The sequence below is a fragment of the Symphalangus syndactylus genome, chromosome 15, assembly GCF_028878055.3.
Source record: "Symphalangus syndactylus isolate Jambi chromosome 15, NHGRI_mSymSyn1-v2.1_pri, whole genome shotgun sequence".
Taxonomy (NCBI): Eukaryota; Metazoa; Chordata; class Mammalia; order Primates; family Hylobatidae; genus Symphalangus; species Symphalangus syndactylus.
The window spans coordinates 66,761,137-66,822,500 of NC_072437.2; the positions used below are offsets into that span (position 1 = coordinate 66,761,137).

Genomic DNA, 61,364 nt, shown 5'->3' on the forward strand with positions numbered 1-61,364 from the left:
GGAAAACTATATAGGAAAGAAACTTGGATCACATATATATTCATATAAGGAAGCGCTCAAAACAACAAATCACATTGATGAATGTATATCAAAGGGACACAGAACACATTCATCCTGGGCGAAATTGTAAAGTGAAAGAAAGAGAGTCAGTAAAAACTAAGGACATCTGAGTACATTATGGACTTTAGTTAGTAATGATGTTTACATGTTGGTTCACTAATCATGGCAAATGTACAACAATAATGTGAGATGATAATACAAGAGCAGTGTGTGGGCTTTTATGGAAACTCTCTACATTATCTTCATAACCTTTCTGTAAATCAGAAACTGTTCTAAAATGGAAAGTTTATTAAAAATAAAGTTAATATGGACTTGTAACACATAGATACATTTTCAATGGGATTACACATGTACACGTATGTGTTAATTTTTGCATGTCACATTCATCCAGCACTTTGTAAATATACCATGTAAGCCATTTTATGCAAATTTTCTTTTATTTTATGAACATTTTTATTTAATATTTCTAATTTAATGTATACCTTTTCAAAATAATTCAGTTTATTGATTTGTTTTATTTTTGACTTGTTTTTTAAGGTATTTTGGAAACAATACACTGAAGATACTGTGCACCTGAGATTCTCCAAGTAATTGGAATTCAACACTAAAAATGCCTATAACTGTAACTAAACCATGCCACTATAGAAGAGATCATGTAACTTATGAAGAGAAAAGATTCAAATAGTGGGAACCAAAGGAAAAAGTAAAAGATAGATTTTAAAATAAAATCCCTGTATTTGATTTTTAATTATTATATTCTATTCGGTACTTTGGCATACTTTTTTAAAAAATGCAATGTATATTATGTTTTTGAATTTATTTGAATTTGGTAAAATACTTGACATTACTTTTGGTTTTCAGACACTCAATAATATGCAGCCAATAAAGAAAACCTCTTTCTCATGATTCTAATTTTCATGAGATAAATTGTTTCTTACACAGTTCCTGTATCATGCCTTACCTGTTTCTCCTTCCCACAAAAGTGGAGTAATTTGCCTGGTTGGAGAGAAAAGAAATTTTTATGTATCTTAATTTAGGTATAATTAATGCTCAAAAGTCCTAAGCCTAGAAAATTTGATCAATTTTTCCTTCTTATTTTCCTGGAAAAGTACAAGGTAGCATCTCAGTTCATTTTGAGTTCTCTGCAGATGCAGACATTGGCTTAAGTGAGCAGTGGGCGGGGAAGGAGGAAAAGGAGTTTGCAGACACATTGGCCCCTTCATTGAGTTACAATTTCCAACTCATCCTTTATCAGTAACAAAGGCAATATGTTTTCTCCTCTTTATTTTAATCTCTTGTATTATTGTCTAGTAAGTTCAGAATTTGGTAGGAAAATTGAGTTTAAGTGTCTTCAAACTAGAATCAAAGCAACCATTCTAAATTTTGTAATACCTCGGCAAACTCTGGGTAACCCTGCTTTACCTCAGTACTCATGTGGAACAATGCAATGTGAACAAGTAGGCTGGTAAATGTAGCCTAAAATAATATTCTTCTCTAGAAACAAACAAACCAAAAATGTTGCCTTCGTAAAGTGTGTGAAAACATGTCTGTGGTAGAATGATTCAAGATTGGCCTGGCACCTCTTGTTGCAAGAAATTAAACATGCTATTTAAAATGTCTAGATTAGCATCTTAAAAGGAGAAAATAATTACCGGCTTAATTGTGATGAAAAATAAAGTGATTATAATTTGTTGAAACAAATGGAGTAAATGAAAGGAATTATGCATATTGCATTGACAATAAAAAAGGAAAGGTAACAAAATGAATGCCATAGCACAGTTGTAAAGCACACATGATTTTCCAAGACAGTCCACCTGTAACACTATATATTGCTCAGCCCAAATTCTGAGTCCTATGTTAATTTAATTATAAACCACATGTCGGGTTTTTTGTTATATGTCAAATATTTGGAAAGGCATATGTAGAATGTTAAATGGTTGAAAATATTCAGAAGAAAAATATTTGTCTCAGAAAAGGGAAGAGGAAATCCATCCATGTTTTGTTATTGGAATAGAATGTTGGAAGTCATTGAGTTTAGAAGAACAAACCTCTGGTTTGCAAAGAAGTGGAAAATATAAGGATGAGAAAATTCAAGAATTATGTAGTATGAGGTAAACCAACAATGAAGTAAGAGCTTATCCAAACAGAGTCTAGGTCTCAATAGTGGCTGAAACAGCACCTGTCCATTCCCTGCTGCCCCATCAGTAAACCCTACTTTATGGTAATAGCATTATAATAAGAAAACCCATATGCAAATAAAAAATTTCATTAATTTCAGGGCTTTAATTCCTTGTTTGGATAGCTCCACATTCAGGGAGGATTTTGGAAGGAAATTGAGAAGGGTTTGTGATAGGAAAAGCAAATAATGCCTTGAGGAAAATAAACTGAATTTTTATATAAAGGAATTTAACATCATCCTATACACTATAAAAAATTGTGGTATCCTGTATACACAGGGACTGCAGTCAGAGTCAGTGCAAGTATAAATCCTGTAATTTCATGTCCATATTATAATCACTTGTCATTTTGTAATTCATCATTTCCTGAAGGCATCTTTGGGTTTTGGAAAAGGTAGACATTCATGCCAAGAGCACATACTATTTTGAACTGTTAATCTCCATATATCAAATCCCAATTATTATGGCATAAATTCTTTGAGTGCAGCACCAAATTTTGTACAACTATTCATAATGTTGCATGAGGATACACACATAGTAAATGTATAATACTAATTTCTGAAGGATAAATAAATATAATTTCTGAAACTTAAATTATACATGCAGAAAACAGAACTTGCTAATAACTCAAGAAACATGAATGCACACATTATTGCATTTTATAATCAGAATAACTCTTTAAAATGATGAAATACATTGTGAATCCAATATACATATATTTTCTTCCAATTTAGCATATTAATTTAAGCATATAGCTTGTTAATAAAATATTCAAACCAGTTAAAACATCAGTTTTAACATTTTTTTCCCAAAACATGATATACATATAAATTTAGAGTAAAAGGGGAAAAAAAGGCAATTGACAGAGGCAAGAAATGATTGGCTTTCTTCACTAAATGTCTGAGTAGGCAGAGAAAATCATGAAATGCCTGGATAGGTGATGATATCTAAAATGATGTGTCCGAGTCTTAAAGCAAGTGATAAATGAATATACAACTCATATTTTTTATAAATACATACAATAAAAGTGTTTCGTCTTAATGTATTTTACTGTAGCTATCATTTATTATTTCTCTTTCTTTCATATCGTTAAGTTTTGCTCTATATATTAAATCCTAACCCTTGCAGTGCCTTAGAGAGATCTCATAGATGGATACGAAATTGCTAACAATGCAAGCTAACATATACAGGAAATAACAGAGATAGGCCATGACCATGACTGTCATAGCATATGTCGCCCAGGGCTTTATCCTGCCACCTCAAGAACTTTCTGCTAATAGGAGCAGAGCTGTCAGGCAGGGCCATGGTATTCGTCTTCTCATTTTACTTTAATGGGGCTGTCCCATGACTTCAGCCCTACAAAAGGTATCTCATTGCTGCCTCTGCTTTGTTTATGAGATCAGCAGGAGTTAGGGAAAATGTTTCAGCTGGGAATTTAGCCTCTCAAATATTCTGAGATAGAGAAAAGAATTAAGGTCTTAGATTATAGCAATACTTCACAATAACTTTACCTCTTCTTGTAAATGCATAGACTAAATAAACAAAGGGAAACTTCCCCTGCCCCATTATACAGGTTTATAATGTGTGGGACTATCACATGACTGAAGTTGAGTATCAGCCCATTTGAGTATTAATGATTACTAGTACTCATGCTGACCAGAATCAAGAATATTAAGTTGATCATGATAATGCTTCTTTCACTCACTATTGGTTACTTACTTACCTGTCTGTTAGGAACAGTCTTTAGACATGCTAATTATTTTCATACTGCGTGTTAGTTCAATAGCAAATGAAATCTTTTAAACAGATCTTATCCTGATTTTATAGATGGAGATTAAAGGTTAAGTTAGTAAACCATGTGTTAGCAACCCTAGATGAAATATAAGAATGAAGATTGACTTATTGACCAATGTCTCCCAGGAGAGTCATGTTATTATGCCTCATTTCAGTAATTTTCAGGGAAATAAATTCAAAGTCTTTGGGTAAGGAAAACGTAACACAGGTACTATCTTCAACTACTGGTGTTAACGTTTCTTCATAGTCAACCAATTTTTTAAAAGTTTCTTGCTTTCTCTTTGCTTAGCTCAAATTAAAATATCTTGATAATGGTTATACTATTTTCACTATATATTATAGTTCTGTATGGCTTCATTTTATTTGTGTGGTTATCATTGACATAATTATTCTCAAGTTTTCTACCTTTAAAAATACATTTGTTTATTTCAATGTCAATTGCAAAACAAATGAAAAAGAAGAAAAGGCAATTATGCAATAAAGGACAATTTTTACTCTTTTCTAATGACAAAGTATTCCTAGGAAAGTGTTAGCTTTATTCTAAATAAATACAAGTGTTTATTTAGGCCCATGTGTGGCTAATACATTATGTAGATATTTAAAAAATTGTTAAAATCTCTTTTCCTTCTTGACCTTCAACTCCTCTTTTCTCAGCTACAGTTTACTATTTCTTATTCTTCTTAAGGTTCTATCTGATATAGATTTTCATTATCAGTTCCACCTATTAGTTTACAAAGAGTCCACTTTTTTAATGTAGATAAGATAATGATATAAAAAGAATAATATGCTTATCTTTAAGGCACAAACACCAGAGTGCCGAACAAGGTCATGTTCTGAAGGCTAAAATTTGAGAGATATAATGCAAGAATTTACAACCAAGAATTGATGCTGTGGCTCAGATCTGTTTACCTAATCAGTTTCCCTTAGAGCCTGTGTGAATGCACCATGTGATAGAAGAATTCCTATAGGGAAAGGAGGAGGATGCTAGAGGGCAGTATAGTGCCCTAAAAATAGGAAGTTAAGAATAACAAGAAATCCAAATAAGGAAACCATGACATGAGAAATGATAGAATCTGAAGACAAGCTTCACATACTTCAAAACTGGTTCTGGATGAAGTCCAATTTGTGTGTTTCGGCAGGCAATGTAAGTGCTTTTTTTTTTTTTTTTCCTGATGTATATTCTTAGACATAAACGTGATGAAACAAAAATGCGAGGGAGCAAACGCCTCTAGAGACTTTCTTTTGAAATAATGACCTCCTTGCCTCTTCTCATTAATTTTAAACAATCACCACAAAGAAGAAAAGGCTTCATTTATCTGTAGTCTAGTGGCTGGTAACTGGCATTTCTCTCTAGTTTCATTAATATTAAGCCTTCTCATGAACAGAAAAATGGCCTGTGCTTGACTCTCATAGATAGTCTTCAAATTTATTGATTTACTTCAATAACACTCAATTACCAGAAGATGTTCTGTCAAAACCCTCACCCCACAAATATGTACATTTTCACCTAGCAGACTCCATGTAGTAGGTATTAAAAATATTTGCTGAAATAAATAATACATTAGATTTAATAGAATATGATAAATGGGGTGCAAAAGAATATTGGGTCATATAGTTTCTTTTGAGAAAAGTAGCAATATTTATATAAGAAATGAAGATATCATTTACTTGACCCAGAAATTCTATTACTGGATATTTGTTCTCCAATATATGTGTGCAAAGACAAATGTAGTAGGATGTACAATAGAATTGCTTGTACTACCATAAGACTAACCACAACTTAAATGCCCTTCAATAAAAGACAGATTAGAAACTGTCTATAGCCACAGATCGAAACCATATAATCATTTAAAAGAAATATATTTGTGTTAGAGATGAAATGTGTGTGTGAGCAATGTGCATACATAATGTACATAATATACATCATGTCTCTATACGTATATAGTATTATATAGCATATATACGTATTTATCATATATATGACATACACATACAAATATAGAAAACACCTCCAAGGTGTATAAATTTTAAAATACAAGGTACACAGAAGTATTATATACTATACATAAATGTCAATACTATAAACAATTCAAATATCTATCAACCAAGAGAATGAGTAAATTGTTGTTTTTATAATAGAATACCATACAGTAAAGAAAATAAACAAGCTATAGCTACACATGATATATTTGAATCTGAAATACATAATGTTTCACCAGAAAAGGTTAGACACTAAAGAATACTTTTAATAAAATTCAAAAACAGGAAAAGCTAAATTATAGGATTTAGTTATCATCTATAAGTGGTAAGTCAGAAAATCAAGAAGTGAATGCAATGAAATCTAGCTTTTTTTGTTTCCAGTATAGAGAAGAAGTTTCCCATTTTATTTGCAAGAGTATGTGTATGTGAGGGTGTGTTGGAAATATTCTATTTATTAAACTGGATGGTGATTGCATTGTGGTTCATGTAACAATAATTCATTATCCCTAAATTAATGTTTTATACACTTTTATGTGTGTTATATTTAATCATTAATAAAACATGAGTGTGGTGTGCAAGATGATATGCATGATGCATTATACCTCCATTTGTATTAAAAGGAGAGTGTAGTATGTTTAAAATGGTGCTTTTAAACACATTGACTATTTTTTGAAGGACAACCAATAAGTTGGAAAGAGTGGTTACACTGCGGGGAGAGACATAAATATGTAAGACAGCAATTGTGCCCTTCATATCATCAGGCAAAATACTAGCCTGGTGAGGGTTCCTATCCCTGCACCACACTTGAAGAACTACTTTTCAGTCATTTGGTAGAAGGGCTAAGCTTTTGAAAATGTATTTGTCTTCTTTTCTTAAATCAGCAAAATGTCAGATAAGTCTAGTTTTTTCAATTGTGTAAATTCCACAGTTTAGCTGATGCAAAAATATTTGAAGTCCACTCTATAGAAGTTTTCAATTAGCTACTTTGAAATATAACATTTGGTATAACTGTCACTACATAAACTTCTGTAATATCTTGCAGCACTGAAAGCAGCAAACTGACCTAAAAGCACAAAAAGATGAATTAATGAAACGAGTTGAATGAGCTACTATTTGTTCATTTTAAATTATAGCCAAGTTACATCTCTTACTGTATTTGGGGAAAATAATAGAAGAACAAAAAGCAAAATTAATTTTAAAAATAAAAACTGCTATTCTACTAAATGTACAGTTAGTTGTAAACTGGACAAATCTTTTTTTTTCTGTTACAGAATACGTTTATAAATGCAATGACAGTATTATAAATACATTTTGTTTGCATTGGAGAAGATGACCCAACTCTCTCTTACTTATCTGTAACTGCTGTATTGCCTCAGTATGAGGTGAGAGGTGACGCAGCTGACTATTCATCCCCGCTTTCAGACGTCAGGAAAATCTGCAGGTGTCTTCTGAAATCCAAAGTCTGTTCTAAACTTGTTTTAGAAAAGCGACACACAATAAGTAATGATGAATGAGTTTCTTCTTGTGGTCACGAACTTTTGTAGAAATACTCCATTAAGTTTAAATCTTTTGAAAATATTGTGCCTCAAAGAGGTGCCAGCAAAAAATGAAAGTGATTCTGTATATCTTAAGGTGATGGTTCGGCATTTCAGTATATAGTAAGAATTTGAAAACTTTCTTTAGCTGTGATCTCTATAGCTATATTGTCCCTGGAAATGCAATGTGATAATAGAGACTATGCTGTGATAATCTCACCAAAAATGCAATAGTGAAAATTGATGTGGTGATGTTTAGCTCTAAGTAGAAGAGGGCTACTCTGTTGCCACCAGTCTCATCAAAATATTTTAATTTGCAAGAGATGTTGGCAATTACATCTAGAGTGTTTTATCATCATCCACATTGCTGATTGAGATTCAGTGTGCATTTTAAACTATAAAAAATGAAGCATGGATGAAAATATGGCCCAGAAACCAGTCCAAAATTGGTACAAGTGGTCCAATTATTTTCATGGTCAAATATTTTATAAACCTTCAGTAGAACAATCAATGATTACTAAACCACTTTGAAATCTCACACCCTCAGTTGCTTGGTCATTTGGCTCTAGACTGTCCAGCTGTGGAGTTGGGGAGAATGAAGATGAGAATATTTGACTATGTGTCTGTTTCTTTTACCTTTTCCAATAATGAAGACAGTAGTCAGTCTTACTCTGCATACAAGAAAGATTGTCATTTGGTTGAATTTTCTTTGGAATCTGTAGATAAAGGTTAAGAATCTAGGAAAACTTGGATATAAATCCTAAAAGAGCCCCTTATACACTTTGTGGCCTTAGGCACTGTTTTAAACTCTCTGTGGCTCAGTGTCTTTATTTGTAAAATGGGAACGATCCACCTCATGTTTGATTTTAAATTAAAAGATCTTATCAATGTGATACAGCAGATAATGTTGATTTTTAAAATGTTGACCTGAAGGCAAAACATTTGTGAAAAGGTTGTGTAATAATGATTATGGTCAAATATTAAGAAACATTTTTCAGTAGCTTAGAACAATGGCAAGATACATGTTAGTTTTCATAAAGTCAGTATTCATTAGAAATCAAAATTTTTAATATAATATTAAACATAATGGATCTCATTTACAAAAGCAGCATTCCTAAAATCTACCATGGTGCAAACTAAATAGCAAATGTGCAATAGTCATATAGATAATACTGTAAATAAATCAATACACATAAAAGAAAATCTACATAAATGGAGTGCTGACAGATTTACGAATGGAAAGAGTCAACTTGTTAAACTGTCAGTTCATTTTCCCCAACAAATTTATAAATTTAAAATAACCTTCAAATCTTCTGACGTAACAACCTTATTCTAAAATTTCTAAACTTCAAATGCAATTTTACACAAGCAAGAATAGACAACAAAATATTGAAACGTGATTATAAAGAGAGGGCCACCCACAGCAGCTCATGTCTGTAATTCCAACATTTTGGGAGACCAAGGCAGGAGGATCACTTAAAGCTGGTAGTTTGAGACTAGCCTGCGTAACGCAAGAAGATCTCTTCTCTACTAAAGAAAAAATAGCCAGATGTGGTCACGTACACCTGTAGTCCCACCTACTTGAGAGGTTGAGGTGAGAGGATCCCTGGAATCCCGGAGGTCAAGGCTGCAGTCAGCTGTCATTATGACACTGCACTCCAGCCTAGGTGACAGAATCAGAACTAAATATATAAATAGATAGACAACAAATGAGAGATGATAGATAGATGATAGATAGATGATAGATAGATAGATAGATAGATAGATAGATAGATAGATAGACAGATGGATAGATAGATAGACAGATACATGGATAAATAAAACAAGAAGGGAGTCAGAAATTATAGTTTAGGAGTCAAACTTGACCATATATGAGCACCAGGGACTCATTTTCTAAATGTCTTTGAATGTGGGCTTCTTAATCTATAAAGTGATGACAACAGTGCTAGCCATAGAGGTAGTCCAGTTAATAAAATTGTTAAAACTTTGCACATAGAAGGGGCTGAACAACGCTTCTCTACTTTTACATCAATCAAACAATACAGTGTCCCAATGAACAACACTTTAACACTATAAATGAAGGCAATATGTAAGAAATTTAATCTTGAACTTGGAATATTTTTATTATTTCCATGAATACATTGGTAATATGTTTTTTCAAAATTCTAAGCGATTGTAACCTAAGGCAATACTGTGACCCAAAGTTTACATGTTTTATCATGCTCTACAGAAGGAAGATGTTTCTTGTGTCTGATCAATAACACAGAAGCAGCTGAAGAAACAATATGTGGATGCTTCAAAGACGAGTGAAAACATTTCTTCCAATACCCACCATCCTCAATTACAATTGATGATACTATTCTGGAGTGCTTTTGCACCTGTTGAAATGTTATGTTGAATAATAAATGATATTTGCTATGAAGACAAAAGGAAATTGTAAGTGATGTAGTAACCTTATTGCAAACCAGGAAGATAGTTGCTAAATTGTGAGAGAATTAAGTGGAAAGGCAATGTTTGCTCATTCAAACTTATTCCCATAAGCATTTACAAATATCTTATTTTCTTAAAAAGGTAAAACTATGACTGAAAGTTTAACACCTAATTTCTTATAAATTGCTATTACAAGGTCAGGCAAATTTTTCTTTGATTATAATACAGAAAATGTTGAAAAAAATTATTTTTGCCCTTCTGTGTTTTGCTTAATATTTCTCATCTAAAGTACTTCCTTATTTTCTTTCTTTTTAACTCATCTTTGCCAGGTTCTCCAAAAGGGGTGTGTCCTCCATTGACTATACCATGCTTGCATTTGAAAGCAAGTACACTCAACTCATCCTTGATATTTGGAGTTGTACTGACCAAACTAGTACCTACCATGTGCCAGCTTAAATTTTTCACTGTTGCTTCAGAAGCATTAATTGCCTCTTTTCATGTCAGACTCTGTGCATCATTCTACTAAACTTATTTTCTCAAATGAACAATACTCTCCCACCATTTAATATTTATTTACATGATTTCCTTCTGTCTGAAATGGTCTTTTCCTCCTATTGGTCTGGCTAACTACTATCCAATCTTTAGGTCTCATTTGAAAGGTTACATCTTCCAGAAGGTATTCCCTGACCTTTTACACTTCTTAGGTCTTTTGCACTATGTATACCCTAAGTTCTGTGTATTTCTCCTATTATAATACTAATCAAAACTGGTCATAAGTTGAATTTAATCATCTATCTTCCTGAGAAGGTCTGTGGGGGCAGAATCTGGATTGAGTATTCACTGCTGCAAGCCTACAAGGCAGCACTGTATCTGTCGAGGGATAAATGGTAATAAATACTTTCTGAAGTAGTAAATTGACTTTTAAGATCCTTGAGAGCAAAGGCTGTTGATTCTACTTCCTCCATATGCTCCATACAGCATTCCATGAGAGTCCAAAGTCTATTAGAAGTCCTCAATACTTATCGAGTACATTCCAAGGATCCTAGAGTTAGGAGATGTTTTATAAACAGTCTAATATAAAATCTTCAACTTATACTACTCCAGAAGCAAAGGATCAAAGGCCGCAAACCTGGTTGATTTAATGGAGCACACTGAAACCCAGGTTTTCCAACATCTGGAAAAGGATTTCTCCATGACACTATGCTGCCATATGGGTGGATTCAGTTTCAGAGTTAAATTAGATTATTTATCCACCAAAACGCTACCACGGCTATTACAAACAAATGTCATCTTACAAGTTCTTCCCTCAGCCATCAGAAATAATGATCCCTATTGAATACCAAGTCATTGTAGAAGCTCTTGTAGAAGATTGTGAGATTTCAGAAGCTTGTGAAAATATTCTGTGTCCTGATGTCCTTGACATAAGTGAAAAAAACTTTCAAAAGTCTAATTTTTTTCCGTTTACTCCACATAAACACGTGTGCACACATGCACACACATACACATTTACAAACATCCTTCTACTGTTCAACCATGTCTCAGTTTAGAGAAAAACATTGCTGACAGTTAAATTTGGGCAACCATTCTAGTACATATAGTAATGGTCAATTTCCTGTAATCCTGTTATTCCCTAGGCTTTCAGTTAAATATTGTGGGCAGTGAATTCATCCTTCGAGAGAACTGAAGGAGCTATAAAGTACTTCATATAGTCATTTAGTAAAGTTATCCAAAAGAGTTAAAGTTTCCCTAAGTGACTTACATGCTGAATTGTTTAATTGGGTCCATTACATTAAAAAAAGGTATTTGTCATATAAAATTCTTTCTTCTGTAAGAATGAAACCACAGAACTTGATATTTTCTATGTTAATTAAATTTTGAATATTTTTCTTAATTTTTGTCAAATCACTGCACAATTTCACATATCCATTTGTTATTTCATGCCTGAGAAAAGATATGAGGTAAATGGTAAGGAGAAAACAAATCATTTGTTCTTTCTGTTGCTCTAAAAGTGCCTATATCTGCTAATTCATTGTTTTCATCTCAGAAATCACAACTGTAGTCATACTTAGAAGTAATAATCTTTCTGCTTTAAGATTAGCACAACAGGATACTGGGCAGAAATCTTATAAATTTTTGGTATAGCAGGTAAATATTAACATAAGATACATGCTAACTTCTAGCCTAGAGGGTGGTAGGTAGAAGTAGTCATAGACTTATGTTCATGGGTGAGGAAATAACTCATCTTTTAAGATATTGTTCTTGAGTTTGCAAAGTAAGATGACAAAATATAATTTTGTATAATTAATCATTTGTCAACAATTATTATTTAGACATTCTTAGGTCCTACAAGGCTAATGGGTTGTTGCTTTACTAGATAATTCATTGCAATTCAAATAGACATTGGTAAATATTTGAATTTGACATTTGATGCTGATTACATTTCAAATAGTATATCTAATGTAACATCCCTTCCTAATTGTGTGCTTGCATATCTGTGTGTTTGTGCATGTGTTAAAGAAATAATCAATCCTCTCTTTCCAAAACCCTAAACATCTCCATCATGACTGCATTAAACAAAAGGAAGAGAGATGAGACCTTAGGAGGAAAACAATGGCATTTTAAAAATAAATATGAAAAGTAGTTTTTACTCCTTTACTTTCACGGAATGAACTTGTGATATAAGGTATGTGTGATTAGAACAGTCAATATTGAATTTCAACTGTGCACTGCACTATGAATTTAATTTAAATTTTCCTATCCCTGTTTTTCCCTTCCCATCACCTCTGGGAAAAATTGAAGCACTTGACTGCTGCTGTGGCAAATTGGATCCTAATAAGTATGATGCTTTACTGCTTCTTGTTTTTGCTAAGATACAACTGCAATATTTCAGGAGAACTCACCTGGGCATTAATTCAACAAGAAATGTTGGTAGGCGCCTTCTATTTTCCACATTTTGATATCTCAGTGAATGACTTGCATATAAAGAGGCCCAGCAGCTGTTTTTTATCATTCACCAATGTGCTTGCATTTCAACCTCAGGTTCCTCTGACTCACCTCTGGGGGCTTAGAAATAATACTTCTCTCCATGCTTCAAATTATTTGAGATTATAATTTTTAAAAATCTGAATAATGTATCTGATAAATATGCTTAGATATGAAGGGGTTGATTTCAGAAAGTATTCTAAAACTGTCACCAACATCACAGGTCATGATAGGCCTTATTTAAAACTTGAATCATGTCTTGAGAAACCAACATCTATGATATAAACAACGAAAAGCAAAACACAATCAGTAAGTCTTTTTTAAGTTAAGATAAAATATTTCATGAAACAAAGCTTGTTAAATATTGTATAAATGGAAATTTGAAAGTGATATGAAATATGGTAAGTGCTAGTAAGAACAGGAACTTGTAGAACTTTCATGCAATGCTGCTAAGCGTGTAAATTCGTACAACTACTTTGAAAGAATTTGGTAGTGCCTGTTAAATCTGAATGTGTCCATGATTCTGCACAAATATACATACATTTTTAGCCCTAAAGACACATACAAGAATGTTCATAGCATCATAATTCATAATAGACAAACCAGAAAGTACTCAAATGTCCATCAATAATAGAATGGATAACAGAATAGACATAAGATGCAACATTTTTCAGCAATGAGAATGAACAAACAGATGCCATAAGAAATAATATTAATTTCTCTCAGAAACACAATTTTTAATGACAGGAACTGGGAAAAACAAATCTGTATTGTTCAATTTCATTATCACGAGTTAAAAAAGAGTAAAATCTAACATAAGGAATAGAAATCACATTAATGGTTACCTATGAGGAAGCTTCTGGAGCGTTGATTGTGTTCTGTTTCAGGATATGAATGGTAGTGACATCAAAGATTTCCCTATGTAAAACTTTCCTCAGCTGCCTTATTATTTGCCCACAATTTATATGTGTTTCAGATTTCAATTAAAAGTTACCTTAAAAGGGGCAATATGAAGCATAACAAAATATGAGACATCCTCGTGAAAAAACAGATCTTTCATTTCTACTTTCTTTGTTCTTCATAGTACTTCACATATATTTTTATTCCAGCCATAATATATTAATTATATTTTTATTTTACTATATTATAAAAATATTAAGTCACAAACTATGCATTACTATTCTTATATATCCAGGATCTAGTGAGGTGTCTATTACATGTTAGGTTGATTAATGATAACAATAAAAATTTTAAAAACTAACATTTGTTGAGTGCCTGTTATATGTCACTATTATTATAAATTATTTGTATATTAACTTATTTCAATTTTACAATTATCTGATTTAGTTAATATTAGTTCATATTTCATATAAGAAAACTCAAGCACTTGGTGGTGCAGTTATTTGCCCAAGGATGTATGTGAAGCAGTGGTAAAAAAAATAGGTCTGAAATTGAGACTACAGAGCTTAATTTCTTAACTACCATGCTACAAAGAGTAGGTTAAGCATGTAACAACACAGGATTGGCGAGCAGTAAGTTCTCAGTAACTGTGAGCTATGAATACACTATTCAGTTGATAAAGTAAGATAACATAGTGATTATTCTTCCTGTTGAAACTATAGAAGATGGAAATAGGCAGATACATTTATTCACACATGTCACTCTGCAATAGGCATTGAAGATACAATGGATTAAAATATCAGATGAAGTCCTAGCTCTCAGAAATTAAGCTTTACTAGAAAAGACAAAAATTAATGAAATCATCACATTTGTTATAAGTGCTGTTACGGAAATCTATTGAGTGCATAAACATACCTAATAGGGTGAAAGGCACACTAATAAAAGTAAAGGAAGCCAGTGTGACATAACTAGAGATGGCCAAGAGATGGCTGGTTTGAGAAAAAAGGGAGAGGAAGGCAGGGCCAGAGGATGCAGTTAAGTGGGTGAAAAACTTGAAGAAATGTGATCACAAAGAATTGGGGGATGACTGTGCGTATAAAGAATAACTTCATAAGATCACCTTGAGTAAACTATGTTCTATGCTTTTAAGAAAATATTAGCAAAGTTATTTTAATAAGAAAAGACTGTGATGAAATTAAGTGAAAAAGACAAAGTCACTAGAGTTAGACCTCTGATTCTGTAGGAGTCACTTCATCTTTTGAAGTTTCTCAAGTATCTTTGTTTTAATGAGTATAAATAGAGTTGAATAAACAATCTTGCAGTTTTCTCCATATACAAAGCAAATGATGATGCAGTCTGAGCATTACCTTATTCTATTGTGGTCTTTCAGCAAATCCTAGAAACACAAGTTTTAGGTGACTGTTATTTCCACTGCCCAAGTCAAAAGTCAATCGATGGTGGCTAAATACTGACAGAATTGGTGCTACTGGGATTTTGAAAGCATCTCTTCCCTTAAGCTGGATGGAAAAATGATGCTGCCTTTGTAAGATTTTGACATTCATCACTTTTTGTCATAGCTCTAAAATAAAATCCCTGGTGCCTGAGAACCTGACACATCCGCATCCAATCATGGTTGCAGTACACATCAACCACCTTAGTGAATCCAGGGTGACATTGTGTGGCTGAATATCACTGTCCTGAAATAGTGAGGTGACAAGCAAGGTTCACTATAGGGTTTGGTTTTCTTTTAAATTTTGTTAATTTGGGTAATAAGTCAAAATCCTGAGAAGTAAAATTTATGTTTATAAGCATATTTGCCAAACAATACAAATTTATTTTAAATTAACCTATGTTCTATCTGCTTTTTGTAGAGCTAGAGCAAGAAATAGAACCAGTAACTATAACTGGTGGTGAGAGGTGACAGTGTACTGGCAGTCCTCACAGACCTCACTTACTCTCGGCACCTCCTCTGCCTGGGCTCCCACTTGAGTAGCCCTTCAGCCCACCGCTGCCCTGTGGGAGTCCCTTTCTGGGCTGGCCAAGGCGGGAGCCGGCTCCCTCAGCTTGCAGGGAGGTGTGGAGGGAGAGGCGCGAGCGGGAACTGGGGCTGCGCGCGGTGCTTGCGGGCCAGCTGGAGTTCCGGGTGGGCGTGGGCTTGGCGGGCCCCTCACTCAGAGCAGCCGGCCGGCCTTGCCGGCCCCCGGTAATGAGAGGCTTAGCACCCAGGCCAGCGGCTGCGGAGGGTGTACTGGGTCCCCCAGCAGTGCCAACCCACCGGCACTGCACTCGATTTCTCACCGGACCTTAGCTGCCTTCCCGCGGGGCAGGGCTCGGGACCTGCAGCCCGCCATGCCTGAGACTCCCACCCCCTCCATGGGCTCCTGTGCGGCTGGAGCCTCCCCGACGAGCGCCACCCCCTGCTCCACGGCACCCAGTCCCATTGACCACCCAAGGGCTGAGGAGTGAGAGCGCACGGTGTGGGACTGGCCGGCAGCTCCACCTGCAGCCCCGGTACAGGATCCACTGGGTGAAGCCAGCTGGGCTCCTGAGTCTGGTGGAGATGTGGAGAACCTTTATGTCTAGCTCCGGGATTGTAAATACACCAATCAGCACCCTGTGTCTAGCTCAGGGTCTGTGAATGCACCAATCGACATTCTGTATCTAGCTGCTCTGGTGGGGCCTTGGAGAACCTTTATGTCTAGCTCAAGGATTGTAAATACACCAATGGGCACTCTGTATCTAGCTCAAGGTTTGCAAACACACCAATCAGCACCCTGTGTCTAGCTCAGGGTTTGTGAGTGCACCAATTGACACTCTGTATCTAGCTGCTCTGGTGGGGCCTTGGAGAACCTTTGTGTCCATACTCTGTATCTGATCTGATGGGGACATGGAGAGAACCTTTATGTCTAGCTCAGGGATTGTAAATGCACCAATCAGCGCCCTGTCAAAACAGACCACTCGGCTCTACCAATCAGCAGGATGTGGGTGGGGCCTGCTAAGAGAATAAAAGCAGGCTGCCCAAGCCAGCAGTGGCAACTCGCTCGGGTCCTCTTCCACGCTGTGGAAGCTTTGTTCTTCCGCTCTTCGCATTAAATCTTGCTACTGCTTGCTCTTTGGGTCCACACTGCATTTATGAGCTGTAGTTACACTCACCGCGAAGGTCTGCAGCTTCACTCCTGAAGCCAGCGAGACCACAACCACAAGCCCACCGGGAGGAACGAACAACTCCAGATGCGCCGCCTTAAGAGCTGTAACACTCACCATGAAGGTCTGCAGTTTCACTTCCTGAGGCCAGCGAGACCACAAGCCCACTGGGAGGAACGAACAGCTCCAGATGCGCCTCCTTAAGAGCTGTAACACTCACCGTGAAGGTCTGCAGTTTCACTCCTGAAGCCAGCGAGAACACGAGCCCACCAGGAGAAAGAAACTCCGAACACATCTAAACATCAGAAGGAACAAACTCCGGACACGCCGCCTTTAGAACTGTAACACTCACCGCGAGGGTCCGCGGCTTCATTCTTGACGTCAGTGAGACCAAGAACTCACCAATTCTGGACACAGTAGGTAGATTTTTTTTAAATTGACAAAACAAGTGTTGGTATATTATACACAGTCTTGTGCAATAGTGGGCATCATTGTCCTTGAGGTGCTCTGGAGGCTGCGAGGATATAGGGGGAGGAAGATAACCAGCAGGAGAAGCTGTTAAGAGGGGAAGTTGTTAACAGTAAAAGCCTATGATTGCTCATTAAGAGCCACCCTCTTGTAACTGTTAATGAATACAATATATGCTGGCCTTATTCTAAGTATTCTAAGTAACATCAATTCTAAGTAATTGAAAACATTATCTCATTCAATCCTTAAGACAAACATATGATGTAATTATTATTACTCCTACTTTACAAAGAACCTAAAAGGAATCTGGTGACTATTTTAGATTCCAAAGAACCTAAATAAGTCTAGTGACATAACATCAGCTTATAAAAGAAAATACTGGACCTCCAAACCAAATCTGTTTGCCCTTTCATCTCATGACTCAAAATAAAGAGTGTGGCCACATTCTTGTAAAGTAGATGGGGTAATTTGGATTGAGGCAAGACAATTGTTCAAATCTCAGTCTCTGGAGATAAGCACTTCTGAGGTAAGTCTATTGCTCTTGTATTTGATTATATCCTCTCCCCTCCTTCGGTTCGTTATGGCTTTCTAGGTTTTAAGGTGCCTATGTTTAATTAAACCCCGGATAACGTAAGTCAGTTAAAATGTCAATCTTTAAAGCATGTGAAACTAACATTCAAAACACGTAACTGATAATTGTAGGAGTGAGGTTCGGTGAGTCTGGCATTTCCTTTCTGTAGTCTTGGGGAATCAAAAGAAAACTATACCAGGTCTAATTTTAAATATTTAACAGGCAAAAAAAAATTTGACTATCCCAGAAAGAAATTATTTATAAGAACAAACTTGTTTTTGTTTTATCTTAATTCTTACGTTAAAAAAAGCATTTGCAGAAATGTTGACTGACTCCAAATGAGAAGTTTTTAAAATTAATGTGGCATCACATTATTTTGTCTTATTCTTCACTTATTTTGTCTGTCTGATTTGGTCCATGAAAAACTGCCTTACTTGTGTATTTTTCATACATACGTTTTGATATATTAAGTATTTTAAGAAGTCAGAGTCAGTGAAAAGTGTAAGTGATGACCACTATGACCCTAACTTTGCCCTCAGCTTAAATTAACTTTAGGCAGGATTCTTCCTGACTCAAAGCCACTTACTTTTTTTTTTTTTAAAGAATTTACTTTAGAAAACGTGTAAATTATTTTCCTGTCATTTTAAAATGTAAATATTTTTGAAAGCCTCTTACCAATTTTTCAACCCAGGAATGTCTTTCTCAAGAACCAGGGAGTCATCTATTTAAAGTGTAATCATCAGGAAAGACAGTGCCCCTATTGCCCACTCTCTGTAGGAAGGTAGGAGCCTAACTTCTGGCATGCCGTGATGCAAGTTAAAAAACTGCTTCCTGCTGAACGGGAACATCACACACTGGGGCCTGTCATTCAGCGGGGGGCGGGGGAGGGATAGCATTAGGAGATTTACCTAATGTAAATGACGAGTTAATAGGTGCAGCACACCAACATGGCGCATGTACACATATGTAACAATCCTGCACGTTGTGCACATGTACCCTAGAACTTAAAGTATATATATATATATAAAAAAACTACTTCCTGCTATAAAGGTGAGAAAAGTTTGTTTTTCTCTTGGATATAGCCAATAAGCAAACACAGATGGCCTATAACTCCTGCCTTATCCCAGTATTTAAAACTCTATAGTCATGTTTGTTTCAACAGAGTTGATCTCAGTCTTCTCTTCTTGCAACAGAAGTATTAAATAAAGTCTTTCTTGCCTGTTTAGAGTTGTCAGGTGCAAGTTTTGCTTTGACATTAATCAGCAGCAGTTCCAAAAGGATTGATAAGATATTCTTAATCAATAATGGTGCTTTATTAAATAAAGTGCAAAGATAATAAAGCAAATACCAATCTTGTTCTATAATATAGAATGTAGACAAAAGAGGCATGATAGTATAGTGCAGAAGATACAAGGGTTTGGAGTTGGGAGATATGGAATTCTAATTATGCCCCTGAATGACAAGTTCATACATAGCATAAAGCAGGCTTCAGTGTGTACCTCTGAGATTATTATTCCCTGTGCACATTCAGCAGAATTTGAGGAAGAATAAGAATAATAAAAATATACAATTAACTCACTAGGTAGACTGTATATTAATAGTACAAAGAATATAAATAGATAGTTTCAGAATATGCCAGAAATATAATTATTATAGCACCTAGTTATATGGGATGGACATACAATGACCCTTCAGTAGCCTATGGTTAGAAATCCCACAGAATGGAAATCACAAAACCAAGGCAAATTCTTTACGCTTTGTGGCCACATTTACTTCATTCTAGACTCTGTTCTTTAAAGTCCCTTTGCACTTAAAAATTTAATATTATTGAACTGAGATGAACATTATTCATATCCAACCAGTAAATCAGATGTTTATATTAAATCTATTTGATTTTTAAGATATTTGGGTGCCAAATAACTATCTATTAAGAAAATAAACATAGTATGTTTATTAGTTTCCTACTGTTGTGTAACCTATTACCACAGTTTTGGCAATTTAAAGCAACACATTTATCATCACTCCATTTCTTTGAGGCAGAAGTCTGGGTAGGGTCAACTGGGTAATCTGTTCCAGGTCTTACAAAGTTAAAATCAATGTGTTGACTGGGAAAGACTCTTATCTGGAAGCTCTGGGAAGATGCCGCTTCTTAGTTCATTTAAGTTGTTGTCAGAATTAGTTTCCTTGTAGTTGTAGGACTGTTTCCTTACGGGCTGTCAGCAGGAGTTTGCAATCTCCCCGTAGAGACCACCCATCCTCCTTCATACATGGCTATTCTACCTTCAGAGTGGCAGGAACACATTATATTCTTCTCATACTTCAAATATTTCTGGCCTCTGATATCAGCCAGAAAAACCTTTCTGCTTTTGAGGGTTCTTGTGATGAAACCTAGCCCACCTAGAAAACCCAGGATAATCTTCTTATCTTAAAGTCAACTGAACTACATGACATAACAAACACAGGAGTAACAATTCATCATATTTACAGGTTTTGTGGGTAATGGCTGTTCAACTTTGAAGAACCATTTCAGAAATTTTGCCTCCCATACAGTTATAATGCATTTTATTTATAATGAAAGGATAGTTTCAATTAAAATGTATCTTTTAAGAAGTTCTATTTTGAGAACTGACACAAAAATAATGACTAATGCCGTATAATTACTAAGGAATAACTATAGGTTTGCTACTCTGCATAGTACTTTAAATGAATTTTTTCATCTAATTCTCACAAAAAAACATGCTGTTGTGAGCAGCTATCATTCTCTATTTTATAGATAAATCCAAGGTAAAGAGGGCTTAAAAACTTGCCTAAAGTCACATAGCTAGGCTTCCATCAAAAAAAAAAAAAAATAAAAATAAAAAATAAAACTCATCCCTCATCCAGAATCAACAGATTGACTAAAACTCCCTATAGCTCATTGTAACTTATTAATAACTGAATGTCTCTCCAGGTTTTGCATTTTATATCTAGGTTTAATCCAAAATTGAGGATATACTTGATCATGATATATACAAACATTATCTTTTCAAACTGATAAAAAAAAAATCTGACTGTAAGAATGGGAAGTTGAATGCTGTTTCCTTGAACTTTTCAAAAAATAAATTGTGACTTCCCAAACAATTTCATGTGCAATACTGATGCCAACATTTCTATGTACTCCAGGAATTATACATGACTAATTATATATTTTCCTTTGTGGACTCATTCTTAGTTAAAATAAACTTCTTCATGTTACATAGTAATTATTCTTCCTATCTAGTTATGCTCAGCAATCTAACCAACTAGAATAAGGTGAATTTTGTTTTGTTTTGTTTTGTTTTTGTTTTTGTTTGAGATGGAGTCTCACTCTGTCACCCAGGCTGGAGTACACTGGTGCAATCATGGCTCACTACAGCCTCTGCCTACCAAGTTCAAGTGATTCTCCTGCCTCAGCCTCCCGAGTAGCTGGGATTACAGGTGCCTGCCACCGTGCCTGGTGACTTTTTGTATTTTTAGTACAGACAGGGTTTCACCATCTTGGCCAGGCTGGTCTTGAACTCCTGACCTCATGATCCACCCACCTCAGCCTCCCAAAGTACTGGCATTACAAATGTGACCCACCGCGCCTGGCCAGGTGAAGTTTTAAAAATCAGAGGGAAATAAAATAAGTATCTAAATCTGTCTTCTATGGCTCATTGGCTGTGGGATATAATAAATTAACTCTTTCTCTGTGTTGGTTATATCATTAGCAAAATAATGATAATAACCTACTTAAATGAAGTCATGAGTGAAAAATTAGTGAAAGATTGAAAACTACTTTATAGACACCAAGTATTCTAATAAATAATAATGATATTAATAAAGATTTCCATCTACCAACTTGGGAATTATATTTCTTGTTGCTTTACTTGATCATCTTTTAGGTTATAATCTTTGAGATACTGAATTTGTGTAGTATTTTGACATCCCAGTCTATATTTAATAACTGATTAACATTATTCTTATACTGTTAATCCTACTGTTTCCTTAAAATTTTTCTTAGAATTTTAAAAACTACTCAAGAAATAGGAAAATAAGAGCTCTTATTCAAGGAACTTCCTTTAAAATATAAACTGTAACTTAAAACAATTGCTAATCACTTCATTACTTTGTTTGCTTTTAGTATGATATCAATTTTGAGGCTATTTCTTTGTTTTCTATATGCAAAATATTTACAAGAATTATAGAATCTGCAAAGCAGAAGAGAAATAACATTAAACTCAGATGCTATTTGAAAGAAAAAAAATCCAAATTAATAAGTGCATACATGTATGAAATAATCTATTCCAATATTCATCATAACACAATATCCTCTTGCTTCTGGATGAAACTTTGTTGACAGAGAACTAAATATTTTGTTTATTCACATTTATTGGTGATTCATATACCAAACTAAAACTTTCTTCTTTCTAATTCCCATCAATTTATGTGATATTTTCTTTCTCTTACATAAAGTCTACTTTCTTTCCATAGATTTAAAAAGATTTAATAAGATTTAAGATCACATTTAAATGTTCTCATTTAAAACATTTATAGATTTCTTGTTTGCTTTTTGCTTTCCTTTCTCTCATATTACAAAACACTGTCTAGGTCACTCTGTCTGGAAAAACCCCAGGTAGACAGTTTCTTTAAAAATATAATGTCAATGTTGGGGCCAGGCGAGGTAGCTCATGCCTGTAATCCCAGTGCATTAGGAGGCCAAGGCAGGAGAATCAGATGAACCCAGGAGTTCCAAGACGCAGTGTTGTAGTTCATCCTGGGCTGAACAGAGCAAGACCCTGTCTCTAAATGAATATGCAAAGAAACAATGTAGATAAATAGTATAGGTGAGTTAGGATGCTATGTTTTCCTAGAACCTAAAGAGATGTCCTGAAATCACTGATTGCATATTGGGGTGGATCTTTCAATCTCAGAGCTCCTCATTACTCCAAAATTTTGCCCCATAAGCAATATATCATTGAAATAATTATTTGATTGAAAATGTCAGCTTTGTCAACTAGAGCATTCTTGTTATAGAATTAAAATAAATATGCAAATATGTCTGAATAAAGTGATACTTCTGTGTTTTTAGTATGTCTTATTGACGAATAAATATTGTATATATTTACTATGTAGAACATAATATTTTGAAATATGTATAGATTGTGAAGTGACTAGATTGAGAAAATTAACATATGCATTACCTCATATACTTATTACCTTTTGTGGTTAGAGCACTTAAAACCTACTCTTTGAGTCATTTTCAAAAATACATTATTATTAACCATAATTGCCATGTTATATGATATAGCTCTTGAATTTATTCCTCCTGTATATCTGAAATTTTGCATCCTGAGACAAACGTCTCCTCAATATCCTTCCCCCAGCCCTGTCCCTATCCCCTGGTAGCCACCGTTCCACTCTCTGCTTCTGTAAATTTGATGATTTTAGACTATGAGCGAAATAATCCAGTATTTGTCTTTCTGTGACTGGCTTATTATACTTAATGTCCACCAGGTTCATCCATGTTGTCACAAATGACAGGATTTTCTTCTTTGTTAAGACTGAATAGTATTTCATTATGTATTTATACCACATTTGCTTTATTTACTCATCCTTTGGTGGACACTTATATTGACTTTCTGTCTTGGCTATTGTGAATGCTGCTGCAAAGAACATGGGAGTCCAGAGATCTCTCTTCAACATACAAATTTCATTTCCTTTGCATATATATTCACTAGTTGGATTGCTATGTCATATGATTGTTCTATCTTTAATTTTTTGAAGAACCACCAGAGTGTTTTTCATAATGGCTGTGCTAATTTACATTCCTACCAACAGTGTACAAGAATTCTCTTTTCTATACAACCTCTCCAACTCTTGTTATTCCTCGTCTTTTTTAACAATAACCAGTTTAACAGGTGTGAGGTCATAGTTCATTGTGGTTTTGATTTACATTTACCTGATGATTAGTGATGTTGAGTATGTTTTTATGTAACTGCTAGCCCTTTGTATGTGTTCTTTTGACATCCAAGTCCTTGGCCCATTTTTTAATCAGGTTATTTGTTTTCTTGTTATTGAAATGTTTGAGTACCTTATAGATTTTGGCTATGAATCCCTTATCCCATGTATGGCTTGCATATATTTTTCCCATTCATTAAGATGTTTCTTCACTCTGTTGTTTCTTTTGCAGTGCAGAAGCTCTTTAGTTTGATATAACCCCATTTGTCTATGTTTGCTTTTGTTGCTTGTGTTTCTGGGGTCATATCCAAAAACTCATTGCCCAGATCAATGACATGGAGATTTTTCATGTTTTATTTTAGTAGTTCATACTTTCAGATCTCCTATTTAAGTCTTATTTTGAGTTAGTTTTGTTTTATGGTGTAAGGTAAGAATCTAATTTCGTTGTTCTACATGTGGATATCCAGTTTTCCCAATGCCATTTATTGAAGAGAATGTCCTTTCCCCACTGTATGTTCTTGGCATCTTTGTCAAAAATCAATCAACAGACATTGGAGCCTTTCATAAGGTGGAGGTTGGGAGGTGGAAGAGAATTAGAAAACATAACTAACAGGTACTAGTCTTAATACCTGGGTGGGGAAATAATCTATACAACAAACCCCCATGACACAAGTTTACCTATATCACAAATCTGCACATGTACCCCTGAACTTAAAAGTTCAATTTGAAAAAATAAATAAAAATTCTACATGAGTAATATTTTGTTTATCCAGAGGAATGCAATCAACCCAAAGTTATTCCAGCATCAATGAAAACAATATACAAATTTAAGATTGACGGTAGAAGGCTGATGTTACTAGAGAAAGAGCCTCAGGCCTTGATGAATGCTCATGGTTACATGAGTGACTTCCTTTTAGTGCTGGCATTTATTTATCCAAGGTTCTAACTGCCGAATTGTCATAGCACTGCAGGGGCTATGGTGATGACCCAGGGAATTGCTTCATATTTCGTTGGATAGTTATTATGCCCCATATAAACCATTGCTTCTTTCATAAAACTGGGTTCCAGTTTTGGGTCTTCCATGTGGTTTACATGTGACTCTAGATGATTTACTTTACCTTTAGCTTTGTTTCCTCATCTATAAGATGGGATTATAAAAATGCTTACATCACAGCTGTCACCAAGATATAAGAAATTATTCCTTTATCACTTTACTTTTTATTCTGAAGTTTTATGATACCTATTTCATTTCAAAATTATTTGAATGCAATGTTACAGGATTATTAAAGAGAAAGTATTTTACTGGGCATAAGAAAGATAATGTAAAAAATAAACATATGGGCTCATGAACTTAATGAATCTCAGAAAATAGTAACCTTTTATAAATAAATATTTTTCTCTAAAAAAAAATCAACTGACTAAACGCATGGCTTTAGTTCTGGGTTCTCTGTTTTGTGCCATTTGTCTATGCATCTATTTTTAGTCCAGTATCATTCTGTTTAAGATGATATTTTTGTAATCTAGAATTTTGTTTCTGTATGTGTGATTCTCAGAACTTATTTTCAAGTTGACCTTAAAAACACAACAAAAGATGTTTCCTTTACTTTTTTTTGCTTTTTTATCATTATGATTCAAGTGCATACAAAATAGCTAAATCTATTCAATTATCCTATTATAAAGTTGAATTTTCCCAAAAATTTATACAGTTTAGTCTAATATTAACGTCTTTTCCATTATGACAAATATAATTTTCTTATTTTTACTTTCTGTGGGCTTTATTTACTCTTATTATGTATCCACATTTTCATTTAAACACCTGTATTTGTGATATGAACAAGCATAGTCATAAAAGATAGACTTTAGATTCAAATAGAGAAATTTCAAAATATACAACAAATCCATAATAAAAAGCCTTATTCAATTTCATTTACATCACACTTACAATACTTGCACATTTTATTTTAACATCCAAATTATTTCCTGAAGTGTAACTATATCTAGGTAATTTCAAAACATGAAGTATTCTTCCATTAATCTTTGGTAAAACACTAAGTAAGGCAGTCTAAAACAGAACTCTGAATTCTGTCACACAATTGTATTGTGTGTTTGTGTTCTTTCTCTGAATTCATCTTCTAATTTTTTTTAGGGTTTTTTGGCAAATTTTTCTGTCTCTTAACTCTTGTAACTATGTGATTTTTGCCACTGTCTTGAAGATTATTCAGTGCTTCATAGAACTCATCCCTTGGGAGCCATCTGTAAATAAGAGGCAGGCTAAATTTCTACAGAAGCACTTGATATCTTGCCATCTATTTCGGTGACATGACATCTGAAATTAAGTTTTAAACCTAAGAAACAATCATCCAAGGCAAATAAGTCTTTTGAAACAAAATAGGTTACATTTGGGGGAAAAAAATATTAATTCTACAACATAAATTCCATGCACCATGACAGTTTGGCAGGATATTAAAACAACTGAGTTCTTGTATCTAAAAACATTTTCTTTTAGAAGAAAGTGTGACTTGTATTGCTTAACAGCACAGTTTTGTAAAAATAAAAATATGAGATCAAGAAGTCCTCAAAAATTCAAAATGTGCAATTCAAATTTTCAATGACTGGATAATTTTTTGAAAAATTTAAAATCTCAGATTTTTAAAAGTAGATCGTAGCAAAAATGAAAGCATTTTTATCGTTTTCTTAGTACTGAATTGCTCAAAATTTTAAGAAGTTAAATATCAGCCAGAAATATTTTAATCAATAACCAGATTACATTACATTGTGCCCGTTGATTGTGATAAATACATAAAGGGAAATTACTGTCATCCATTAAGTATTACTTAATACTAGGTATTTTAAGTTTCCAATAGATATGTATATAGATGATAGATAAATAGATAATGATAGGTAATACAATATAGATAAATAATATACATATGTATGTGTGTGTGAATTTTTATTTAACCTTATAGGATAGTTATTATTAACATTTACATTTAGCAGATGAGGAAACTGAGATGCAGAGAGTTAGTAACTTGTCTTAGCTACATAATGAGGTAATGTTAGAAAACATATTTTAGTTGAACTTGTAGCTGAAATAAGATATAGAAATCTCATAAAAAACAAATTATTTTGCTAGGAAGAACTAATCTAAGCATTTAAAAAATGTCTAAGGCCTGCTTTTCCCAAAGACATTTAGATAAATCATCAAGCAAAAACCAAAACGTTTTCAAAGTTCATTCCACACAAATATATTACTAAAATACAAGTTTGTTATTAAAACAAAATGTTAGCAACATTTCTATCAATTATAATGTTAACTGAACCTATACTGGCTTATGGAATCAAAATAAAATGTTGCTTAGAGGAAAATTTATAATTATAATTACAAAACAAAAAAACTATAGCAAATATCTAGACAAGGTGATTGGAAAATTCAAATAGAAAGCATAAACCACCCAGAATATCCAGGAAAAGTGAGAAAAAATGGCCACGAGATCTATGAAAACTAACTGTAAAACCTTAGTAATTAAAGCATTGTGGTATTGTCACATGAATAAACGAATAAATGAACGCTGAACAGAAAAACTAGAAACAAGACACAATATACATAGTAGCTTATTATGATATGAAGTGACAACTTAAAGAAATATTAATAAGATAATGTGTGTTTTACTATGATGTTTTTTAGAAAACTCACTAACCCTCTGGATTAAAATTGGATTAATACTTCACACAGTATACCAGATTAAATTCCAAATGTATCAGTGTTTCAAATATTAAACACACAAACAGGAATAAAACACTAGCCAATACCATTATAAATTAGGAAACCTTCTTAATTCTGATTAAAAATTCAGAAGTCACTAAAAATTAACAAATCTGCTTACATAAAAATATTTCAGGAGGCAAGATAAAATAATCCATTTGTGAAAATATCTGCATCTCAAATCACAGACAAATCTACCTCACATTAGAAAGCTTGTAAAAAAAAATTAAAAGAAAAAGGCAAAAATCTAACAAGAAAATAGACAAATGACATGAAGCAATAGATCACATAAAAAGTAACACAAATCACCTCCAAGACAAATGAGAAGATATCTTTGGTCAAAATGTTTACAAACGCAGCTGAAATAGCATTTTTCACTCCTCAGATTGCAGCATCCCCAAGTTCGTCAGCTCTGTTTACTGGCTAGGGATAGCAGCAGTCTCATATATTGTTAATGGGAGGGTAGAGTGATGCAACTACAGTAAGAGTAATTTGGCAATATGTACCAAAATTACAAATGCATCTGTTCTTAACCCAGCAGACTTACTTCTGGAAAAAGTTAAAGTTATTTTCTAGAGATCCACCTACACTCTTGTACAAAATGTGGCATATCCAGTTTTACTTAATGTAGCATAATTTGTAATAGAAAAAAATTGAAAAAAGATATCCATCTACAAGAGACTGGTTGCATAAGCCTCACAATGACAATACAGCTATTACAAAAAAAAAGAAAGATTTCTGTGTATTTATAGGGAGAGATATTTAGACATTATTAAGTGGTCAAGCAGAAGAGTTTATATAATCTGAATTCATCTGTGTAAGAACATAAGGAAATAAGGGTATATAGACACATTTGCTTGTATTGGAAGAAACGCTAAATTATATAAGACTAATAAAAATTAATATCTGTGTAAAGGTAAGTGAGAAGATAGGGGCATGCATAGAAGCAAAATTCCTGAATATCTATGTTATTTCATTTTGATTTGTGAACCAATTATAAAAAGTAAATTAAATAACTATATAACCATATGTGTAATTTAAATAAATACATATGAAATAATAACTGTGGTAACTACATTTTATTCAAGGTATTTTTCCTTAAGTGTATCAGTAGGCCCCTTGTTATTCTTGCTGCCTTCACTCTAGTTCATGCTTTATTCCATTTATCATGGAGCAACTTAAAAAATTCAATAATTTCACAAACTCTTACATCCCAACTAAAATTTATCATACATACTTGTCATATTTGAATTCTTAAAAACAATCCAAATATTTCTAAATTCTTCATGTTGTCCCAGTATATTTTTCCAGCCTCATGTCAAGCTGTTTATCCAATCTTCAATTTAATTTAGCCTTAAGATTCCTCACAAATCGGCATTTTTAACCTCCCCCTGCTCCTGCCGTTGATTCTATTACTTCCATCATCTGAAACACCTCATGGTTAAACCCTGTCTATCACATAAGGCAGCTTTCAGTCACAACCACTGAAGCCTCTCTTGACACTCCTAATTTGATATGATTATGTTATTCTCCATCTCTCATGTATTTGTTGTGTTTTTTTCTTTTAAAAAAAAGTCTTTTTACACCATAAGTTCTTATTTTTAAAAATCTTATTCCAAAATATACTACTACATGTATATGTCTCGTTCTTTATCCTCTCCATTTTTAAACATCTCCAGAACAGATTGCATGCCTTTCTCATCTGTGTCACATGCAACAGCTTGCACAGTTCAACATGAACTGAGATGAGGCAGGAGTGTAAAAACACTGAACAGAGAATTAACAGATGTGAGTTTAAATCTTATCATTTTTTTGGCTCTATGACCTTCTCTCTGTGCCTGTTTCTATTTTTGTAAAGTTAGGAGATTGAATAAAGTTTATTTGAAGTTCTTCTCAATAATGAAATATGGTAGTTACCATATTTCTAAGTTATTATTATATAGTGTTATATTAATGACTATTATTTATAAATTTGAAAATATAGATAAAATTAACATGGTGGATAGTTAAAAAGCAAAATTTTAAATGATGGGGTCAACGAAGTTTAAGACATGCAAATAAGTCTGGCAGTGCTTTAAATGTTTATTCTGCATGTCATCTATACTTGCTGTTAATATAATGAGTCATCATTTGCCTTATACCTAATCTGGAATAATGGCATAAAGATACTGTCTGTGTTTTTTGCTGGCTTCTATCTGCATATGTAGCAGTTTGAATACCTACTGTTTTGCTATACATAATGCTACAGCAATTACATTAGTGGTTGTTTATATCTGTATCACGAGTACACACAATTTTAAATGAATTCCCATACTCCGTAGTGGCCATAACACATTTTGATTGATCAATAAAGGGTAAGAACACCTTCCTGTAGCAATGATTAAGATTTTATCAAATAGTGATTTTTGTCATAGGTATCTGTGTGAATGAAGTGGCATCCTCAGTCTCAGAATCAGATTTGTCCTAAATTGTATTTATGCCAACAATTTAATATTGTACCTACAAGCTAAGGACAATTTAACGCCAATTCGTTTTGAAAAATTTACAATGAGATTCAGTTTGCTAATAATAAATAAATAAGAATAAATTCCTCATAAACAGTAAAAGGAACCATTTACTTAAGCATTTCAAAGGATTTTGCCACTAGATTTTTAATGGTTAACAGTCACAATATTATAGAGGCAAATTGCATGGTTTATGTGTTTTATTTTTATCAACAAATATTTATAAGCACCAATTTTATGGTAGATGCTGCACCAGGCACTGAGCATTCAAGAGCCATGTTTCCTGGCCTCGAGTTCATTATCACTGTATTCTCCTACCTATATAACACTAAGCATGTAACCTAATCTGAAAATTTTCTATCTTCTTCCTTTGCAATTTCTTTGAAATTCCTGCTCTGTGATCTGAAAAGTCTTCCACATTTTTAACATGTTTAAACATTTCCGTCACTTTAGTGCCTGAAATGAAACCTGACTATAACAGAGGAAATTGCTGACCCTGGCCGGACACGGTGTCTCACGCCTGTAATCCCAGCACTTTGGGAGGCCCAGGCAAGCAGATCATGAGGTCAGGAGATCGAGACCAACCTGGCTAACATGGTGAAACCCCGTCTCTACTAAAAATACAAAAAATTAGCCAGACGTGGTGGTGAGCGCCTGTAGTCCCAGCTGCTAGGGAGGCTGAGGCAGGAGAATGGCGTGAACCCGGGAGGCGGAGCTTGCAGTGAGCCCAGATCACGCCACTGAACTCCAGCCTCGGCAACAGAGCAAGACTCAGTCTCAAAAGAAAAAAAAAAAAAGAAATTGCTGCCCCTGTAGGCAGCCTCACAATTAGGCAGGAGAAGGAAATAAAGGGTATTCAATTAGGAAAAGAGGAAGTCAAATTGTCCCTGTTTGCAGATGACATGATTGTACATCTAGAAAACCCCATCGTTTCAGCCCAAAATCTTCTTAAGCTGATAAACAACTCCAGCAAAGTCTCAGTATACAAAATCAATGTACAAAAATCACAAGCATTCTTATACACCAATAACAGACAGAGAGCCAAATCATGAGTGAACTACCATTCACAATTGCTTCAAAGAGAATAAAATACCTAGGAATCCAACTTACAAGGGACATGAAGGACCTCTTCAAGGAGAGCTACAAACCACTGCTCAATGAAATAAAAGAGGATACAAACAAATGGAAGAACATTCCATGCTCATGGGCTGGAATAATCAATATGGTGAAAATGGCCATACTGCCCAAGGTAATTTATAGATTCAATGCCATCCCCATCAAGCTACCAATGACTTTCTTCACAGAATTGGAAAAAACTACTTTAAAGTTCATATGGAATCAAAAAAGAGCCTGCATTGCCAAGACAATCCTAAGCCAAAAGAACAAAGCTGGAGGCATCACGCTACCTGACTTCAAACTACACTACAAGGCTACAGTAACCAAAGCAGCATGGTACTGGTACCAAAACAGAGATATGGACCAATGGAACAGAACAGAGCCCTCAGAAATAATACCACACATCTACAACTATCTGATCTTTGACAAACCTGACAAAAACAAACAATGGGGAAAGGATTCCCTATTTAATAAATGGTGCTTGGAAAACTGGCTAGCCGTATGTAGAAAGCTGAAACTGGATCCCTTCCTCACGCCTTATACAAAAATTAATTCAAGATGGATTAAAGACTTACAGGTTAGACCTAAAACCATAAAAACCCTAGAAGAAAACCTAGGCATTACCATTCAGGACATAGGCATGGGCAAGGACTTCATGTCTAAAACACCAAAAGCAATGGCAACAAAAGCCAAAATTGATGAATGGGATCTAATTAAACTAAAGAGCTTCTGCACAGCAAAAGAAACTACCATCAAAGTGAGCAGGCAACCTACAAAATGGGAGAAAATTTTCCCAATCTACTCATCTGACAAAGGGCTAATATCCAGAATCTACAATGAACTCAAACAAATTTACAAGAAAAAAACAAACAACCCCATCAGAAAGTGGGTGAAGGATATGAACAGACACTGCTCAAAAGAAGACATTTATGCAGCCAAAAAACACATGAAAAAATGCTCATCATCACTGGCCATCAGAGAAATGCAAATCAAAACCACAATGAGATACCATCTCACACCAGTTAGAATGGCAATCATTAAAAAGTCAGGAAACAACAGGTGCTGGAGAGGATGTGGAGAAATAGGAACACTTTGACACTGTTGGTGGGACTGTAAACTAGTTCAGCCATTGTGGAAGTCAGTGTGGCAATTCCTCAGGGATCTAGAACTAGAAATGCCATTTGACCCAGCCATCCCATTACTGGGTGTATACCCAAAGGACTATAAATCATGCTGCTATAAAGACACATGCACACGTATGTTTGTTGCGGCACTATTCACAATAGCAAAGACTTGGAACCAAGCCAAATGTCCAACAACGATAGACTGGATTAAGAAAATGTGGCACATATACACCATGGAATACTATGCAGCCATAAAAAATGATGAGTTCATGTCCTTTGTAGGGACATGGATGAAACTGGAAAACATCATTCTCAGTAAACTATCGCAAAGACAAAAAACCAAACACTGCATGTTCTCACTCATAGGTGGGAATTGAGCAATGAGAACACATGGACACAGGAAGGGGAACATCACACTCCAGGGACTGTTGTGGGGTGGGGGGAGGAGGGTGGGACAGCATTAGGAGATACACCTAATGCTAAATGACGAGTTAATGGGTGCAGCACACCAACATGGCACATGGATACATATGTAACAAACCTGCACATTGTGCACGTGTACCCTAAAACTTAAAGTACAATAATAAAAAAAAGAAAAAATTTGCTTAACATTACAAATTATATATGCTTATTATGTACAGCATGGTGTTTTGAAATATTTATACATGTGAGAAGTCAAGATTGTGCAAATTAACGTGAATTATCTTATATGCTTATTATTTTTTGTGTGGAGAACACAAATTTATCTGTTAGCCATTTTTAAGAATACAATACATTGTTATTAATCATGGTCACCATGATGTACAATAAATCTTTGAAATTATTTCTTCAATCTAACTAAAATTTTGTATGCTTTGATGAACATATCCCCTTCCTCCTCTTCCTCACCCACCCCTATCCCCTGGTAACCACCACTGTATTCTCTGCTTCTATGAGTTGGACTATTTTAATTTCACATATGAGTGAGATCATCCAAAATCATCCTACTATGGCCAGCATTACTCTGACAATTATAGTGTCTCTTTTTACAGTTTTTGCCTTAAAGATTGTTTTATTTGATATAAGAATAGTTAGCTCTGCTTTCTCTTTGTTTCCTTTGTCAAGGAATAGCTTTTTCCATCCTTTCACTTTCAATCCATTTGTGCCCTTGAAGCTGAAGTGAGCCTCTTGTAGGTAGCATATAAATAGGTCTAGAGTCTGGGGCCATGGGTGCCTCCCCAATGCTGGATTTCACTGAGGCAGGCCTGGAGTTGCATTCAAGGCCATTCCATTGTCTCAGGCTCCAGGCACAGCCTAGATGCCACACCAGCTCAGAGATCAATCAGCCAACATGGCTTCAGGTTTTAGGCACACACCAGTGCCAGGACAACACTGAGACCACAGAACAGGCTTGAGTCCATGGGGGAAGGCATGAATCCTAAGTCCACAGGAGTTGGTGTGGAGCCTGGGTCTGCATGGCTAGTTCCAAAGCCTTGATTTTTGAAGGCTAACCTGGCACCAGGGTCTTCTGGGGTGGTCTTGGACCCTGGGTTTATTAAAGCCAGCCTGGACCCCATGTCCCCAGAAGCCTGAGGCTATAGGAAGCTAGGGCTGGCCTGGTGCTGGGACAGGCATGGGGCCTTGGTATAGGTATGGGTATGGGTATGTGGGATTCTGGGATCACAGATGCTGTTCTGGTTCCTGGTGCCACAGAGGTCAGCTCGACGTGGGGTGAGTAGGTTCTGTCCTGGAGTCTAGGTCTAGTAAGTCTCATCCGGGTCCTCTATCCACAAGGGCTGACCTGTAACCTGGTTCCACAGGGGCAGTTCTAGAACCTATGTCTCTTGGGGCCAACCTAGCACTGGAGATTACTGAGATAAGCATGGACCCTGGGTCTGCTGGAGCAGCCCTTCACCCTCTGTATGCTGTAGCTTGGAGCTATAGGGTTGACTTAAGGGGTACAGCCATGGGGACTGGCCTTGCACAGGGCAGTCCTGGAGCCTGTTTCCATGGTGCCAGCCAGGGGTGACTCAAAGGTTGTCTTTAAAATGGGATATAATTTTATTAGAGCAAAAAAGTGATGCAGTTGCTCAGAGAAGAGTTTACAAGGAAAATTTGTTTAATAGTAACTGACCATGTATTTCAGAATGTGCAGTGGGTTTAAAGGGTTAGGGAGGGGCAATATTTTGAGTTGAGAGGGAATGTCGATAACCTTTCAGGCAAGCGAATGTGTGGATTTCAACTAGATGAGGCAACATGGGCAATGATACAAATTTTCCATTGTGTTTTACAATAATCAGAGAATATCAGGAACACCAAACTTAACCAGCTTCCCTAGTTAGAGAAAGTGCATAAATATTCGTAGTGTTGCTGAGATAAAATTCTAAAGTGGCAGTAAGTCAAAACTGACAATACTATAGGGGAAATATCTAATAAGGTTAGTCTTCACGACTGAGGCCCTGCAGGAGCTAAAATTTTAAGCAATTTTTAGTTTATTCTTAGTCATCCTACTTTTCTATTCTTTTATATGAAAACTCCTAATGTTCTTAATCAGTTTTCTCTACCACCATATTCTGAGAATAAAATATATCTTGCTCATGTAACTAAGAAAGTACTGATCATAAGGTATCAATCTTACTCAAATCTAAACTTACCTAGTGTATTAGTCCATTCTCACACTACTATTAAGAAATACATGAGACTGGGTAATTTATGAAGAAAAGAGGTTTGACTCAGTTCCACAGGCTTAACAGGAAGCATGACTGGGAGGCCTCAGGAAACTTACAATCATGGCACAAGGTGAAAGGAAATCAAGGACCTTCTTTACAAGGTGGCAGTAGAGAGAGAGAGGTTGGGGGAGTGCTACATACTTTTAAACCAATAGATCTCATAAGAAATCACTATCACAAGAACAGGAAGGGGGAAATCCGCTCTTCTGACCCAATTACCTCTCACTAGGCCCTTCCCCTGACATGTAGGAATAACAATTCGACATAAGATTTGGGTGGGGACACAGAGCCAAAATATATTATTCCACCCCTGGTCCCTCCCAATTGTATGTCCTTCTCATATTTCAAAACCAATCATGCCTTCTCAACAGTCGCCCTAAGTCTTCACTCATTCCAGCATTAGTCGAAAGTCTCATCTGAGACAAGGTAAGTTCCTTCCACCTATGAGCCTGTAAAATCAAAAACAATTTAGTTACTTCTGAGATACAATGGGGTACAGACATTGGGCAAACGGTCCATTCCAAATCAGAGAATTGGACAAAAACAGGGGCTATGGGCCCCATAGAAGTCCAAAACCCAGCAGGGCAGTCATGAAATCTTAAAGCTCCAAAATAATCTCCTTTTATTCCATGTCTCTCATCCAGGGTACACTAGCGCAGGAGGCAGGTTCCCAAGACCTTGGCAGCTCCACCCTAGTGACTCTGAAGGGTACAGCCCCCATGGCTGCTTTCATGAGCTGGTGTTGAGTGCCTGTGACTTTTCCAGGTACACGGTACAAGCTGTCAGTAGATCTAACATTCTGGCCCCTGGTAGACAGCAGTCCTCTTCCCACAGCTCCACTAGCCAGTGCCCCAGTGGATACTCAGTGTGAAGGCTCCAACCCCACATTTCTCATTCCCTCCACACTGCCCTAGTAGAGGTTCTCTATAAGAGCTCCGTCCCTGAAGCAGAATTCCTGCTGGATATCCAGGTGTTTCTATACAGCCTCTGAAATCTAGGCAGAGGTTCCCGAACCTCAATTCTTGCCTTCTATGCACCCGCAGACACAACGCCACTTGGAAACTGCCAAGGCTTCATGATTGCAGTCTCTGAGGCAATGGCCCAAGCTGTACCCTGGCCCATTTTAGCTACATGACCTTAGCTGGAGTGCCTGAAACACAAGGTGCCATGTCCCAACGCTGCACAGAACAATGGGGCCCTGGACTCCGACCATGAAACCATGTTTCCCTCCTAGACCTTTAGGCCTGTGATGGAAGGGGATGCCATGAAAATGTCTGAAATTCTCTGGAGACATTTTCCCCATTGTCTTGGCTGTTAACATCTGCTCCTCATTACTTATGCAAATTTCTGCAGCAGGCCTGAATTTCTCCCCAAAAAATGCGTTTCTTTCCTACTACGTGGGTCAGGCTGCAAATTTTTCAAACTTTTATGGTCTGGTTCCCTTTGAAATATAAGTTCCAGTTTCAGACCATCTCTTTTTGCATGCATATGAGTGTACAATTTTAGAAAAAGCCAAGTCACATCTTGAATGCTTTGCTGCCTAGAAATTTCTTCTGCCAGATACCCTAAAACATCTCTCTCTAGTTCAAAGTTCCACAGATCTCTAGGGCAGAGGCAAAATGCTGCCAGTCTTTTTGCTAAAGCATTGTAAGAGTTACCTTTACTCCAGTTCCCAGTAAGTTTTTCATCTCCATCTGAGACCACTTCATCCTGGACTTCACTGTCCATTTCACTATCAGAATTTTGGTCACAACCATTCAACAAGCCTCTAGAAAGTTGCAAACATTCACTCATCTGAGCCCTATAAACTGTTCCAACCTCTGCCTGCTAACCAGTTCCAAAGTTGCTTCCAAATTTTCAGGTATCTTTATAGAAATGCCAACTTCTCTCAGTACCAATTTTCTGTATTAGTTCATTTTCACACTGCTGTAAAGAACTACCTGAGACTGAGTGATTTATGAAGAAAAGAAGTTTAATTGACTCACAGTTTTTCAAGCTTAACAGGAAGCAAGACTGGGAGGCTTCAGGAAACTTGCAATCACGACAAAAGGTGAAGGCGAATCAGGGACCTTCTTTACATGATGGCAGAAGAGAGAGAGAAGAGGGAAATGCCATACACTTTCAAACTATCAGATCTCATGATAACTTACTCATTATTAAGAGAACAGAAAGGGGAGCATTGATCCCCATGATCCAATTACGTTTCACCATGCCTTTCACCTGACACGTGAGAATTACAATTCCACATGAGATCTGGGTGAGGACACAGAACCAAACCATATAACCTAGAGTGTTCCAATTCTGCCTTTCATGCAGAAAAACAAAAATAATTTATTTCATTATTTGTATATTAAGGCTTTTCAAATATGGATCAGCTCCATTTCTTTCCGACTTTCCTTGCACATTGCTGTTCGGCGTATTCCTGTGTCATTTATTTTCATCTCCATTGGCTCCATTTCCTCCACATGAATCACGACAAATTTATCTCCAACATATAAAAATTTTCCTTAGCTCCAAAATACCTCATACCACTCCATAACATTTGCCTACTTTCTGAACATTTTGCAAAAGTATTTAGCTTACTGTATCCACTTCTACAATTCTCATATACTTCTAAACTACGATTTCTTACTCTACCAATCTACTAAAAATATTCATGCTGAAATTATCAAGCATTTCATGTTCAAATAAAAAATATTTTAGTCCTCATTCAGTGTGTATCTCTATACAATTTGGGACTATAAACAATTCCCTACAGCTTAAAACTCTCCGTTCTTAATGTTTTTTTTTTTTTTACATTTTCTCCTTTTTTTATAGCTCCTTCCTTTTCTATTGTGTAACCCTTAAATATTTGTTTCCCTAGTTTACATCATTTATCTTATTTTTTTCTTGAGATACTCCACATCTGTATTCACATTTTCATTTTCATCTCTCTTTCTAGTTGTAAACCATTTTTTTCCAGGAATCTGTTAATCTGAATGTATTGCATGTACATCAGATATAAAAAACATTTTCTCTCTCTTCTCTCCTTTCTCAATTTTTCTGCTCATTGATATCAACTTCAATTAAGTTTAATTAATCATATTCCACTTCTTCCTCTTTTCAACATCCTATTGATCACTAAATCATATCAGTTATATACCAGAAATATCTCTAAAATTGACTTTCATCTTTTAACATTTACTTATATTGTTTACTTCGGATTCAAATAATATTCCTTCTGATTTATTTCAGAAACCATATGTCTTGTCTGTGTTTCCAAACAACTTTCACACACTATAGCCATGGTACTCTTCCAAAGAAGCATAATTGATTATGTCACTTTTCAGATTTCAAAATACTTTTGACTTACGTTTTTCTCAGGCCACATATTGAACTTCAGTATAAAGCTACTTCATATTCTGTCCTCTTATGTTGTTTATCTCCACTTTCTAATATCAATGTATTTACATAAACTCCTATCTTAAAGAACACCTCAATATCCTCAGTTATACTTCATTTCTGATTGCTCTCAGTCCTTGTATTAATGCATAAGAATAGGTTTTTTCCCAAAATTTCCTACTTTTTTTCTTTTGAAAATCCCTGCCCATTCTTCATGTGCCAGCTCAAACAAATGACAGTAGTACACCTCTCCTAAATTGTTCTCCAGACTGCATTAAATTGTTTATACATAATGCTCTCAAATCACTTCATCCAAATCTCTTCAACAGCAATTATTACACTAAATTTTAACTGTTTATATAATTGTGAGCTATTTATGTGTATATGTGTATGTGTGTATGTGTGTTTATATATGTGTGTATATATAATATATGGGGTATATATCTATAAATGAATTTATACATATAGTCATCATATATCTCCTAATTATAATACTAGGTTGGTGCAAAAGTACTTACAGTTATTGCCATTAAATATACATAATATATATCATATAATATATCTATACACACACATATCTCATGATGACATATTGATCAAAATCTTACAATACCCATGTCAAAGTTTTTCCACTGACTTCAGTTTCACTCGAGTCCGTGTGAAAAGACCACCAAACAGGCTTTGTGTGAGCAATAAAGCTTTTTAATCACCTGGGTGCAGGCGGTCTGAGTCCGAAAAGAGAGTCAGGGAAGGGAGATGGGGTGGGGCTGTTCTATGATATTTGGGTACGTAAAGGAAAATTACAGTCAAAGGGGATTGTTCTCTGGCAGGCAGGGGTGGGGGTCACAAGGTGCTCAGTGGGGGAGCTTTTGAGCCAGGATGAGCCAGGAGAAGGAATTTCACAAGGTAATGTCATCAGTTAAGGCAGAGACCAGCCATTTTCACTTCTTTTGTTGTGGAATGTCATCAGTTAAGGCAGGAACAGGCCATTTTCACTTCTCTTGTGATTCTTCACTTGTTTCAGGCCATCTGGACATTTACATGCAGGTCACAGGGCATATGATGGCTTAGCTTGGGCTCAGAGGCCTGACATTCAGGACCAATGCACAATCTGGAAAACTTGTTTGGGAATACTTTCTCAGTAGTAAAAAAATGAAATTCCAGTTATACCTTTATTAGATTTTCTCACAACTAACTTTCCAACTGAAAAATATAAACAGAATCAGATTGATAGTAGAAAAAATAAGGGTAAGTAACATTTTTAATAAAACAACCCTAAATGAATTTAATTTACCTAGTCCATCTATCTTCTATAGGTAATATTCCATTTTTTAAAGGAGATTACTGAACCACTTTCAGAGATATTTGAGATATTGAGAGGAAAGTAATAATGATAGATTATTAGAAACATATCAGTGTAGCAAATTTTTAAATGAGAGTCTGTGTCATTACTCATTTATCAAAAACTTTTTAAGCTGTAGTCCCTGAACTAGGAATTTAGAAGATAGAGTTAAGATAAACAAATATATCCCCTGATTTCAAGGAAATTCATCCTAACCAATTAATGTATATGTGGGTGTGTATCTATACATATATGTGTGTGTGTGTATATATATGTGTGTATGTGTATATATATATGCAAATGCACACAAACTATAAAATGTTTCATTAAAAACATATTTATTAAGAAAGTTTATGCAGAAGGGGAAATATTGAGAAAAAAAGTTCAACAAGGGGACACTCAGCAATTATCTTTTTGAAAAAAGCAGTATTATATCTAAATATTACATTTTACCTAATGGTCAACCTATAGTTTTGAACATCAAATATTATTTCTGAACACAATGGTAAAATGAATTATTCAAGTGAGAGCTTATAAATATGTAGATGGGGCTACATTGATTATTAAACATTATAAAATATTTGGTTGATTATGTGTTGAGCTGACCTAATTTTAACTTTCTAGTAGTGTTGGTATCCCAACAAAATATGATAAATTTGGAGAGTCTGGACTTCAAATAGTCATGTGACATATAATTTTATGTTTATGGAATATTATAAACTAAATACAAACACATAGTGGATTAGTCATTTGATGAATAATTATGTTCATAGGGCTCTGACCAATATCAACTTGGAACTTTTGTGGTAGCTCATAAATCAGTTGTGAAAGTATTTTGATGAGGGTTGTATATTAGATTATTGACAAACGAATACTTGCTCCTTCTGTGACACCACTTTGCTGGGGATATACTTCTCTCCATGATATCGGCCTTAGTCACATGGCTTGATTTTGCCTCATAGTGAGTAAAATATACTTCTGCACCTTAGATTTTAGTCTCAACCATGTGACTGGGTAAATGAGATTCTAGCAAACAGAAAAACAAGCAGAACCATAAAACATGCTTTGTGCAATTAGGTTAACCTGTTATGTTTCTGCCATTGCTATGAAAAAGAGCATGTCTAGGTTATTCCACTTGTCCAACCTAGCATATATTTTTTGTTTTGTTTTTTCTTTTGCTATAAGTAGAACATGCTCAGTTTAACTCACCTGTTCCAGTTAAAAGAGAGTCAGGAACACGTAGTTTGACGGATTCAACCTAACATGCAGTTTGGAGTCAAGCCCAGCCAAGTTTAAACTAAATCAGCAAAATCTCAGCTGATCCATGGAAGAAAGAAATGAGATTTCGTTAGACTGTTTTGTCACATAGCAATAGCTAATAGTGTGAAACATAACCGGTAACTTACAGATAATGAAATAGAATGGAACAAAATAGAACAGAAAATGTAAGAATGGTTAATTCATAGTAGCGACAATAATTAAATTATTAAATTTAATTGAATTTAGATATACTTAAATAAGCACACACATGTGTGTTCTGGGGTACAATATAAAATGTAGTTTTTACTGTGTTTCATTATTTTTTTTATTTGAAAATTGCTGACCTGAATGAAATTCCTGGAGTATGGCACATTACTCTGGCATTAACCCTGCATATTTAATCTATTTATTTATTTATTTGATTTTGTATTTTTTTTTTTTTTTAGTTCCATGGGTTTTTGGGGAACAGATGGTGTTTGGTTACATGAATAAGTTCTATAGTGGTGATTTCTGAGATTTTGGTTCACCCATCACCTGAGCAGTGTACACTGTACCCAGTGTGTAGACTTTTATTACTTTCCACATCCACCCTTGCTCCCAAGTCCCCAAAGTCCAATGTATCATTCTTAGGCCTTTGTGTGCTCATAGCTTAGCTTCTACATATGAGTGAGTTACAATGTTTAGTTTTCCATTCCTGAGTTATTTCACTTAGAATAATAGTCTCCATTTCCATCCAGGTTGCTGTGAATGCCATTCTTTCATTCCTTTTTATGGCTGAGTAGTATTCCTATATACATGTATGTATATGTGTGTGTGTGTGTGTGTGTATAGATATAGATATATATCTCACATTTTCTTTATCCACTAATTGATTGATGGACATTTGGGCTCAATTGCAAATTGTGCTGCTATAAACATGCATATGTAAGTATCTTTTTTGTATAATGACTTATTTTCCTCCGGGTAGATACCTAGTAATGGGATTGCTGGATGAAAAGATAGATCTACTTTTAGTTATTTAAGGAATCTCCACACTGTTTTCCATAGTGGTTGTACTAGTATACCTCCACACCAACATCTGTATCTATTATTTTTTGATAATGAACATTCTTGCAGGGATAAGTTGGTGTCACATGGTGGTTTTTATTTGCTTTTACCTGATCATTAGTGACGTTGAGTATTTTTCCATATACTTGGTGGCCATTTGTATATCTTCTTTTGAAAATTGTCTATTCCTGTCCTTAGCCTACTTTTTGATGGGATTGCTTGTTTTTTTTTTCTTGCTAATTTCTTTGACATCTTTGTGGATTCTGGATATTAGTCTTTTGTTGAATGTATAGATTGTGAAGATTTTCTCCCACTCTGTGAGTTGTCTGTTAACGCTGCTGATTATTTCTTTTGCTATGCAGACGCTTTTCAGTTTCATTAAGTCCTATCTTTCTTTGGTTTTGTTGCATTTACTTTTGGGTTCTTGGTCATGAAGTCTTTGCCCAAGCCAATGCCTAGAAGGGTTTTTCCAATGTTATCTCCTATAATCTTTAAGAATTCAGGTCTTAGATTTAAGTCTTTGATCCATCTTGAGTTGATGTTTGTATAAGGTGAGCAATGAGGATCCAGTTTCATTCTTCTTCTACATGTGGCTTGCCAATTATCCTAGCACCATTTGTTAAATAGGGTGTCCTTTCCCCACTTTATGTTTTTGTTTGCTTTGTTGAGGATCAGTTTGCTGTAACTATTTCGCTTTATTTCTGGGTTCTCTATTCTGCTCCATTGGTCTATGTGCCTATTTTTATACCAGTACCATCCTGTTTTGGTGACTATGGTGTTATAGTATATTTAAAGTTTGGTAATGTAATGCCTCCAGATTTGTTCTTTTTGCTTAGTCTTGCTTTGTCTATGTGGGCTCTTTTTTGGTTTCATATGAATTTTAGAATTGTTTTTTCTAGTTCTGTGAAGAATGATGGTGGTATTATGATGGGAATTACGTTGAAGTTGTTGATTTCTTTTGGCAGTATAGTCATTTTCACAACACTGATTCTACCCATCCATAAGCATAGGATGTGGTTCCATTTGTTTGTGTCATCTGAGGTTTCTTTCAGCAGCATTTTGCAGTTTTCATTACAGGGGTTTTTCACGTCCTTGATTAGGTATATATTCGTAAGGTTTGTTTTTTGTTTGTTTGTTTGCTTGTTTGTTTTGGCAGCTATTATGAAAGGAATTGAGTCCTTGATTTGATTCTAAACTTGGTCACTGTTAGTGTGTAGCAGAGCTACTGATTTGTGTACATTAATTTTGTATCCTGAAACTTTGCTGGATTCATTTACCAGTTCTAGGAACTTTTTGGATGAGTCTTTAGGGTTTTCTAAGTATATAACCATATCACCAGCAAACACCAAGTGTTTGACCTCCTATTTACCAATTTGGTTGCCCTTTATTTCTTTCTCTTGTCTGATTGCTCTGGCTGGGACTTCCAGAACTATGTTGCATAGAAGTGGTGAAGGTGTACATCCTTGTCTTGTTCCAGTTCTCAGGGGGAATGCTTTCAACTTTTTCTACATTCAGTATGTTGGCTGTGGGTTTGTTGTAGACAGCTTTTATTACATTAAGGTTTGTCCCTTCTATGTCGATTTTGCTGAGGCTTTTAGTCATAAAGTCATGCTGGATTTTATCAAATGCTTTTTCTGCATCTATTAAGAGGACCACGTAATTTTTGCTTTTAATTATGTTTATGTGGTGTATCACATTTATTGACTTATATATGTTAAACCATCCCTACATCCCTAGTATGAAATCCACTTGATCGTGGTGGATTATATTTTTGATATGCTGTTGGATTCAGTTTGCTAGCATTTGGTTGAGGATTTCTGCACATATGTTCATCAGGGACATTTGTGTGTAGTTTCCTTTTATTGTTTGTTCTTCCCTGGTTTGGTGTTAGGGTGATACTGGCTTCATAGAATGATTTAGGGAGGATTTTCTCTTTATCTTTTGAAATAATGTCAAGAGGACTGGTACCAATTCTTCTTTGAATGTCTAATAGAATTCAGTGGTGAATCTGTCTGGACCTGGACTTTTTTTGTTGTTGGGAATTTTTTTACTGCCACTTTAATCTTGCTGCTTATTATTGGTCTGTTCAGAGATTCTGTATCTTCCTAGTTTAATCTAGGAGAGTCATATATTTCCAGGAATTTATCTGTCTCCTCTAGGTTTTCTAGTTTATGAGCATAATGTTGTTCATTGTAGCTTTGAATAAGCTTTTGTATTTCTTTGGTATCAGTAATTGTGGTTTCAGTAATCCCATTTCATTTCTAATTGAGCTTATTTGGATCTTCTCTCCTCTTTTCTTGGTTAGTCTTGCTTATGGTCTATCAATTTTATTGTCTTCTCAAAGAACCAGCTTTTTGTTTCATTTATCTTTGGTATTATTTTGTTGCTGTTGTTTCCATTTCATTTAGTTCTGCTCTGACCTTCAATATTTCTTTTCTTCTGCTGGATTTGGGGGTTTGTATTGTTTTTGTTTCTCCAGTTCCATGAGGTGTGACCTTAGATTGTCTATTTGTGCTCTTTCTGGCATTTTGATGTGGGCATTTAATGCTATGAACTTTTTTCTTAGCACCACTTGTGCCGTATCCCAGAGGTTTTGATAGGTTATGTCACTATTATTCTTCAGTTCAAATAATTTTTTAATTTCCATCTTGATTTAATTGTTGACCCAATGATCATGCAGGAACAGGTTATTTAATTTTCATGTATTTTCTTGGTTTTGAGGGTTCCTTTTGGAGTTGATTTCCAATTTTATTCCACTGTAGTCTGAGAAAGTACTTGATATAATTTTGATTGTCTTAAATTTACTGAGACTTGTTTTGTGGCCTATCATATGGTCCATCTTGGAGAATGTTCCATGTGCTGATGAATAGAATGTACATTTTGTGGTTGTTGGGTAGAATGTTATGTAGATACTTGTTAAGTCTATTTGTTGTAGTGTATCGTTTAGGTCCATTGTTTCTTTGTTGACTTTTTGTCTTGATGACCTGTCTAGTGCTGTCAGTAGAGTATTAAAGTCTCCTACTATTATTGTGATGCTGTTTATCTTATTTCTTAGGTCTAGTAGTAACTGTTTTATAAATTTGGGAGCTCCAGTGTTACGTGCATATATATTTAGAATTGTGATACTTGCCTGTTGGACTAGTCGTTTTATCATTATATAATATCCCTCTTTGTCTTTTGTAACTGCTGTTGCTTTAAACTCTGTTATATATGATATAAGAATAGCTACACCTACTTACTTTTGGTGTCCTTTTGAATGGAATATCTTTTTCCATCCCTTTACCTTAAGTTTATGTGAGTTCTTATGTGTTAGGTGAGTCTACTAAAGATAGCAGAAACTTGGTTGGTGATTTCTTATCCATTCTGCCATTCCGTATCTTAAGTGGAGCATTAAGGTCATTTACATTCAATATTAGTATTGAGATGTGAGATACTATTCTATTCATTGTTCTATTTGTTGCCTGAATGCCTTATTATTATTATTATTATTGTCTCATTGTTTTATAAGTTCTGTGAGATTTATGCTCTAAGGAGATTCTATTTTGGTGTATTTTGAGGATTTGTTTCAAGATTTAGAGCTCTTTTTAGCAGCTCTTGCAGTACTGGCTTGGTAGTGGCAAATTCTCAGCATTTGTTTGTCTGGAAAAGACTGAATCTTTCTTTCATTTGTGCAGCTTAGTTTTGCTGTATACAAAATTCTTGGCTGATAATTCTTTCATTTAAGGAGGCTAAAATTAGGGCCCCAATCCTTTCTACAATGTAGGGTTTCTGCTGAGAAATCTGCTGTTAATCTGACAGGTTTTCCTTTATAGGTTACCTGATGCTTTGCCTCATAGCTCTTAAAATTATTTCTTTTGTCTTGACTTTAGATTACTTGATGACTATGTGCCTAGGCAATGATCTTTTTGCAATGAATTTCCCAGGTGTTCTTTGAGATTCTTGTATTTGAATGTCCAGATATCTAGCAAGGCCGGAGAAGTTTTCCTCAATTATTCCCTCAGATATATCTTCCAAATTTATATTTCTATTCTTCCTTGGGAATATCAATTATTCCTAGGTTTGGACTTTAGCATAGTCCCAAACTTCTTGAAGGCATTGTTCATTTTTAAAATTCTTTTTTCTTTGTCTTTGAAAGATTGGGTTAACTTGAAAGCCTTGTCTTCAAGCTCTGAATTTATTTTTTCTGCTTGTTTTATTCAATTGCTGAGGCTTTCCAGTGCATTTTGCATTTTTCTAAATGTGTCTTTGACTTCCAGAAGTTATGATTGTTTTTAATTTGTGCTATTTCACTGAAGAATTTTGCTTTCATATCCTTTATTTATTTAAGGTAGATTTCACCTTTCTCTGGTGCCTCCTTGATTTGCTCAATAATCAATCTTCTGAATTCTTTTTCTGGCAATTCAGAGATTTCTTCTTGGTTTAGATTCATTGCTGGTGAGCTGGTATGATCTTTTGCATGTTAAAGAAGCTTATTTTGTCATATTACTGTAATTCTTTTTCTGGTTCCTTCTCATTTGAGTAGACTATGTCAGAGGGAAAATCTGGGATTCAAGGGCTGCTGTTTAGGTTATTTGCCCCACAGGGTGCTCCCTTGATGTGGTGCTCTCCCCCTTCCCCTAGGAATGAGGCTTCCTGAGAGCTGAACTGTAGTGATTGTTTTTGCTCTTCTGGGTCTAGCCATCCAGCAGAGCTACCAGGCCCCAGGCTGGTATTGGGGAGTGTCCACAAAAACACTATAAAGATTGCATCCTGCGATGCGACCTGTCTCAGGTCTTGCAGCCATGGATACCAGCAGCTGCTCTGGTGAAAGTGGCAGGGAAGTGAAGTGAACTCTATGAAGGTCTTTGGTTGTGTTTTTGTTTAGTGTGGTGGTTTTGTGCTGGTTGGCCTCCAGCCAGGAGGTGGCACTTTCAAGAGCGCATCACTGTGGCCCTATAAGAAGGCTACAGGTTTGCCATGGGGATATCTGGTTAAGTATTTGGGTTTCTCAGGCAGTGGGCAGGGCCTTAGAGCTGCCAAGAGATTATGACCTTTGTCTTTGGCTACCAGGTCGGGTAGAGAAAACCACCAGGTGACAGCAGAGATAGGAGTGTCTGAGTTCAGCCTCTCCTTAGGGCTTGCTGTGGCTGCTGTGGGACATGAGGGTGTGGTTCCCAGTCCAGTGGAGTTATATTCCCAAGGCGATTATGGCTGCCTCTGCTGAGTCATGTAGGTCACCAGGAAGGTGGGGGAAAGCTGGCAGTCACAGGACTCACCCCACTCCCACACAGCTTGCAGTCCTAAAGGCTGGTCTCACTCTCACTGTACATCCCCACAACAGCAGCAAGTCTATTTCTAGGTAGCCAGTCACCAGGGCTGAGAACTTGATCCAAATCATGAGCCTCCCCACTGAGAAAGAAAGCAGACTCACAGGTTTTCTGTGTCTCAGGGAGTCTGTAGCAGTGATCCAGTTTCTTCAAAGGGTCTGTGGATTCCCTTAGCTTTCTTGGTACGTTCCTGTGGTAGTTCTTGGAACAAAAGTTCAGTCTGTGAGTCTCCACACGATGCTCTGCCCATCCGAGTGGGAGCTACAAGCTAATCCTATCACCTATCCAACACCTTAATCCTTCTTAACCTTTTTAGCAACTCAAGTAAGATTTAAAATGAATGGTCATCAAATTTGTAAATTATTAAAACCTATGAGAGAAATAATGAATAATTTGGATACAAGATTCAGGATTGCAAAAATCCTATTGTTTGATCTCCAAGTAAAAGAAATTTGAATATAGGTCAATGGAATAGTGCTATATGACCATTTAAATACCTAATTGGGTCACACAATGCATCATTAGAAATATATATCAGAGATGAAAGATAAGATAGCCTAGTTTCATTCTGTTTGAAGGTAGACCAACTTGACAGATTACATTCAATTTAGGCCCATAATGCTTTGAAAATTTCTGTGTCACACTGAAGGAGTTTGGTTGCATATATAATTAGTGAAATAGCTTTAAACTAGATGATGTAAATAATGTCATAAACAAAACTAGATAAGTTTTCTTTGTAGCAGGAGAAACTCACTGGGAAGACATGTAGAGATGATTTTTGTATGGAAGGTAGTTGAAACTTTTGTGTTGCAATAGGGTAGCAAGATATAGCTTGCTTAGCACAAAGTTTAATTATGTGGAATGATAAGCAATAAGTGTAATGGGGTGTTAAAACAGAATCATATTAGTGGGGAATCATCAACATTTATTCAATTTGATGGAGAAACCTTCTTTGAGTGATGTGACTTCAGAAGTTACTTTAATTACAGGTCTAAGTAAGAGGAATACCAAACTTTAGGAAAGGTAAAACAAGAAAAACATTAGCAGGAATAAAGGGTGGAAAAAATAGCGCATCAACTTAACAAAAAAGGGATTGTAGGTTAATTAGAAGATGAGAGAATAGAGACGTTTTTGAAGTAAAGGCAAACATTTCTCAGAGAAGGTAGTGAAGAGAATGAAAAGTCTTGGACTGGAAGAAACAAGGCCCTCTGTAGAGAAGCAGCAGCTACTCACTTTGAATAATGACAAGACTCAGGCAGAGCTGGAGGGATAGAATCTTATATGAAGGTTGCAACAGTTCAGAACATCAAAAGCCTCTCCAAAGTATCTACTTATTTTATTTTTCAAATGTTCATTGTGAACATATATATTTCAGATGTGAATTCAGTGTTTAAAACTGTCCTGAGGGTGAGCGTTCATGATGTTTGCCATTTTAGAACATTTTCCAGTGACACTCCATGACTACTTAATGAAAATATCATAAATTTTAAGTGGCATAGAATCAATTTCACTGGTTACTTATTTATCTGTTAATTTATCTTGAACAGCAACTGCTGAAAATTTTTGGGGAACATAATATGGGACACATGTTTTAAAATAATAGTCTCAATGATCATTACATTCCTGGAAGTTACTGAACATCTTGGAGTTAGAATGGGCCTTAGAGATCAAGTGTATCTGTCTTACAAATTCAGAATCCTACCTAAGCCCTTCATAGGTGTTTATCTACTGTCTGCCTGAAAAGTATCAGTGACTTCATTGACATTAGTGTCCACTGTTACATAATGATATTGATGCAATTTATTCCTTAATTTTATAAGTAATTATCATTTAAAACTAACCTGCACCTGGACACAGTGGCTCACACTTGTAATCCCAGCACTTTGGGAGGCCGAGGTGGGTGGATCACTTGAAGTCACGAGTTTGAGACCAGCCTGGCCAACATGGTGAAACCGTATCTCTACTAAAAATACAAACAAACAAACAAACAAAATAGCCAGGTGTGGTGGTGGGTGCCTGTAGTCCCAGCTCTTGGGAGGCTGAGGCAGGACAATCACTTGAACCTGGGAGGCAGAGGTTGCATTAAGCCACTGCACTCCAGCTGGGCTATAGAGTGAGACTCTGTCTTAAAACAAAACAAAACAAAACAAAACAGAAAACCAACTTGCATATTTTGATTAAACCATTTGCCAATTCACTAAAATGTATCCCTAGTGTGAAAAATAAAATCAATATGCTTTACTAATAATTGAAACTTGCAATTTAATTTTTTTTACTTGCCATTCAGAATGTATTTTACTCCCAAAGGAAACCTGTCCACCCTGTATTCTGATAGCAAGACAGTCTCTCAAAACAGTGGTTCCCAGTCATTCCAATGTTTCTGAATCATTGAAAAGCTAATTCCATAATCTGAAAAATGTTGAAAGCTATGAGCCTTTATCTGAGAACAAATGACCATAAGATTAAGATTTGCATATACTGTCAGTACAATGTCAAATTGACTGAATCCATTGTGAACCTCCAGTTAAGAATGCTTTGGATGTATGGGGAATTGAAATCTCCTATCTGGATCAGTTTAGAGATAAAGATTGCTCTCCCTGTGTGCTGGACCATTTCCAGTTTCTCTCTTTGGGTCATTGTGTGGTTCCTCCAAATTTACCTTTTCAAGATAGTGATGGGCTTTATCAATGTGAATGTTTGAAAGAATATAATAGTATTAGTCATTCTATATAATTTTGCCATAAACATTTATGTAATAGAGTTTTTCTCTTGTTCCTAACAAGATTTACAAATTCAATATGGAACAGAGGTAAGGTAAAACTAAACTATTATTTAAATGTGAACACAGAAGCCTATCTTAATTGCTGCTAAATAATTACAAAATTGGCCATAGATCTGAATATAAACTCTTTGCTTTGGGCCAGGCGCTGTGGCTCACGCCTGTAATCCCAGCACTTTGAGAGGCTGAGGCGGGTGGATCACAAGGTCAGGAGTTCAAGACCAGCCTGTCCAAGATGGTGAAACCCTGTCTCTGTTAAAAATACAAAAATTAGCTGGGTGTGGTGGTGGGTGCCTATAGTCCCAGCTTCTTGGGAGGCTGAGGCAGAGAATTGCTTGAACTTGGGAGGCAGAGGTTGCAGTGAGCAGAGATCACACCATTGCCATCCAGCCTGGGAGACACAGCCAGACTCCGTCTCAAAAACGAACAAACAAACAAACAAAAAAAACTTTGCTTTGTAAAGAACAAATATAAAATAATTACAGTGGAGTAAAATTGTAATACAATTTAGTAGAAATTAATAGCATATAAATTTTCACTTAAAAACACAATTAGCTGTAACCATATTTGCCCTTTAAAGGCAGGGGCCATCAGCTATCTTCATAGTCTTCTCTTTTCTTGACAGAAATGATAGGAACAGGTTGAGAACTGGAGCACATCTTCATTGTTTAGGAAGGATAGAAGGAAGTGCATTTTTTTTTATTTGTTATGTTTTAATATGCAGTTCATATCTTGAAAGTTGGTGATCGAAAGAGCTAATTTTTCTTCTATAAGATGGGAATGTTTATTTTTCTTTTCATTACCTTCTTTTGTTTTTGTGAAGGGAACAGACCAGGAAAAGAGAGGCAATAAAAGAAGGATGAATTTAGTAATGTAAAGCAGAAGTAAACAGAAATGGTTTACAGGATGTAAAATAAAAGGTAAGTTAAGTATTCAATTTTAAGTTGGTTTCGTTACTTTAAATATAAACTCCCTTCACCTTTCCTATGCTTGATATAAGTGGAACATTATAAAATCAAAGCCAAAGGATAAAGTAATCTATCTGAATTAACAGGATGTACAGAATCGGGAACAGTTATGGGGAATGTGATAATATTGAGGACACCTTGTGGAAGCTGGAATTCGTAGACCAAAATGCCCATGAGCAAGTAAACCCTGAAAAATACATAGAATTCATCAAAAGAACAAGATTAGAGTGTTGCTACTAATACTTGGGTTATATATAGATAAAATGTATATGTGACATGAATTAATCTAGCATAACTATTCCATTTTCTGAAATTATTAAATTTGAGCATTGTATTTTTCTAAAATAATTTAAAAGTTTATTCTCCTTATGAAAATATTAATCTATCTCTCATAAAAATTTGTCTGCAAGAATTAGGCAATAATTATAAAAATATGGCCTTCTTTAAGCTCTACCAGCAAACAAGGTAAGTGGCATCACTCAGAAAAATATTTCATTCAATTTAAAGATTCAAAAGTAATAACTAACATTCTGAATTATTCCCAAAGGAGAAAAAGTAAATAGACCCTTTTAGATGTATATCAACATATATCTATAACATGTATCTTAGTGTAATCAGTTCTTCTGGTGTTAGAAATTTTTGTAAACACCTTTTATATAATGACCTATTTGTCTAAGCTTTTTTAAAAAATAGACATTGTTACTTAATGGTCATATTTAAATTAGAAATATTCTGCTTTCTGGATACATTAAATGATTCCTTTTATATGAAATATCTAGACTAGGCAAATCCATAGAGTCAGAAGGTAACTAAGTGGTGCTCGGGGGCTGGTGGGGAGGAGCAAATGTGTATTGACTGTCTGGGAATATGGGTTTCTTTGGAGGGTGATGAAAATATTCTAAAAGTAGTCAAGAGTGGTGGTGACACAACTCTATGAGTCTACTAAAAATAACACTGAATTGTATACTTTAAAGAAAGAATTTTATGGTATGTGAATTATATCTGAATATTGGTGCATAAAAATTTAAATAAACATTAGAGACATCAAAGGCAAGGTGAACTCCTACAATCTGCTAACTTGGCCACCGACTCCAACAACAAATATTGCTGTGATTATAAATGTCTTGCAATGTGTTCTCTATCAGTTAAATGATCTAACCTTTATATCTTAACTAAAATAAGTACAATAAAAACAAAAATATATTTGTGATTTTTAAAAGGGATTAAAAAACCCGAAATATGTATACTGCTAAAGGGTCCGTCACCATTTTTCAGGGTTTGGATTTGATAGCTGTTTAGGCTATATTTTCTTTGAAGTGCAGAGTTAACCCGTGTAAATCTCAAAGACTCCAGCAGAAGACTGGCTTGTACTTCTTAACAAGTTTTTAAATGTGTGGACCTCTGGGGATGTGTATGCATGCATGCCGATCTAATTGTGCATGTTAGCTATGTACTCTACAAGAAAGTTAAAATTTATACAGTGTGTGCTCAGAATGGCATTTGCAAATATTTAGAAATTTAATCAAATATATATAAAATATACACAATCTCAGGCATATTATCTTCAACAAAGTATCACTTAAGTATTACAATTGTTTTTCTGTTTTTTACTTTTTTCAATGAGGAGAGTATTTTAATCATGGGTCATATTTTTTTATTCGGTCTGTTTCTTCATCTGTGTTTTAAGTGGCTTTCTTTGTGCAGTATGTAGTGATCTTGGCAGAGAAAAGAATGAACAACAAAAATACGTCTGTGTCTGTTTACCTACCGCAAAGCCTTGAAGGTTTTGAAATAGCAACGGAATTAGATTGAAGGCCAGAGGAGTAAGATGAAGCTTGCAACTCTTTCTTAATATCACACTTTGAATATACCTCCTTCAAGAGTATACTAGAACAATCAATTAAATAGAGGGATGGGAGGTGGATACTCTCTTTACTATTACATGCCTTTTTTTCCTTTCACAAATGATGTCTCATTACGTTGCCCAGGCTAGAGTGCAGTGGCACAGTCACAGCTCACTGTAAGCTGAAACTCCTGGTCTTAAGTGACCCTCCTGCCGAATCCTCCCGAGTAACTGAGACCACAGGCACATGGCTTTACATATTTTTGAAGGTGGTAATTCACATGTGTGAGGTCTGTATCCTTTCTTTTATCTGGGATAAATATAAAGCTCATATGAGGTATCATGCAGTTTCAGAAGGCTATTAGGAATATTGTCATTTTTTTTTCTATTTTGCTAAGTGACAAAGAAAGTATTTGGAATCTGTTAAGTTTCGCTTTGCTAAATCATAGATCCACTTTCAGAAATGAGGCGTGCTAAAAGGGTATGACGTGAAAATGTCTTCCTAAGTTTTCATGTTCAGAAATGAAGAATTGTGATTTCAAGATGGGTTAAGTGAGCGGCAGTTTGCATTCCCACTTAAACAAAGTACACAACCATTTTCCATTAAATGTCTCTAGCATCATAAAAAAAATTAAAAATAAGCCTCTAAATATATAACATGGATACATATATAATATAGGCATTACCAGTTTTTTTATTTTTTTATTTTGGCTTTTGGCATTATTAATATTAAATGTCTTATTTTAAAATGATGACTTTTTACCCTCACAGCCATGCACACACACTGCCATGCACACAGAGACACAGAAATATACACACCCACACACATTTGCATGCCCAACATGCATAAACACACATATGGATGCACACATATACACAGCACAGGCACTACTCTCTTGCACTCGTGTCTTGGATTTTAAATGGAGACTACTGCAAATCAACAGATGCTTTCTTCTGCAGGAACTTGCCTTTTGAGTGAACGTTTCTGGGTTCCAAATCTCCAGCACTCTCTATCATACTAGGCTCAGTTTCCACGAACTGAAGTCCAAAATACTTTGGCTGTTTCTAGCTTCAACAGTAATAAAATAAATAATTTTTGTCTCACATGGATCTGTGGTGAGACCTTGATTATATCACTCCTCTGTGCCTAACCAAGTCTTATCTGTCGTTCAGGATGAGCCCAGGCGGGCCCTCATGTCCTGCTCTCATGCCTACAACAAAGATGCTGAGAACGGGTCAAACTACACAGTCCATTACAGTTTACTGCCCTGTACTTTTCTAAGAATGGCATCTTTATTAAATTTTTCTCTAAAAGGCAATTGAGAGCCTCTCCCAACTTACCCATTGCCTTGGCACAGAGCTGGGTATGCTATACAGACTATATTAGCCAAGGGGAATTTATTATTTTAGAAAGATCAGTCTCCCAATATGAAAACTTGAAGATTAATGCAGATATCAAAAGCTACTGAACAGAATCTAATAATTTTAAAATTATGAATTTGAAGGTAAAAGATGATTTGGCGGTTTTATTAAGTCAAATATTTCATTCCTCTTTAATTCTAGGTGAATGTAGACAATGCATTCAATGCTTTACAATTTTAACATTAAAAAATGAATTAGCAGTGAAATTATTTCCTATTATTACCTATTATTTTATGTAATAGCTTTTTTTTTTGAAAACTGAAGTCCTGATAAATGATGTAATTATTACTATAGACAACTTTCTTTTATGTTACCATAAAGTGGTGAAATGTTGTCCCGAGATTTTTCTATCATTGAAATCAAAATAAAATGGATATATTGCTTTGCTAAAGTGACCACTGCCATCTTTCCATATATTGTAAAAATTTCCCTATGGATTTTACTTTCTTCCATTCATTTCTACTGTTTCACTTACTTGAATTTTGTCTTAAAAGATAATAATCTTTATGAAAATATCTTATAAAATCGGAAATGGAAACCCATATATTAATTTTAAAATATAGTTGCTTGGCTACTACCAACATTCTAATATAAGATGAAATACATACATAGTCATATTTACTTTAATTATGTAACTATTAAAGATGATGCACAGAACTATATTTCACTGCAATTCCCTTATCTATGTGTCTATTTAGCCCATAATTCTCTTTTGAAAGTGCAAAATAATAATTATTATTATTAATAGTAAATAATTTTAAAACCTGGATTATATAGGTAGTATTTTATAATCTTTATGTTCTCACTGATGACCTATTTTGATTTTGACCATGTAGGAAATAAACTGTTATTTCCGTGAAATTGGTATGCTTTATTAGAGTTTCATTTTTGTTATTACTTTAATAGAGAACATAGTGGAACATAATACTATATGTTTTGACAATTTTATTCTTGGAAGAAAATGCAATAGAATATCTCTGCATGACACATTTTGGCTATTAAATCTTGGCTATAGAACTGGGTTCTATAAATTTAATGAATTCAATTGATTCTTAATTAATTAAAAGCTCTAAGTACATTTTTACTAGTTTTCTTTGGTTTTGTTATCACTGATATTTTTATGAGATTGATTGGAGTGCATAATCTAACAAGAATCCAGATGTCTAGAGCTCTCAAAAGTGTGTAAAACTTCTGGATTTCAAGTACAAATCATTCTGCTGTAAAGAATCCTAGGTCCTGGCCCCTTTTGCCTTCTCTAGCTCTTCTACTCTCCTGTGTGATCTCATTTGGTCTCATATTAATTGTTAACCTTTGGCTCATTACACATGCACAAACACATGCACACACATATTTTTTTCAGCCTTAGGTCCTAGATTTCTATATTCTATTCTCTGCCAGGATATTTATTTGAATGTTGTGTAGATACCTGTTTTTATTTATTGTTTTCTGCCTGCCTCAAATCCCTTCCTCTGATATCAAGTAAAGTATTTCTTCTTTTACTTTAAAATACTTCCCCAAATAAATTGGGACAGAAAACCTAAAAACCCACATTTGCCACCAAAAAAGGGAAAAGGTGATCTAAGCAACATAGAGCCTTTTTTTTTTTTTTTTTGGTAATTACAGATATAACTATTGTCATAGATTATTTTAAAACCAATCAACTGTATCGTAAAAATTACACCCATGTTACTGAAAATGGTGGTTATAAACCGTGATCATGTTAGATGGAAATTATTACAGAAATAAGTCGCTAGTATTTTCTTAGAATTCCCCAAAAAATCAGCCCTGTTCATTTACTAAATACTGTCATGGGCTAAAGTATAAATCAAGGGCTAGGTTTTATGTTATTCCAGATCCCAAGTCTCTTGCAGGCACAGCCACATGCTTATTTTATACTGCAAGGTTGTACTGCTAGTGTTTGCGTTGTATTTTATCTTTAAGTAATACCCATCTTTCTCCCTTCAGTGAAACCCTAGTAAGTTAAATAGCTTTCTAATCCCAATTTTCTGCACTATTTGGTAAATCTCTTTTGTATTTATCTGTGGGGCCTGGCAGTTAGCACCTGTGCTAATTACATTTTTCCACTTAGAAATTCCCATTGACTTCACCTGGGGGACCTTACTTCTCTCATAAATTTATTCCTGGTGCTCTCACTGCCAACATCCTACACCATTGACCTTGAGCTTCCTTAGCTCCTTTCTGGAGGATCATACTTGTTAGAGTCTCTTGGGTCAGTGTGCATTCTCTGTTTCATTCCTTTTTCTTAGCATCATGAACTACTTGTTCAGTCTGTGTATCTATTATTTTAAACCATAGTATCTGACTGAGGTCTTTGCCATCCTGTCCCTTGCTTTTAGAAGACCCTTCTAAGTGTGCACTATGAGCCACTAAGTCTTTTTCTTCAAAATACTTCTGTTCAGTAAAGACAAATTTGGTTTTCATAAGACAATAGATGTGCCAATTTTGTCCCACTCTCTCTTAGAGCATTTTGGCCAGTATTGGTTTATCCACACTTGCTGCTTGCTGTCATTGAGTGCTTATTGAGAATATTTTGAGTATATATTTTGGACAATAAAATTGTGATGTAAAATGTGAAGTTCCCTTGGAGGCGCTGTGTACTTGCTTGCTTATCTTGTTTAGGGAGGTATAGATTAATGGTTCTTTCTGGTTCAACTGCTTATCAGCCTAGCTTTAGTTACATGAACATGTGGATATTAACAGACTCCTCAACAGGCTTATTCTAGGGAGCTAGCTTACCTAAAACTGAGGTATGTCTTACTGATCACAGGGGCTCTTTATTCAAAGACAAAGAACATACAGTGTCGCTGAGAAAGGACCCTAATGAGCAGTGTATTAATCTCTCCCTAATTGCCTGCTCTGTCTTTTCTCTGTTGTGCTATATCTTTTGTGGATATTTATTAAAGCATTGTACACGTAAAACCTGTGTACTCTCAGTTATTGGACACTGAGTAAATGATGTAAAATTCAGAGAGGTGGCTGGTTTTAGGTATAACTCAAACCAAGGGCTTGAATATCCCTCTTGATCTTTTGTGTTTTGAGCCAATCTAACAGAAAAAAGGTCTATATTCATATCCTTATCTTGCCCTCAATTGAACTAAGACGATGTTGAGTTCACAGACAGTATCACATGGGTAGTAGACATCCACAAATACAGTTCGAACATGCCAAAGGGCTTCCATAGGAACTCTTGGTGATCACTGTGACCATGTTTGGGCCACCGTTCCTCCACTGTGTTGGCAAATATGGGTTATTATATTTACTGTCACACCTGGTTTGAGGGGAAGTTCCAGAGTAAACGAATAATTTTTTACTAGAAATCAGGGGGGAATAGATGCTGGGCAAGCAGAAAGAAAAAGGAAAATTTTAAAAGTGATATTTACTAGCACACTTAAATAAATAGATTAGGGAGAGAACGGGATAGAAGGGTCTAGGGCTATCAGTGGTGGATATATAAATCCACTATGTCACATCTAAACTGACATTAATCTCCATTTGCTTAGTATTCTTTTTCCTTAATTGTTACTTTGCATTCACAATAAGATTATCTGTAAGTATTAAGGCATATGATACTATGACAAATATGGCCCATAACAGATATCTGAACTTGTTTTATTAAGAGATCATCACCTAGATTAATAGACACACAATGGATTATAATCCCGTTGAAGTACAAAGTCTTTTAAAAGCATGTGAGAGGCAACAGTTCCTGTGTGTTACTTTACAAGATGGATTCTCCACAATAGATACACCTGCAAAACAGAGACCAAAAGACAAAGCAGCATTAGTATTTCAATTGTGCATGTACAAGTGTGATATTATGATTAATTCATATATATATATGTGTGTGTATGTATGTATACACATATGTGAATACATATATATGCACACATATAGGTATATATAGGTTTTTATCCATGATTCCTGGCTCATAACTCCCATAGCCATTGTTATAGTAAATAGAGTCTCTCTGTGATTTCTTGCCCTCCTTTTACCTGTCCAAGACAGAACTCTAATCTTACTATACGACTATGGATCCGTCATAAGACACTCCTTTAAGAGGAGGTCCTACCCCATACCCTGGAGGAAGAAATGATGCAGAGAGAGGCCAAGAAGACTCCGAACAGATAGTCCTTGCTGTGTTTAGATTGTACCTTTTTTGTCCAGTCACATTTCTACATGGCTGTCAATTGTGCCTATCCAATGAAGTCTCCATAAAAAGCCCAATAGGACAGGATCCAGAAAGCCTCCAGATAGCTGAACACATTGAGGCTCCTGGAGGGTGGTGCACCCAGGGAGGGCATGGAAGCTTTGCACCCCTTCCCCCATATTTTGTTCTATGCATCTCTTCATCTGCATCCTTTGTAACATCCTTTCTAATAAACCAGTAAATATAAGTGTTTCCCTGAGTTTTGTGATCCACTCTAACAAATTTATCAAACACAAAGTGGGGGTCACGGGAACCCCACCTTGAAGCCAGTTGGTCAGAAGTTTCACAGGCCTGGACTTAAAACTGGTCTGAAGGAGGGGAGCAGTTTTAGAGACTGAGCCCTCAAACTGTGGGATCTGACACTCCCTTCAGGTAGATATTCGTGTCCTCTGTAGAACTGATTGCTTGCTTGGTGCTGGGGAAAGACTCCCTCCCACATACACATTTGTTTACAGAAGTCTTCTGTGTTGATGATTGTTGTGGTATGAGAGCAGAGGAAGAAATGGTTTGAGTTTTTTTCAAACAAGGTTATGTTAATGTCATTGAGATATATCACTGGATAACTCCAGGTTGAGAGATTATGAATGTTATTTACTTTTGTTTATTATAACTGCAAAGAATGAGTTTTAAAAAGAATAATATAATTTGTTAAAAATTTGACAATATTGGATTAATTTGGGCAGATTTATTTATAAGATGGAAAAAGACTGGGGAATAATTTACTACAAAATGTTACATAGATGATATACATAAAAAGTAAAATTAGAATTTAATTTATATTCATTAAAATGACAGTGAAATCATTGTTCTTAAAGTGGGGAAGGAGAACAAAAGCCTTATTTCATGGCAGGTTTATAATGGTGATTGATTCAAGTAAATGTTGATTATTATATGAAATATATTTGGCCAGTAGAAATGAAAAATGACAAGGACTGTAAATAAATTAGTCATAAGTATTTAACCTGTATAAGTGAAATACACATATTTTTAAAACATTCTCTTTAAATCTACAGCTTCAAACAAAAAAGATGCTTTCTGCATTCCAAGAGCTTCGCCCTTATTGGTATCTGCAAATATACCATATAATCTCATGACATACTAAATATTGTTGACTTCACCTTTTTACATTATCCAAATGGCTTTCTTTTAATTTGCAATCACATTCTCTTCTTTCTGTTTGTAATTAATTTTCACCAGATCCTCCCTTCTAGGGTAGGACTGTCAGGTTCAGCAGGAGGACTGATCCATGGAACTGGCAGTATGAATATGGCTAATCATTTTCCCTTTGACCATTCTTAGTCGTGTGGAGTAATGTTAGACAAGTATAAACTTATGGTACTCTGGTCTGCTAGCTAAGAAAGAGACAGAAAATGTTAATTTCATCTTAAACTGTTAGAATGAATAACCATTTTGAACTCGTCATTCCTTTAGAAAATCTGGCAATATCACTTAGAGGTATTGTGATGATATCATGTTTAGTAATTGATTCTTCCTAAAGTGCAAATGTAACCCAGGTTTTGGCATTACAGAATCAGGCACAGAAAAAAAATTGCTTGCATTCTCAATATTTCAACAGCCTCAGAACTATTACATTTAATGTCTAATGCTAGAGTCGTAAACTTCCTCTTCAATGTACGTGCTGCTTAATACTGCACTTATTGCACAAAAGAGATTGAATGTTTTTCAGAACATCTATATTTCTGAAAAAGCTGCAGCTTACTGGGAATCCTAAGTAAGATACAAAGTGCACAGAATCTAAAGTAAAGGAAACAGTCATTGGATTTTCCATTGGGTAGAATCTAAAGTAAAGGAAACAGTCCCTGGATCTCTCATGTGTAAAGTTCACTTTAATAGAAGCTTATCAGGAAGTTGCTGATAATCCATAAAGTGGCATAGTTTTCGACTGAATATTCTCCATTTTAGTAATCTCTTGATTTTCTTTCTGTGAGAATTGTGAAAACATTTTGGTGATTATGGTCAGACGAGGACCATATTCCATTCATTGGCTTATCAGTCCAACTTCATTTGGCAATCAAAATCTCCTTTACATATTGAATCATTAGCCATTACTTGGAAATTTTACCAACCTCAGGCTGCTTCCCAAGTATTTTCATTTTTGCCAAAGGAGCAAGGAGCAGCTACAATTCTTATTCTTGGCTGATTTCCTCTGTGTTTGAATTTCCTTTGTAATCTCCTTAACTATTTTTACCAACCCTGGATTTACTAACTCCACCCCCAGTTGATAAGCTTTTCTTCCCATTCATAATTGCACCACTTGGGCAACTTCACCCCAAGAGTAGGCAGCAACACATCCTCAGTAAAGGATCACCAGAATCCTGTTTCCTTTCCTTTCTTCTGAACAAAGCCTTAGCCATCATTTGAATTATAGATTAAAGTATTACTTAAAATATTCTGCTCACAGCATCAACTGCAAAAACTACACAGAGTTGGATAATTTTCAAAACTCAGAAGACTCCCTAGGTATACCTCTATAAGGCTTTAATGAAGGGTTTGGCACTGCAGTTGAAAGAAAATGCAGGCAATTATCAGAGTATTCCAAAACTTCCAGTCAAT

The 61,364-nt window shown here is 35.3% G+C and overlaps 1 long non-coding RNA gene across 1 annotated transcript; it reads left to right on the forward strand.

The window, feature by feature from the left end:
- The first annotated feature begins 29,439 nt into the window (after positions 1-29,439).
- On the forward strand, positions 29,440-51,429 carry LOC129464052 (uncharacterized). The gene is made up of 3 exons (XR_008651410.2): positions 29,440-29,550; positions 51,153-51,249; positions 51,384-51,429. It is a non-coding gene; the product is annotated as an uncharacterized lncRNA (long non-coding RNA).
- The last annotated feature ends 9,935 nt before the right edge of the window (positions 51,430-61,364 follow it).